Source organism: Eriocheir sinensis, chromosome 9, assembly GCF_024679095.1.
Source record: "Eriocheir sinensis breed Jianghai 21 chromosome 9, ASM2467909v1, whole genome shotgun sequence".
Classification (NCBI taxonomy): Eukaryota; Metazoa; Arthropoda; class Malacostraca; order Decapoda; family Varunidae; genus Eriocheir; species Eriocheir sinensis.
Window position 1 is genome coordinate 20,044,100 of NC_066517.1, and position 60,948 is coordinate 20,105,047.

A 60,948-nucleotide genomic window follows, 5' to 3' on the forward strand; every position below is an offset into this window, starting at 1 on the left:
TCTTCTTCCTCCTCTTCCTCACCGTCTCCCTCTACTTCTTCCTCCTCTTCCTCACCGTCTCCCTCTTCTTCTTCCTCTTCCTCACCGTCTCCCTCTTCTTCTTCCTCCTCTTCCTCACCGTCTCCCTCTTCTTCCTCCTCTTCCTCACCGTCTCCCTCTTTTTCTTCCTCTTCCTCTTCCTCCTCCTCGTCATTGTCAACTTCGTTTTCCTCTTCTTGATCTTTCTCTTCCTCCTCATCCCCCTCTTCTGCTTCTTCCTGTCCATCTACTTCATTATCTTCCTCTTCTTTGTCCTCTCCTTCTCCCTCTTCCTTTTCTTCGCCCACTTCTTCATTCTCTTCTTCACCCTCTCCTTCACCCTCTTCTTCCTCTTCTTTGTCTTCTCCTTCTCCCTCTTCCTCTTCTTCGCCCTCTTCTTCATTCTCTTCTTCACCTTCTTCTTCACCCTCTCCTTCACCCTCTTCTTCCTCTTCCTCTTCTTGGCCCTCTCCTTCACCATCTTCCTCTTCTTCATCATCACCCTCACCTTCACCTTCATCATCATTTTCTTCTCCGTCTTCTTCCTCCTCATCATCATCACCTTCCTCTTCTGAAGACTCCTCTTCATCTTCCTCTGAAGAGTCCTCTTCCGAAGATGAAGAACCTTGTTCATCAGAATCTTCGTCCTCTTCTTCTTCTTCCTCTTCCTCCTCCTCTTCACCTCCTTCCTCCTCGTCTTCGTCTTCTTCCTCCTTTTCGTCTTCCTCCTCCTCTTCGTCTTCCTCCTCCTCCTTCTCCTCCTCCTCCTCCTTCTCCTCCTCCTCCTCCTCCTCCTCCTCCTCCTCCTCCTCCTCCTCCTCCTCCTCCTCCTTCTCCTCCTTCTCCTCCGCCTCTTCTTCTTTCACCTCCTCTTCTACCTCTTCCTCCTCCTCCTCCTCCTCCTCCTCCTCCTCCTCCTCCTCCTCCTCCTCCTCCTCCTCCTCCTCCTCCTCCTCCTCCTCCTCCTCCTCCTTCTCTTCCCCTTCCTCCTCTTCCTTTTCCTCCTCTTCCTTTACCTCCTCTTCCTCCTCCTCCTCCTCTCCATCTTCCTCCTTCTCCTCTTCTTCGTTTTCCTCATTCTCTTCTTCGTCTTCCTGCTTCTCCCCTTCCTCGTTTTCCTCCTCCTCCTCCTCCTCCTCCTCCTCCTCCTCCTCGTTCTCTTCCTCCTCGTTCTCATCTTCATCCTCATTTTCATCCTCATCCTCTTCTTCTGAATCCTCTTCTGCAGAATCTTCTTCTGATGAGTCTTCTTCTGAAGATGAGGATTCCTCTTCAGATGATTCCTCTTCATCACCATCCTCCTCCTCTTCTTTCTTTGTATCTTCATCTTCTTCCCCATCCTCTCCTTCTTTGTGTTGCTCGTCATCTTCTCCCTCTTCCTCCTCCTCCTCCTCTTCCTCCTCTCCCTCAGCCTTCTTCGCAGAGTCTCCGTGTCGTGTGGCCGTCGGTATCTTGAAGAAGTCCACTAATGATATTCTTGGCTCCTCCTGCTCCTCCTTTACCATTTCTTCTTTCTTCCCCTCCTTTCCTCCTCTCTCCTGTTCTTTCTCTTGGCGTCTGCGATGGTAGGACCCAAAGTGATCTGAACCGTATCCTTCATCTTCCTCCTTTTGCCTAACATTGAAGTCCAAAATTGAGGTCCTTGGGCGCTCCTTTTCCTTCTGCTTCGTCCTGTAGTCCCAGAGTCCTGTCGAAGGAGGACGGTAGGAGTAGCCCTTCCGCTCGTCTTTTTCCTCTTCCTCACTCGACTGTTTCCTCCTGAAGAATGGGTGTCTGTAGTCATCTTCTTCCGAGGAGGACGAGTCCTCCTCTTCTTCCTCTTCCTCGCCAGACTTTTGCCTCCTCCTGTTTAAGTACCACGAATAGGAACCATCCTCCTCCGATGAAGAAGAGTCATCGTCATCATCATCCTCTTCTGACTCCTCGTCCTCATCTTCGTCATCGTTTGAGTCTTCGTCTTCGTCCTCCTCTTCTTCTTCATCCTCTTCCTCATTCTCTTCCTCCTCTTCCTCCTCACCTTCACCTTCCTCCTCCTCACCTTCACCTTCCTCCTCCTCACCTTCCTTTTCCTCCTCACCTTCCCCTTCCTCCTCCTCATCTTCCTTTTCCTCCTCACCTTCCCCTTCCTCCTCACCTTCCCCTTCCTCCTCCTCATCTTCCTTTTCCTCCTCACCTTCCTCTTCCTCCTCACCTTCACCTTCCTCCTCCTCACCTTCCTCTTCCTCCTCACCTTCCCCTGCATCACCTTCCTCTTCCTCTTCTTTTTCCCCTTCTTCCTCATGCTCTTCGTCCAGTTCTTCGTCCTCTTCCTCACCCACTCCTTCATCTTCTTCCTCTCTTTCCTCATCCTCTTCCTCTTCGTTGTCACCTCCCTCATCCTGAGCTCCTGCCTCACCCTCCTCTTCCTTTGCCTCCCCTGCCTCGCCCTCTGCCACAAACATGCTCCAGTGGTTCCCTGTCGGCACCGTGAAGAAGCTGTGCCCAAGGGTCTTGGTCTTGATGATTTCCTCATCCCTCGTCCCCCCACCCACACTCTCCGCCATCTTGTTGAACGGACCGAAGATGTGCAGCCGCTCGCCCTCCTCCTCCTTTTCTTCCATCCGGGGGGTTAGGCCGCCTAGGGGAGGCGGGTAGCTGTAGCCTGGGGACGGTTGTGTATCTTCTTGTTTTTCTTCGTCTTCTTCTTCTTCATCTTCATCTTGCTCTTCTTCTTCTTTTTCTTCTTCCTCCTCGCCGTCGTTGTCATTGTCGTCGCCCTCCTCTTCTATAGAGGATGAATCTTCTGAAGACGAAGATTCTTCTTCCGAAGACGGAGATCCTTCTTCTGATGAAGATTCTTCCTCCGAAGAGGAAGAGTCGCTTTCACTTTTATCATCTTCTTCGTCTTCTTCTTCTTCTTCTTCTCCTTCTTCTTCTTCTTCTTCTTCTTCTTCTTTTTCTTCTTCTTCTCCTTTTTCTTCTTCTTCTCCTTCTTCTTCTTCTTCTACTTCTTCTTCTTCTTCCCCTTCTTCTTCTTCTTCTTCTTCATCTTCTTTTTCTTCTTCTTCTTCTTCTTCTTCTTCTTCTTCTTCTTCTTCTTCTTCCTCTTGTTCATCTGTTTCTCCTTCCTCTTCACCATCCTGTTTTTCTTCTTCATCCCCTTCTTTTTCTTCTTCTTCTTCTTCTTCTTCTTCTTTCTCTTGTTCATCTGTTTCTCCTTCCTCTTCACCATTCTGTTTTTCTTCTTCATCCCCTTCTTCTTCTTCTTCTTCTTCTTTTTCTTCTTCTTCACCATCCTGTTTTTCTTCCTCATCCCCTTCTTCTTCTTCTTCTTCTTCTTCTTCTTTTTCTTCTTCTTCACCATCCTGTTTTTCTTCCTCATCCCCTTCTTCTTCTTCTTCTTCTTCTTCTTCTTCTTCTTCTTCTTCTTCTTCTTCTTCCTCTTCTTCTTCTTCATCTTCTCCTTCTTCTGAATCCTCCTCTTCTGATGAATCCTCTTCTGAAGATGAAGATCCATCCTCCTCTTCCTCTGAGTCTTCCTCATCATGCTCCTCCTCTTCATCATCTTCATCCTCCTCCTCCTCATCATCATCCATATCTTCTTCCTCTTGCCCTTCTTTCTCTTTTTGGTCTTCCTCATCTTCCTCTTGTCCTGCTTCCTCTTCCTCGCCGCCCTCTTCCTCTTCCTCTTTCGCCTCTTCCTTTATCTTAGGTCTCAGTGTTGACGTCGGTATCTTGAAGAAGTCTAACAGAGAAATCCTTTGGGCTTCCTCCTCCTCCTCTAACTCTTCTTCCTCCTCCTTCTCCTCCTCCTCCTCCTCCTCCTCCTCTTCCTCCTCTTCATCTATGTCTTTCTTCTCCTCCTCTTCCTCTTCCTCGTCTCCCTTATGGCGGTATCCAAAGCGACTTGTTCCGGTCTCCTTCCTTCGCTCTTCCTCCACCTTCTGCGGGTTCCAGCGCCCGAATACGGGAGAGAAGTAGGAGTAACCTCGAGCCCGGCCTGCCAGCACCTTATCTTCCTCGTCCTCCTCTGATTCTTTTTGTTTCCTCCTGAAGAATGAATGTCTGTCTTTTTCTTCCTTTTCATCCTCCTCTGAATCTTTTTGTCTCCTGAAAAATGAATGTCTGCCTCTTTCTTCCTTCTCTTCATCTTCCTTTGATTCTTTTTGTTTCCTTCCGAAGAATGAATATCTGTCTCTTTCTTCCTCCTCTTCATCTTCCTTTGATTCTTTTTGTTTCCTTCCGAAGAATGAATGTCTGTCTCTTTCTTCCTCCTCTTCATCTTCCTCTGATTCTTTTTGTTTCCTTCTGAAGAATGAATGTCTGCCTCTTTCTTCCTCCTCTTCATCTTCCTCTGATTCTTTTTGTTTCCTTCCGAAGAATGAATGTCTGCCTCTTTCTTTCTCCTCTTCATCTTCCTCTGATTCTTTTTGTTTCCTTCCGAAGAATGAATGTCTATCTTTCTCTTCCTTATCTTCATCTTCCTCTGAGGAAGACGAGTCTTCTTCTTTCTCTTCCTGGCCAGACTTTTGCCTCCTCAAGGAAGGTCGCCTGTTGTAGTACCACGAGAAGGGACCGTCTTCCTCCGATGAAGAAGAGTCATCCTCATCATCATCCTCTTCTGACTCCTCGTCTTCGTCCTCTTCTTCGTCCTCATCCTCCTTTTCTCCCTCTTCATTTTCCTCATCCTCTTTCTTTTTTTCATTCTCGTTTTCATTCTCCTTCCCTCTTCTAATATGATGTTCCTCTTCGTCGGTCTCCTCCTTGTCTTTCCTCCTCGCCCCAAACCTTTGCCGTGACCGTGAACGCCCGCGGGGCCTCTGAGCGCGGGAGTCTGTTATCCTTGTCCTGCCTGGCCGCTCTCTGCTGCTCTTGATCTTCGGGATGTCAAAGAAGCTGTGCAGGGGAAGCATAAACTCCTCCTCGTCATCCTTCATAGATAAGCCGAAGAAGGGGAAGGCTGGAGGGCTCCCATCACCTCTCTTTCCATCCTTACCCTCATCCTCCACCACCTCGTACACAAAAACTGAAGGAGTGTCACTGGTCTTGTGTCTCCTTGAGGATGTAGGCTTGACCTCACCTTTCTCTTCCTCCTCTTCCTCCTTCTCTTCTTCTTTCTTTAGCGTAAAAGGAATTTGGTAGAAACCTTCCTCCTGGTTTCTGTTCCTTCCCAAACGGTCCTCCTTCCTGCCTGGTCTTCCTGAATCTCTTGAAGGGCTGGCTAGGGAGGAGGAGAAGGAGGACGAGCGTCCAAAGGGAGGTAGTCTCTCAACATCCTCCCTGGACAGTCCTCGAGGCTTGCCAAAGATCATGTGGAAGAGGTCGTTGTTGAAGGGGTGGACGTCTTTGTGGTCGGTGATCATGAAGTGCGAGAAGGGATCGAACTCCTTTTCCGGTGAGGACCTTGAAGAGTGTTGACGTTGATTTTGTTGTCGTTGTCGTTGTTGGTTCTGGTGGTGTTGCCGCCTCCTCGTCTGTTCCTGTGTTCCTCGTCCCTTCTGCTGTGTCCTTGCATTTTCTCTACCGCCGTCACGTCTGTCAAAAGAAAGGGGGATGAGTGTTTGTTAGTTACTTGCCAGTCTGGTTAGTTACCGTACTTCTCCCTGCCTGGATTGCTGTGCTTCAGTCTCAAGAAATAGGTGATGTCCACTTGCGCTCCTGACTTTTTATCTATCCACTGAACTTGCTTTTGTAATCTGTCAGTCTATATATTTACCATCACTTTTGCCTGTTTTATCTCTCCTCTGAAATGTCCCTTTCACTTGTATTTTCCTTATCAGTATAATCTAACTTCATTTTTGCCTATCATCTATCCACTGAGCTGTTACCCTTAATCGATCTGTCAATGCGTATATGTCTACCTTCATTTTTGCTTTTCTATCTGTCCAATGAAATGTACCTATCTATCTATCTAATTACGTATACATCTGTCTATCTATCCATCTGTCAAACTATCTACCTATCTACCTTTCTGCCTATCTATCTATCTTCAACAAGTCATCTTCATCATCATTATCTACCTGGACGAATGCGGTGAGATGCGATGACGATACACAGGTGACGGAGGACGACTTTCCTCCTTAGTTATCTTCCTACCAAACTCCTCTTCTTCCTCCTTTTCCTCCTCCTCCTTCTTGTCCTCTTCCTTCTCTTTCACCCACCAAGGCTTGACCGTGGCCGCTGCATATTGGAAGAAGGAAGAAACCTTGGGTGGAGAGGTGGAGGTGGCCTGGGGAGGTGTGGGGATTGGATGGGGGGCTGCTGGGGATGGGGAAGGGGCTGCAGGGGTAGGGAGGGGTGGCTTGGGGGCTAAAACAGGGATAGGAGGGATAGAGGTTGGGGTGGGATAGGTGGTGGTGGTGATGGTTGGGGTTTTGGATGTAAAGGATCTGAAGGGCATTGAAGGGATCGAGTCGACGGGCTTGTCTTCCTCTTCCTCCTTCTTCTCTTGCTCTTCCTTTTCGTTTTCCTGTGAGGTTATTTTCTTGAAGGGGAAAGTGTTGAAGTATCTCGAGAATGAGTCATCTTCTTCTGAGGAGGAGGAATCGTCTTCGTCATCTTCATCATCTTCTTTCTCCTCTTCACCTTCCTCCTCCATTTCATCTTCCTCCTCCTCGTTTTCAGTTTCAGCTTCTTCATCCTCTTCCTTCGCCTCCTCGTCTTCCTCCTCTTCTTCTTTCCCTTCCGTCCCTTCTTCTACCTGTATCCCTTCATCCTCTTCCTCTTCCTCGTCCGCTTTGGGAAGGGACAAACCAGGGATGTCTGACACGTATCCTTCGTCCTCTTTCCCTTGTTTTTGAGGATCCCAGGGACCAAAGGCGGGAGGAAGGTAGGAGAGGCTCGGGAAGAAATTCACCTCCTCTTTCTCTCCCTCTTCGTCTTCCTCACTAGAAGATGAAGGTGACTGAAAGTGCCATGCGAAGGGACTGTATTCCTCTGAGGAGCTTGAGTCTTCGTCTGAGTCCTCTTCGTCTGAGTCCTCATCTTCATCTTCATCTTCCTCCTCTTCGTCATCATCTTCTTCTTCTTCTTCTTCTTCTTCTTCTCCTTCTTCTTCTTCTTCTTCTTCTTCTTCTTCTTCTTCTTCTTCTTCATCTTCTTCTTCGTTTTCTTCCCCACCTTCGTTTTCTTCTCCCTCTTCTTCGTCTTCCTTTTCTTCCTCCTTCTCTCCTTCTTCTTCTCCCTTCCCTTCTTCTTCCTCCTCCTGCTTCTTCTGTCTCGCTGTTGGTATATTGAAGAAGTCTAGCAAGGAAAGTCTTTGTTGCTCCTCATCTTCCTCTTCTTCTTCCTCTTCCTCTTCCTCTTCTTCTTGCTCTTCCTCGTCTTCATTGTCTCCTGTTCCCTCTTCCTCTGCATCTCCTTCCTCGTCTTTATTTTCGCTCTCTTCTTCCTCTCCTTCTTGGGCCTCCTCTTCTCCTTCATCCTCTCCTTGTATTCCCTCTTCTTCCTCTTCTTTCTCCTTCCCCTTCTCCTCTTCCTCATCCCCCTTCTCCTCTTTCACTACCTTATTCCTCTGGGTGGCTGTTGGGATCTTAAAGAAGTCTAATAAGGAAGACTCAGTTGTCTCCTCCTCCTCCTCCTCCTCCTCCTCCTCCTTCTCCTTCTCCTTCTCCTTCTCCTCCTCCTCCTCCTCCTCCTCCTCCTCCTCCTCCTCCTCCTCCTCCTCCTCTTCCTCCACCTCCTCCTCCTCCTCCTCCTCCACCTCCTCCTCCTCCTTCTCTTTCACGACCTTATTCCTCTGGGTGGCTGTTGGGATCTTAAAGAAGTCCGATAAGGAAGACTCAGTTGTCTCCTCCTCCTCCTCCTTCTCCTCTTCCTCCTCCTCCTCCTCCTCCTTCTCCTTCTCCTCCTTCTCCTCCTTCTCCTTCTCCTCCTCCTCCTCCTCCTCCTCTTCCTCCTCCTTCTCCTCCTCCTCCACCTCCTCCTCCTCCTTCTCTTTCACTACCTTATTCCTCTGGGTGGCTGTTGGGATCTTAAAGAAGTCCAATAAGGAAGACTCAGTTGTCTCCTCCTCCTCCTCCTCCTCCTCCTCCTCCTCCTCCTCCTCCTCCTCCTCCTCCTACTCCTCTTCCTCCTCCTCCTCCTCCTCCTCCTCCTCCTCCTCCTTCTCTTTCACTACCTTATTCCTCTGGGTGGCTGTTGGGATCTTAAAGAAGTCCAATAAGGAAGACTCAGTTGTCTCCTCCTCCTCCTCCTCCTCTTCCTCTTCCTCTTCCTCTTCCTCCTCCTCCTCCTCTTCCTCCTCCTCCTCCTCCTCCTCCTCCTCCTCCTCGTCTTCTTCTGAGGAGGAAGAGTCCTCATCAGACTCTTCTTCCTCGTCTTTTTCTTCTTCTTCTTCTTCTTCTTCTTCTTCTTCTTCTTCTTCTTCTTCTTCTCCTCCTTCTCCTTTTTCTTCTCCTTCTCCTTTTTCTTCTCCTTCTTCTTCTTCTTCTTCTCCTCCTTCTTCTTCCTCTTCTTCTCCTTCTTTTTCCTCTTGGCCTTCCTCTTCCTCTTCTTGGCCTTCATTTTCTTGTTCTTCATCCCCCTCTTGGTCCTCCTCTACTCCCTTCACTTCTTCCTCCTCCTCCTCCTCCGCCTCTTCCTCCTCCTCCTCCTCCATCCCTTCCTCCTTGGTCCTGCTCCTCTGCGTCGTGGTCGGTATTTTGAAGAAGTCCAACAAAGAGATCTCGTGCTCCTCTTCTTCGTCCTCCGTCCAGCCGCGCAGATCAAGAGCCTCCCCTTTCTTGGGCCCACGAGAGGGAGTGATTGAAGCTCCCTCTTCCCCTTTATCCTCCCCCCCTCCCTCTTGTCGTCTTAAGGATGGTGATGGGTAAGAGTAGCCGGTGAAGGAACCTCCATCTTCTTCCGAGGAGGAGGACGAGTCTTCTTCCTCCTCATTATCTTCGTTCGTTTTTGAAAATGGAAGTTTGTTAAAGTATTTTGAGAATGGATCCTCGTCTTCACTATCCTCTTCGTCCTCTTCTGATGATGAGGAATCTTCATCATCTTCGTCATCATCATCATCCTCCTCTTCATCCTCTTCCTCTTCTTCCTCTTCTTCCTCTTTTTCCTCTTCATCGTCCATCTCCTCCTCAGCCGTGTTCTCATCGTCACTCGCCTCCTTGTTCCCACGGGAGGATAACCCAAAGTGTCTACGCCCTTGTCTCTCTTGATTTCTTATTGTCTTCTGAGGATCCCAGCGTCCCGAAGAAGGAGTCCTGTGAGAGTATCTTGATGATGATATCCTTCCCACTGTCTTTTCCCTCTCTTCCTCCTCCTCATCCTCATCCTCCTCCTCCTCCTCCTCCTTTTCCACTTCGGAGCCCTGTGGTCTTGAGAAGGGAAGCTTGTTGTAGTATCTTGAGAAGGGGTCGTTTTCTTCAGAGGTCGGCGCGCTCCTGAAGTCTTCAAAGTCCTCCGTCTCCTTAGAGTTACCGATAAAGTAAGAGTATCTGTCGAAGGCCCTGAACTCCGGAACGGAATGCGACAGCCCGGGTCTTCTTCGCAGTTTTGAAACTCCTCCGGCGGTTTCATCTGCTCCAGCTCCTATGTCTCCTTGTCCTTCTTTTCCTCCTGCAGCGGTACCGAAGGAATGGTTGAAGGGCGTAAGGGAGTACTCAAAGGAGGCCTCGGAGGACCTAACGTGGCCGGCTGAGGTGTTGTGGTCGTGCTCGGGCTCCGCGGAATCGTCGTGGCCCGGGTGCTGGTGGTCCGCGTGGATGTGGTAGGGAGGCAGGGCGGGCAGGTCATCATCATCATCGGGCGTCGCCACCACCGCTCCCGCCGCCGCCAGCAGGGTGGCCGCCCACAGCAGCCGCTCCTGAAGAAGGCACGGGAAAGTGATGAAGGGGGGGGTTGTTGTTAGTGTTGAATGTTGTTGTTGGTGATTGTGGTAGTAGTGTTGGTTTTGGTGTTTTTGTTATTGTTATTGTTGATAGTATGGTTAGTAGTGTTGTTGGTGTCGTTGTTGTTCTTATTGGTGGTTAAGGTGGTGGTGGTGTATAGTGTTTGTGTACTCGGTTCGTCTTTTCTGTCTTCTCTTGTCTATAGTCGACCTGTCTTTACTCTCCTCCTCCTCCATCTTCTCCACCTCTACCTCCTCTTCCTCCTCCTCCTCCTTCTCCTTCTGCCATCTATCGCTGTCAGTCCATCTCCTCTTTCCTTCTCTCCTCTAGTCCTCTCTCCTTCTCGTCTTCCACCTCTCTTCATCCTCCTCCTCTGGCTGTCCGCGGCGCTGGTGACACACTACCGAGAGAGCCACGCCCTTCATGACCCGGCCATTCAGTAATTCATTAGGCAGGCGATCTTTGCTGACCCGCACAACCGGCCTCTAGAAAGTTGCTGACAGGCGCTGCGCAGAAAACCGGTCATTATTTTTTTCTTCCTCTCTAGAATGATGATAACAAGTATAATATGGCTAAAATGTGCGATCTTATGTATTGTGTGTGTGTGTGTGTGTGTGTGTGTGTGTGTGTGTGTGTGCGTGAGTGTGTGTATGTGTGTGTGTGTGTGTGTGTGTGTGTGTGTGTGTGTGTGTGTGTTATAGCGTAGAAAGTATGTAACTAACCGGTACTGCTAATTGAGTTCGTAATATTTCCCCTTCTCTAGATAGCTTTAAATGATATGCTTCAGTGTATCCTCCCATTCTTCATTGCATTGTTAATCTATTCTTTAAACTTCATGTAGAGTGTTTGTGCATCAAGAGAAAAAGTGGCTTATATGTACTCCCCTTCTCTAGATAACGTCAAATATTATGTTAAAAGTTCTCTTGTTCTTCTTCGTTGGATTATCAATATTTTGTTTTGCTTTGTAGACTTGAGTGTCTATGCATCAAGAGAGAAAGTGGCTGACCCGTACTCCCCTTCTCCAAATAGCGTCAAATAATATGATTAAATGTATTCTCTTATTCTTCTTCGTTGGATAATCAGTATATTTTTAACGTTGTGTTGAGTGTTAATGCATCAAGATAAAGGAAATGGCTGACATGTACTTCCCTTCTCTAGATAACGTCAAATCGTACGGTTAAATGTATTCTCTCATTCTTCATTGCAATATTAACCTATTTTTTTAATGTTATGTAGAGTGTTAATCCACCAAGACGTAGAAAAGTGACCGGTTAATACTCTCCTTCTCCCCTTTTCTAAATAGCGTCAAATAATATGGTAAATTTTCTTCTTTTTTATCATTATTAGGTTATTTTGCAGGTGTTTTTATGTTTCGACACAGCAAGTGGCTGACCTGTGCTGTGGGCTGCTTAGATTTTTTCTCTTCCTTGGTTAATGTCAGGCAATAGGTCTAAGTTTGTCGTCTTAGATGTTACTGAATGATTCAATTATTTGGAAGTGTTGCAATAGGTGTGTTTTTCTTCTACTCCAGGTAGTGTTAAAAGTCGTATGGTTAAATGCACTCTTTCTTTTTTTTAGTTTGGTTGTTAGTTTGTTTACTAGTTAGGTTATTAATCAGAATATTAGTAGGATTATGTTTATCCTTTACTTCTGCAGCTAATGTCAAATGGTATAATTAAATGCGTGTCTTTTTTCTTTTTACGAGTACATAACCGGATTATTAATCAAGTTAATAGCTTGATTAATAGTTATCGTATCAGTTGAGTTTCTAGTCGGATAATTAGTCTTTTTTCTTCTTCAGGTAATGTCATATGGTATAGATAGTTCATATTCTTTTCTTTGGATATTTAGGGGCTTTGTAATGTCTTAATGCAACGATGTGTAGAAAGTGATTCCCTGGGCATGTTGAGTGTATGCATTGCTCTCGTCTTATCAGCGAGGTCAGGCAACATTATTTTAGGCCACTGATTAATGAGTGACTGCTTGGGAGTACCAGATCTTGCTGGCATTTTTCTATTTTGTCTTTTGTTTGATTCACTTTTTTAGTCCAATACTCTTTCTTCAGTTATTTTGTTCTTCCATCCGGGGATAACGTTCACTAAGATGGTTGTTTTGTTTCTTTTCAACTGAATTAGATGTGTGTGTGTGTGTGTGTGTGTGTGTGTGTGTGTGTGTGTGTGTGTGTGTGTGTGTGTGTGTGTGTGTGTGTGTGTGTGTGTGTGTGTGTGTGTTTACCGGTTAGACATAATAATATACATACATAGAGATAATAAAGGGTCCGGTTTGTGGTCTAGCGGTCTGATTTTTTACAGTGATACTTTTTTTATTGAGTTCCTTCATGCTTGGCTGCTTATTTAGACTCGAAGCTGCATTCCGAGTTATAATTAATTGATAAACTTTACCTATGTGATGAGAGAGAGAGAGTGTGGGGGGGCTGAGCAAGTGAAGATTAGAAGTAGAAGAAAACAGAGAGAAAGAATGAATGTAGGAGGAAAAGAGGGGGGGTTAAATGGAAGGAAATAAACGAAAAAAATAAAGAGTGGGCAAACACACACACACACACACACACACACACACACACACACACACACACACACACACACACACACACACACACACACACACACAACTGGTTTCTCTCACATTATTATTGCCCGGTCAAGTCAGTTAATCGTCTCTATCTCTGCTTCTTTGTACTTTTAACCTTTGATGTAGCAGATGAAGTTGGAAGGGATCGGTGTGTATCTAATGTGTGGTTACTTTTTTTATGACGAGAGAGAGAGAGAGAGAGAGAGAGAGAGAGAGAGAGAGAGAGAGGGTAAAAATATCAACATTATTTCATCACAACCTCGTATTTTCTTATCACATTTCTGAGTATTGGACGGACCCAAGCCTGTACGAGAGAGTGACATGTCATATTACGACAGCCGCCTCCGAGTCTTGTTAGCACATTGCACAAGGTGTTGACAACGTAGGAGAACAGGTAGAAGGGGCTGCACGGGAAAACAGGAGTGGGCAAAAGGGCATGACAGGTGGGACGGGGAGACGAAGGGATGAAGAAACGTTAGAAGAAGTAGTAGAAGATTGCTCAAGGGAGTGAATAAATTAGGAAAGTAATGGAGTAAGAAAAAGAGGTAAGGGAAAGTTTAAGGAGGGAAAGAGTTGGTCAGTAAAAGGAGAAGTAGAAGAGGATTGCTAAAAGGAGTTAAGAAATTCGGAAAATAAAGGAATAAGAAAAAAAAGAGATGAGGGAAGAATGTTAGAAAGGAAAGGTTGGTTAGTAAAATAAGTAGAAGAGGATGATTAGTATAAAGATAAAGAGGAGGGAAGAATTTAGGAAAGTAAGAGAGTTAGAGAGAGAAAAAGGGAAGTCTTAGGAAGGAAGGGATTTGGAAACAAGGAGTAGGGAGAAGGAGGAGGAGAAGAATTAGAAGAGAATAACTGATAAGGAAAACTAAATGAGAGGGAGGAATTTAGAAAAGTAAAGAAACAGGAAAAAGAGAAAAAAAAGAGTATTAGGAGGGAATGGGCTGGAAATGAGTGGTCAGGAAAAGGTGAAGAAGTAGAAGATAATGAATGGGAAAAAATAGAGAAAAAAGAAGTTAGGAAAGTAGAGGGGTAAGAAAGAAAGAAAACGGGATAGTAGGAGGAAAATGGTTGAAAACAAAAATTCATGACAAGGGAGAAGAAGGAGGAGAAAGAGGATTGGATAAAGAAGAGGGAAGAGCTTAGGAAGGTAAAGGAGGAAGAAAGAGATAAGGGAAAGACTACAGATAGGAAGAAAAGGAAGGAAGCTGAAAGGAAAAGGGGAAAGGGAAGGTAAGAGAAAGGAGGCATAAGAGGGAGAAAGGAAGCAAGGGAGGGAGGGTAAAAGAGAGAGGATGGGAGGCATGGAAGGTGAAAGGGAAGAAAACCCAAAAGAAAGATGGAAAAAGAAAGATAAGAGGAAGGAATATTCAGAGGGAGAAAGGAAGGAAGGGAGGGAGGGTAAAAGAGAGGAAGGTAAGAGGGAAGGAAGGAAAACAGAAAAAAAAGTGGCCAGGTGAGAGAGAGTTCGAAGGGGGGAAAGGGGCCTAAGGGGTCACTTGCATTACCTGGACGACTTGGTGACCTCTTTAACAGGTGACCTAAGGGGGAAGGGGGAGGGAGGAGAGTAAAGGGGGAGAGGGCAACAAATCTTATGCATTGCGAGAACTTATTTACCTCCCCGCCTCCCGTTTCTCTCCTCGTCCTCCTTCTCCTCCTCCTCCTTCTCCTCTCCCTCCTCTCCTTCAGTCCTAACGCTCCACCAAGGTTACAAACGTGGTGGTGGTGGTGGTGGATGTTGTTGTGTCCAGTCATTTACCTCTCTCCCTACTTCCCTCCCATCCTCCTCCTCCTCCTCCTCCTCTTCCTCCTCCTCCCGTCAAGGTTATTAAGGTGACGGTGTGCTCTTACCTTTTCTCCCTCACTCCTTTCCTCCCTCCCTCCCTCCCTCCCCAACAAGCTTCCATCCTCCTCCTCCTCTCCTTTTCGCCTCTTCCCTCTCCTTTCTCCTGGCTTTCTTTCCTCTTCTATCACTCTCTTACCCTCCCTTCCTACCTTCCTATATCGTTCTCACTTTCACTCCTAGCCTCCCACCCCCTACTCCTTACCTCTAACTATCTATCTATCCATCTGTCTGTCCAGGTGTTTAGACATGTCCCTGCTGAACTACCTTGACCTCAGGTGAGAGAGAGAGAGAGAGAGAGAGAGAGAGAGAGAGAGAGAGAGAGAGCAGTTAAAGTTGCGTGTTCGTTGTGTTAGTCAAGTTTTTCATATCTCATATTGCATATGTTCTTTTCTTATCTACTTTTATTTTTATTATTATTATTATTATTATTATTATTATTATTATTATTATTATTTATATTATCATTGTTATTATTATTATTTTTACTGTTATCATTATTATTATTATTATTATTATTATTATTATTATTATTATTATTATTATTATTATTACTATTATTATTATAATTATTTATATTATCATTGTTATTATTATTATTATTATTGTTATTATTATTATTATTATTATTGTTGTCGTTGTTTTACGGTTGATTTTTTTTTCAAAGTCGTCGTTTTTAATTATGCTGATGAATTCGTGTAATCATCATTTCTTTTATCGCATTCCTAATATGTGTTAATTAGAACAAGCAAGTCACGAAACCGACACCAGGCCACGCCTCCCGCATACCTCAACCGCACACCTTTACCTTAGATAACGCAAGATTAACAGTTAGAGCCCAGTTAATCTTATCTAACTTTACCTGACCTTACCTAACCAATTAACCTTCATTGTGTAGACTCGAACCCTGGGCCAACTTCTCCTCATCTCGGCTCTTTTTAACTAACGTAACCAAACCTAACTGGACCCAACTTTACCTTCCACTCTTTTCATTGTTAGACAGCGCAACATAATGATGACAATAACCAATAAACCATGATCATTAATACACGGGTCAACGCTGATGTTTCACCATGCACAGTCTAAGCTAATCCAGCCTAACTTTATTATATGGACTCAGCTTAGGTAAAAAATGACACCTGAAGAAACTAATCAATCAATATTTGGTATTTGCATAGATTTAAATGTAAGGGAAATTAATCTACTACTGTATGTGTGTGTGTGTGTGTGTGTGTGTGTGTGTGTGTGTGTGTGTGTGTGTGTGTGTGTGTGTGTGTGTGTGTGCGTGCCATGCTGTAGGTCACCTCGCCTGGACAGGGGGCGTGGCAGTCAGCTGGCGACCCCAATGTTGTGTTCAGTTTTTGCCTACCTGCATCTTTTCCCCTCCTCCGCGGCCTCAACCTCCTCCCCTCCTCAACCCCCTTCTCCAATTCCTTCTTCTCCCTCCTCTCCTCTCTCTCTTACTTGTCCATCTCCTAAACTCTTTCTCCTCCTTTTCCTTCACCTTCACTTTTGCCTCCTTAGACTCGTTTTCCTTCTCCTCTTGCTTCACTTTCTCCATCTGTCTTAGTATTTGCTTTCTCTTCTTTCTCCTTTTCTAACTCTTATCCTCAGCTTCTCATCTTGCTTGTCTTTCTCCTCCTGGTTGTTGTCTCTTCTCCTTATCTTCTTCCTCCTCCTCATCATCATCATCATAGCCATCACCATCACCATCATTATCATTATTATCATCATCACCATCACCATCATTCTCCTCCTCCTCCTCCTCCTCCTCCTCCTCCTCCTCCTCTTCCACCGTCATTTGAATTTACATTCTCGCACTGCACTTTTTACTCCACTCAGTAATGGAGGATGGGAGAAAGGGCAAGAAGAAGAGAGGGAGGAAGAGGAAGAAGAGAGGGAAGATGGGAAAGATGCTCTGATTACCTGAGGGAGGTATGGAGCAAGAGAGAGAGAGAGAGAGAGAGAGAGAGAGAGAGAGAGAGAGAGAGAGAGAGAGATTACACAGTGACTTGCATCATTTCCCGTCTTATTACACACACACACACACACACACACACACACACACACACACACACACATTGTTTCCTCACCAACGTCTTCTTTCACATTAGGTCATCGTTTTCATAACACACTCGACTTTTTTTATCGCTAAAGAAGGCAAAACAAAGACGTAAAAGGAAAATAAGGTCGGTACTATCAGACGCTTCCTCCTCTCACATCAACTATTTCCAAAAGTCAAAGAAGGTATCAGTCGGGTACTAATGAGTGTACAGAAGTAGGGGCAAACTGCCACCGGGGTCATTGGACCTCCCCCCGCAAATGTCCAAAGCTCCTACGAAAGCCTTGTCAAATATGTGTGCTTGGGCGAGGAAATGTTCAAGAATATGCCCCTAAGTCACCACCAAGATGCCCCTCCTGTAAAAGAGATTAGAGGAAAACGCATGAAAAGGTCAAATTTAGGGTCAAATTCTTCCACATTTCGTCCTCTCATCATACCTCTTTGATAAACCTCTCTTAGAAATTGTGATTGAGGCTTTATTGGGTGACTATATGACCTTAGTGGTAGTTTGACAAGGTTAGGTGTGGTGGTCAAATGGGTTAAAGGGTCAAGCCATGGAAGTGAAAAGCCAGGGTAAGGCGGTTCAAGTCCCAGGAAAGGTATTAGATCTTAAGCAACGAGTCGCAATCCCCAAAACAGCGATCCATTATGAAAATAGGTTAAAGCTTTCAAGAGAAACATGAAGAGGCAGTTTGACAAAACTTTCCACCATGAACGTGGAAAACACTCATGACGAATCAACTAACCTTCTTTGTGACCTTTGAAAATAGTTGACGTGAGCGCCTGAAGCGTTTGATAATCCGGAGTTTAGTTACATAATAAGACGAAGATGAAGAAGAGTATTGTGGCAAGGTTTATGCCCTATGAACGTGGAAAACACTCATGAGGAATCAACTAACCTTCATAATGGCCTTTGGAAGTAGTTGCCGTGAGACCTGAAGCTTTTGAGAATCCAGGGTTTAGTTACATAACATTCACGCCTGCTTTAACGATTTCGGAGACAAATATTGAAGGTTATACAAATCTTGCGAAGAATAAAAATGCCTGCTACTTTTTCCTCTTAAAAAGAAAATATCACCATCATTATCTTCATTCATTACTGCTCTACTACAATGCAAAGACTTTCCACTAACGTTCTACACCTCTCTGGTTTATGTATGCACAGTAAAAAAATTCATTAATCCGAATAGCATATGACCCGCACCTTTCCAAATTAACGTTGTTTTTCAGACTTCAACTAGATTCGTGGATAGGTCGTTTTAGGTTAACAAGAACTACCCGTGTATGAGACATGACCGGACTCTTGCTGACCCCTTATGGTCTTGTGTGCTTGTATTGTTATGAATATTTCTGCTCTTATATTTTACAACTTAATTAACCCCGCTATTTTCTTATCTTTCTCTAAGTCGCCTTGTATTAATTTATGACTGCTTTTAGCCTCCATAATGTTTACTTTTTCTTTTTTTTAAGATTATTTTTAGCCAAATCAGCTTTTTTTAATTTATTCTGAACTTGCTTTTATTATGGTCACTCAGCTGTTCAGTGTTATTTAGCGATTTTTTTTCTCTCTCTCTCTCTCTCTCTCTCTCTCTCTCTCTCTCTCTCTCTCTCTCTCTCTCTCTCTCTCTCTCTCTCTCTCTCTCTCTCTCTCTCTCTCTCTCTCTCTCTCTCTCTCTCTCTCTCTCTCTCTCTCTCTCTCTCTCTCTCTCTCTCTCTCTCTCTCTTTATTTTTTTTTATTTAAACATAGGCACATGTATAATATTTACATACCCAAAGGTGCACTGTCGTGTGCTGCCTATTCAAAGGGCAGAATAAAATCTATATAAAAAAATAACTACATAAACTATAAAATAAATATATATATACTATAAAAAAATTTAAAAAACATACAATACAGAATATATGTGAGCGCACTGCACACTACACTCGTGTCACTGCTCCACCACGAGTCTCTCTCTCTCTCTCTCTCTCTCTCTCTCTCTCTCTCTCTCTCTCTCTCTCTCTCTCTCTCTCTCTCTCTCTCTCTCTCTCTCTCTCTCTCTCTCTCTCTCTCTCTCTCTCTCTCTCTCTCTCTCTCTCTCTCTCTCTCTCTCTCTCTCTCTCTCTCTCTCTCTCTCCACACACACACACACACACACACACACACACACACACACACACACACACACCATACTATTTTTTTACCTAACCAATGACCTTTACTGTTTTTATTTACTTGATCACTCCATTTTTTCCCTTACCCTGCAGTCTAGTGTTATTTAGTTTTTCCTCTTAGTGCTCACACATGATTATTTCTCGATATTTTTTTATTAAGCCATTTTTTTCTCTTCATCTCTCTCTCCAACCTCTTTCCTTTTTCATTCTCACACTGATTTGTTTACTGGGCATTATTTTTCACCCGTAAATCATAGCATAACCTCGATAAGTCACTCTTCTCTCTCGCTACGTTCTTTCTTTTCCCATCCGTCTCTTCGTCTTGACATTCTGAAGAGGGAAAACAGCGCGTCGAGACTGATTGGAAAAAGCTGTAGGTTGGAGTACTTTTTTTTTCCTGTGCAATGAAGAGAAAGAACAAAGAAGAATGACGTGGTACACACAGACGCCCCAAGAGAAGAGAAAAGAAGTAAAGAAAAAATGAAAAGGAATTAAAAGAAAGAAGATGAAGGGACAGGAAAGGAAAAGAGAACAGAGCAGAACAACATAAGAGATGAAAAGAAAAGAGAAAAGAAGAAAAATAGAAAGGAAACAAAGAAAGCAAAAGGGCAGAGAAGAGAAGAGGAGTAAGTACGTGGTAGGAAGAGTAATGGACATAGAAGAGTGACCTATTTTTAAGCCTTTTGGCAGCACTAAAGTTGTGTGCCTCTCTCCGTCTGGTATTCGGTAATCTGTTTGCGAAGAAGTATTGACCTGGTGAACTACTAGTAAGGCGCGACCTTTACTTTGAGGACCCCCGTGGCATTAGATTAGCACAGCATCCGTGGCCAAAGTAAAATTACCTTCACTTCACATAATGTACACGCACGTCCACTGATAACACCCTCACCTCGCCCACACATACATACACATACGTACACATAACATCATCTTCACTTCACATACACACACACCTTATTATCTTACCAAACCAATAACCAAATACATATACACGCACGTCTACTAACAACATATAAATTTCATACATACACATACACACACATACACATAGCATCATCTTCACTTCACAAACACATATATACACTTCCATTAATCACTTTCATTGGCATACTTACACGCCCTCTTATACAACATATTCGTTTGGCTTACCCATATACCCACACCTTCCCATTTTGCAATACCCTCATCTCACTTATACAAACACACCTGTCCACCTATTATACTAAGGGGATATAAGAGATTGTATTTGAATAAGAGTCAAATCAATCAGTGGTCACCTTGCCCCACATCCCTCGCCTCACCGCCCCGCGACAGGCCTATATACATTAGTCCCCATTGATCCAGGCCAACAGCTTCCGACCAGGGGCAGAAAAAGTGAGCGAGTGACCTCTGCTGAGAAAAACTGGCACAGATAGTGGAGTTCAGTTATGGAAGGTGATGTTTGTGGTGATGGTGGGGGTGGTGATGGTTTTTGTAATGATGGTGGTGTGGTGGTGGTGGTTTGGTGTAATGATAATAATGATGGTGTGTGCGTGTGTGTGTGTGTGTGTGTGTGTGTGTGTGTGTGTGTGTGTGTGTGTGTGTGTGTAAGTTTTTCCTGCTCGCACGTACACACACACACACACACACACACACACACACACACACACACACACACACACACATATTATGGGAGGAAAAGCAAAGGTTGACAACAAGAATGAGGGAAAGTTAGCTGTAAATGGTGTGAGAAAGCGAAAGTGAGCGAGAGAACAGGAAACTGGTGAGAGAGAGAGAAGCAATGAAAAGCGTGAAAGACCAATCATTGAAGAGCATGTTGTGTCACCGTGATTTCGTCTAACGTGTTGTGTGTGTGTGTGTGTGTGTGTGTGTGAGGTAGACGCCTAAACCTGTTCTGCTTATATTCATTACCTGACCCGATGCAACGCCTCACCTGCCTGTCTCAGGTAACGTGGCTTGCGGGGACATTGACTGGCCTAACGTGACGGCACACACACACACACACACACACACACACACACACACACACACACACACACACACACACACACACACATACATGCATGCCATACAAAAATTAATTTCCTAAACTTTTTGAGACACGTGGATAATAATGATAGTAATGATGAAAAAAACAATAACAGTAACACCAATAATAATGATGATAATAATTGTAGCAGGAAAGTGGTAAAATAATTATAATTTCACTAATAACAGAAAACAAAGACTCTGATATCATAACAACACCCTAATCACGAACACGCCCGCTCATTTTCATTTCTTCTCAGTGAAAGTTCGTGGGAAAACTGTTCTGAATCCAACCTTGCCATTTTCCGTCTATAATTCATCGCTGCCAAGGCACTGCCACTGGTACGATCTGCCCTTCATCAGGAAAACAACTTGAGAAAAAGTACTATACCTAACTCGACACAGATTCGGTAACAAATCACGCGCAAGAGAATGATAACTTTAAGGGGTGTGTAAAGGCATGAAAAACAGATGGAGAAAAACAGATGGACGTCAGAAAAAGAGATCAGACTTCCTTGCTACGCCGGGCAAAACTCGGAGCATATCGCAGTAAAAAGCTCATTCAGAACTAGTCTCGATACTGTTAAACTAAAGTATCACATTAAGAAAACTACACACACACACACACACACACACACACACACACACACACACACACACACACACACACACACACACATACAGGCACACACACACACACGCTCACGCAGCAATCAATCATATATAAGAAGTGAAAACAATAAAAAATCAATAATAGTAATAAATTAAATCACATACTTTGCTGCGGAAAAAAAATATATCGTGAGAGGATAGTGCTACACCAGACCTTATAGAGTTCCTTTAGAGGCAGGCACACAGGCAGAGATAGTAAGGAATCACGTCAAAGAGAGGTGAGAATGATGTGGGGAAAAAAATATGACGCAGGTACAAAAAATATCGTCGACAGGTGAATAAGTCCTGCTAGAAAGGTAACATGTGCCAGGTTTTTTTTTTTTTTTTTTTTTTTTGTGTGTGTGTGTGTGTGTGTGTGTGTGAAAGACAGTTAGTGGGTGTGTTTTTTCATTCCTCTCTCTCTCTCTCTCTCTCTCTCTCTCTCTCTCTCTCTCTCTCTCTCTCTCTCTCTCTCTCTCTCTCTCTCTCTCTCTCTCTCTCTCTCTCTCTCTCTCTCTCTCTCTCTCTCTCTCTCTCTCTCTCTCTCTCTCTCTCTCTCTCTCTCTCTCTCTCTCTCTCTCTCTCTCTCTCTCTCTCTCTCTATCTATCTATCTATCTATCTATCTGCCTATTTATCTTTACCTTTCTATCTAGTATTTTTCTCTCTATCTATGTATCTGCATTCTTTTCCTTTTCAGACAGACAAAAACAGCTTTCCTCGCTTATGGTGGTTTGTTGGGGTGTACATTTCACTCTTTGACTCGGCTTTCAGTATCAACACTTAATTATTAACAGAACGCGAACCATAAATAGATGACACATTGTGGCCACATCACCAAATGAGACATTCTTTTTTTCAGTTTTTTTTCTTTTTTTTCATCTCGTTTTCTTTTTTTTTTTTTTTTTTTAGGAGCAGCTAATTGAGATGACCTTTTTTGTATTCCTTTCGTTTACCTCTTCTTAAGCGTCTTCACCGTACCAAAAGAAATCGGATCATTCATATGGGGTATATTTCTGATTTCTTTATTTTGAGATCATTTTTATATCTTCTTTTGGTAAACTTTTGTTCTTTCGTGTCCATTCTTTTCTCAAAGTGAGTTGATAACATCTAAATGAGTCACCACCAAAACGCACGGGCTGTATTTTTAAACTTAATGCATACCGTTGACAGGAACATGATTAATCGAGTAGACGAAGCATGTCACCACATCACTATCACCAACTCCATAGTCACCACTACACACGCATCACCATCACATCACAACACAGCACGGGGACACGGGGACTCCCAGGGGTGGGTCTTCTTCTTGAGACGGACACTGAGTCCTCGCACGTGGCAGGACCCTCGACTGTCATCCTTTGAGGATATCCTTCACTACAGGCGATAGGTGTTGAGGCGGCGCTTTGGTCACTGATAAAGACGACACAACAGTTCCCAGGCGCGACTTTCGGTCAGTTTCAGTCACTAAGAAGTCTGTTGAAATGTTCCCATACCCGTGTTTCAGTCCGTTTCAGTCATTAGTCTGTTAACAGGTTCTCATGCGCGTTGCAGTCACTGTTGCCGTCATAAGTTTCAAGATGCATGTTTCAGTTATTCCTTCCCTTCAGCAAGCTCCCAGTCTCGTGTTTCACTCACTCGTCTGATCCCAGGCGCTTGTATCAGTTCCTTTTTTTATGTTTCTGTCGCTTGTCTCCGTTAACAGGTTACTGACCCGTGTTTTAGTCATTTATCTGTCAACAGGGTCCTGAAGCATGTTACAACCACTTATCTCTGTTAACAGTTTCACAAACTCGTGTCACAGTCATTCATTCTGGTTCCTACATTCCCAGGCGCCTGTTTCAGTCCCTCGTCTCTGTTGACAGGTTATCGGATGGGTTTCAGTCACTCTTCCCAATTAATATGTTAATTCCGGCATGTTTTAGTCCGTTTCTGTGTATGGGTGTCCGGTTCGTCTTTTGGTCCCTCGTCGTCGTGTCAGCACGGCACGGCCACGTACCCAGGACGGCTTCATGCTTGCTTGCGCGCAGGCTAGAGGACGGGCGGGGACTGAGGGGTCAGACCCCTCGCAGCGCTGCGCTCTGCCGCAGCGACTGGGCGTGGAGGTGACCTGACCGACTTACCAGTTTCCTAAATGTCGCGAAGCATTGCAGGCGGGGGGCAGTGGGGGAGGCTGAGACGAGTGCCAAGCGGAGGCTGCAGCTCGGTAAGATGCCACTCGCCAAGCCACTGGTAGCCATGAAACCTGCTCTCGGCCTCATAAAAAGGCTGTGAATGTGAAGCGTGCAGGCCTCACCTCACTGCATCACTCATGGCTGCTTCAGCTCGTTGTCTGTCTTATGCTTTAACTACGGAAGTATTGTCTTTGGGTTTTTTGTACATGCAGGTTTTGTCCCGTGGGTGTTTTGTCCAGTGGAAATTTTATCCGTGCTCCGATTATTCTTTGACGTCAACCGTGAGCCTAGATGGGTAACTTTTAATCAAGAAAATGAATCCCACTTCTGAACATGAAGTAGTGTGGAAACACAAGAACATAAGACCATACGGAGTCTGCATGAGGTCATTCGGCCTACACATAACAGCTCCTGGTAAACTTATCCATGAATTCACTTAACCTTTTATGGAAGGTATCTATCATATCAACACTCAGACACCTCATGGTTGCAAAGTCTGTTCAACTCAGCTACCACTCTAATAGTAACTCCTTGTTTATGCCCTTATTAAGCTTACACTTATCTGATTTGAACCCATTGCCACGAGTTATACCCTGAACTTATTTAAATCACCTTTGTTAGTGCCCTTTGTCAAACGTAAATTTTAATCAAGGCTCCGCGCACCCGTCGCCTTTCCAAATAATGCAAATTTAGACCCTAAACAACTGGCAATCACTTTAGATATTAGCGCCCATCCTCAAGTGTTCATCGAGTGTTTGGTCTGTCGTTGATAAAGTTCCCGATCATTGTGAGAACCTGAAGGAGCGTGACCCTTTTGTATTGTTCTTTTTTTCTTACTCAACAAATGAAGTAATGTGTACCACTGTACAAGTACTATTAGGTGCTATATGTGCATAAACGATAGTGGCAGGGAGTATTGTTCCATTAAGAAATACAAAATGTATTTATCATTAATTCAACATATAGAGACTAGTTGAATGCAAAGAAAATTAGGTAAATGTTTCAATGAGTCATTACGGTATGTTCTATAAATTTTGTTATGCAGTATGTAGTTTGATATAAAGAAAATTAGGTAAAAGTTTCAATGAGTTATTATCTTTTATAAATTATGTTATGACGTATGTAGTTTAATATAAAGACAATGAGGTAAAAGTTTCAGTAAGTTATTATCTTTTACAAATTATGTTATGACGTATGTGTTTGCATGTAGGTCTGTTCAGCTAACACTGCAAACATAATTGTAAGTTATGGCCATACAGTAAACTATCTGAGGCGTGGCCGTGAAGGGGGAGGGGAAGACGTCGGGGGGTCCCTGCGGGTGGTGTGTCGCCTCTTCTCGAGCTCACTGATCTTGCAACATTTCCGTCCGCACGTCGCCTTGAGTCGTGGAGGTGGTCTTGCTGTGCTCGCATCCACGCTTTGATCTTTACTCCGCCAGGCATGACCGATACATAAAATTATCTCGCACATTATGAGCAGCCTCCGAGGTGAGGCAAACCCGTGAGAGGTCGTAGCTACTCGTGTGCATGTCTCGCTTTTTACTCTCGTCGCCGCGTATGACCGTCACGTGGAATCAACTTTCACGTCATTGACAGCTACTGCGATGACACACGTGGGATAAAACTCGAGGCCACCACTACGCAGGAAAATGATACGCGTTACTTGTATAGTAGTGCTTACATTTTTGTCAAGGTGACCCGCGGATCTGACAAAGGAAACACACAAGAATAACACATGAAAGTATAATTCTTTACTTGCACTAATACTGTTTTCAGTGGCAAAAAAGACAACCAAGAAACGAGAAAAATATGACCAGAAAAATTCTACTTCAGCAAGTTGACAGATGAATCCAAAGAGAAACGATCATCGTACACTTATATATACAACTTTCAACAACACGTTAATCTGCATATTTTGATTGTATGTTGTCATGTAAGAATAATTCATAAGGACTAATATAAATTATATGAAACAATACAACGTCCAAGCCTAACAAATTGACTGGGCAGACAGAAGAACCGAGACGAAATATAATTATATAGTTAAAGGTATTATTAATGGCGTGTACGATAAAATTGTTGAGGAGCGCTTTATAGTGGTTTGATTTTACGTCATTTAACTGTACTTTGTTTTCGTCATTATTTATTTGTATCATTAAGAGAAAGCAAACACCGCACATCACTTCATTTTTTATATGTCTGAATAATATTTACTTGTCATTAAGGAAACCGCACCATCTCTCAATTGAGATAAAAAAGAAAGAAGAACCGCAGCATCATTGCAAACACACACACACACACACACACACACACACACACACACACACACACACACACACACACACACACACTACCCGCACATAATCACATCACACCAAGTTACCCGATTTCAGCGACAAGGAAAAGCGCATACCAGGCAAGGAGAACGCCAGGTGCCGCAAGAACTGCACAAGTAACTTCCCCCGGTGACCTGAACACCTGCGGAGTCGTGACCTTGAGCGGGAAACAGATGAGGGAGGGAAGGGAGCGGGGCGGGGCGGAGGTGGAGTTGGAAAGTAAAAGTAACGGGGCAGCTTTCGATACAGTGAGCAACAGCAGCAGCGAGTATTAGTCCAATGCAGGATAACGCCCTTTCCCAATGACCTTCACCTCTCCTGCCATGAGTCTAATTTCTTTTCTTCACATGGTTTTCTCTTTGCCCCGACTCTTACAGATTCTGGGTTTCTCCTCTGCTACTTGGGTTGTCCGTCTGTTAACATACGTTGTATGTCAATGTGTTTTAATTTTACTCTTAACCGTCATTAAATTGTCTCCAGTGATCGTCTGGTCTCTACTCCATGATGTTCGCTTCTCTCTCAATGTTATACCCAGCATTTCTCTTTCCATTACCTTTTGTCTATTGATTTATTCATGTTATTTTCTTCTTATCTTTCAATTTTGTACCCACCATGAGGTTTCACAGCAAGAGGAGACACATCAAGAAACTATAGATAAGCTGTTACCTGATAGATATGAAGAATAAAAAAATCAATAGATAAGATAAAATAAGACTAGAAAAAACAAGTAGATAGTAAATGATGAAAAAAAATATTGAGGTACTAAATAGCAAAAGATAAGAAAGTAACTCAACAAGGCGGCGTAGGTATGAAGACTTGGAAAGGTATACTATCTTGGAAGCAAATTCATTTCTGCAGGTGACTCGGAATTAGGTGTGGTGGACCGATCACTGTATAAGGCAGAGCACCAAATGATACAGTTTAACCTTTTCTTTATTTTTCATTTACTGCAGAAAGAACAGCGAAGGGAAAGGAGACAAAAGGACCGTTAAGGAGAAACAGAGCAAAGGTGAACAGGAAACGAAAGTAAGAATGAGGTGGAAGAAAAAATGATGGGCATAGCCTTAGACACAATTACCTATTTTTCTTGTAATAAATTAAAGGATGGTGATCAGAAGGTTGGTGTCCTATATATATATATATATTTATATATATATATATATATATATATATATATATATATATATATATATATATATATATATATATATATATCATTTCTATTATCATTATTTTAAGGTGAAAGAGAATCAAAGAAAGTCGTTTTAATTAGCATTATCAAACACGCCTTTAAGGAGCGGAAATGGAAAGCCAAATACTCCAGTAGCAACAGAGAGAGAGAGAGAGACGATTATATGACCATGACTCATAAAACAGATAAAAGAACACAGCGGGGATTGCCAAGTGCTTATCGCCATCATTATCTCTCTGAAACCCTTTTGGATGATAAGGGAAATGGCTTTCATAATCTGAACAAATACTTGATAGGGAAGCTTTAAAGTGATCAATGAAAAGGTTCAATAATCATCACATATAAATAATAAAGAAAATTTGGGGGACGATAAAGAAAAGCCTTTAAAATCAGAGCATATTCATTATAATAAAAAAAATCGGGAAAGATGAAGAAAAGGATTCAATAATTATAGCAAATACATAAAGATAATTATAATTTGGGGGTTGACAAAGAAAAGGGTTTAAATAGCAGTTACGTAAGAAGAAAAAAATTGGGGTGATAAAGGAAAGTCAAATACCAGAAAAATACATCATAAAGAATATTTTGGAGGTAATATAAGAAATGGTAAAACTCATAGCCAATACTTGATGAAGAAAAATTTGTGTGAATAATCAAAGGTTTTCATTTTCTATCTATTATTCGCTAAGGTTTAAAGTCCTTCAGTGGGAGCGAATCAGGACGCCTCTCCAACACACTGATAACATTTCCCAACGTGTCCTATCTTATCTAAAGTGTTGCAGATTGGCTCTTTGTGTTTCTTTGCCCTTGAAATGCTTCTTTACTCGTAAAAAAATAGCAATCATATAATATAATATGCTCAGAAGCAGAAGACAGACTTATGTATACGTGTGAAAAACTAAGAGTGAAAAGTTATAGACACCTAAATAATGATTGATATAATAAAACGAAAATTATGTAAACATACCGTATTTATAGTGAAAGATTTTTGTAAACTCATCATTAATACACAAAAGCGAAAACAATGTAACATGTACTATTTTCCCTATACACCGTAATAAGAAATAAAAAAAACTTCGAACATTATGCAAAGAAAGTCTGTTCTTTCAATTATTGCCTTACGTTCAGTAGAGGAAAAAATTTATAAAATCCCATGGTTATCAAAGGTCACCAGTGAGTGTGTGTGTGTGTGTGTGTGTGTGTGCGCGCGCGCGCGCGTGTAAGTGTGTGTGTGTGTGTGTGTGTGTGAGAGAGAGAGAGAGAGAGAGAGAGAGAGAGAGACCATATATAACCCACCACAAACAGCTATCGCAAAGGACGCCTATATAACGCCCACAATAAGACAGTCGCTTATCACAAGAACCCCGAGAGCAGTTTTACACCGTCACTCCCATAGATCAATGGTTTCGTTATCTCTTCCCTTCACCGACTGTCGCAAAATGAAGCGTGGTGTTAAATTTCATCTTGCCCTCAACAGTTTAGGAATATACAGCATCTGGTTCACCTGTTCCCCTTTCACCAACCTGCCTTCTCCTTCATCTTCCCCTTCTGTATTTTCTTTTCTTTTTCCTATTCTTCCTCTGTCCTTACACTCCCCTCCCTTTCACCCTCCCCCATTATCACCTTTTTCTCACTCGTCTTTCCTTTCCCCACCTTCTCCTTCTTTTCCTTTCCCATTCCTGTCCCCTCCATCACCATTTTCTCATTCGTATTTCCTTTTTTCCACCGTCCCTCTTCCTTTATCGTCTAACTCTCCCTTTCCTTCCCCTTCCATTCCCCTTCCCTTCCCTTCTTCTTCTTTCCTCTCCTTCCCCTTTCTTAACCGTCTAGTTATCCCTTTCTTTCCCTTTTCTTTCCCCTTTTCTTTCCCCCTTTCTTTGCCGTATATTTATCCCTTTCCTTCCCCCTTCCTTCCCGGGTGACACCTCTCCCCCGTGACTTATATTGACAGCCGTTATCTCTTGTTATCATACTTACCTGATTGACCGTGTAAATGGCTCCCAGAAAGCCCCACCTGCCCCTCTTACCCTACCTTCTACTTTCCCCCTCTTCCTTTCCTCCATCCTTTTCTTCTATTCCTTTCATTTTGCCTTTTTCCTTTTCTCTTACTCTTTTATCTTCTTACTGTTCTCTTTCCATGCTCTGCCCAAACTCTTTTCTTTCCAACTTTTAACTTTTCATTTTCTTTATCCTTTTCTTTCCTCTCCTGTCACCGTTTCCATTCCTTCTCCCCTTTCCCATTCCTTCCTTCCGTCCTCCTTCCACATTTTTCATTCCCTTGCTTACCCTCAGCAGGTTCGTTTTTTCCCCTTTCATTCATCTCTTTCTCACCCCTTCTTTCCTTCTCTCTTACCTTCCTCTTTCCTTCACCTTAACCTCTTCCCCGTTTGCTTCCGTTTCTTACTTCCCTTTCCTTTCCCTCTTACTCTTTCCTAACCTTTTGTTTTATCCTCTTCTTCCTTTCCTCTCCCGTTTTCTTCCTTTTGCCCTTTTCCCTCCCATACTCTTTTTCCCGTCCCTCTTACTCTCCTTTTCGTTAACCTTTCTTTTTCCTCTTTCCCTTTCCTTACCTTTCGTTTTACCCTTATTTTCCCTTACTCCTCCGTTTTCTTCCTCTTGCTCATCTTTTTTCCCTTTCCATACTCCCCTTTATTTTCTTCCCTCTCATTCCTTTCCTTCCGTTAGCCTTTCCTTTATCAGTCTCCACTCCTCCTCGTCCCTTCTACCCACCCTCTCTGTTTATCACCCCCCGCCCCTTTCCTCCCTCCTTAGCCTGTCTCCCCTCTCCTTGTACAGTCGTGGGAGACAAGTGATGACAGTTTTCAAAATGTTTCGGACGCCGCTAGCGAAAGACGGCAACTATCCAGCAGAACTACATTCGAGTTATATGTGACGTATAATGTGTGTGTGTGTGTGTGTGTGGGTGTGCTCACGAATCAAAGAGTGGGTGTGGGTGTGAGAGAGATATATTTAAGGATTTTTCTTATGAAACTGTGAGCATCAACTGGACGACGATTGTTTCTTTAAGAAAAATATGTTATGAATGCTCTTGTTTCCACTAGTGCACGCTCTGTAATAAGACTTTTGCATTACATAAGCTAAATATTTGCTTGGCTTTGGTCACCAGTGTGTGTTCTGGAGAGAGAGAGAGAGAGAGAGAGAGAGAGAGAGAGAGATGAATTTCTCTTAAGAGAAAAAGTTACTGCAAAATAATAGCCTACTTTTCTTAAATGCATAATAATAACTTAGTATTCGTAAATGCAAAGTAATAGCCTAGTTTCATAAATGCAAACAAATCGTTTAATATTCTTAAATGCAAAATAATAGCTTTGTATTTCAGCTCAATTCATAATAGCCGACTAGTTTCCTAAATGCCCCGCCTGGCATGGTCGATGACGTCATTGCATAACATTGTCAAGCGAGAGTTAAATGGTGGTATCATTATATATTTTTAGACCATATCAGAATTTTTGTGCACGTTATCAATGTTTTCGTCGTATTTTCTTAGCGAGGACGTTGCAGGAATGGATACAACATTTATTCATATGCATAATAGCGTTGTAAACAACTTTATCTGTCCCTGACTAAATTTGAACGAAATGTAAAGAGACATTTTCGTCCGCGAATTTAAAACTTGTTATCACTGTGCACAACTGACAAATTCATATCTAATAAATTATGGAGAGTGTATATGTAGTGACATATCTGAACATTAGCCTCCTTCCATGCGGTGTATATATTTTAAAGTCGGGGCCGGTGAACGAAACTCAGTGGACAGTGTGTCATCACTTGTGTCCCACGATTGTACCAGTCCCCTTCATCCCCTGACCGTATCTCCATCACACATTAACCTCGACCATTCATCACCAAGCTGCCATCGTATTTACATCTCGTCTCGTCTCGTCTCCTCTCAGGTCGGGCCATTTTCCTTCACCCTTCATGTTTTGTTTTGTTTTCATGATATTTTCTTCTTTATAATTATTTGTTCTGCTTTTCCTCTATTAATTTTTTTTTTCCTTTTTATAATTTCTTCCATAAATTTTCTTTTTTTATGACTTCTAATTATTTTTTTCGACCCTCCCTTTTTTCTTACTTCGTGAAATCTTTACACAAGTCTATCATCCTACTTAACAAAATGATTCACGGGTTGAAAAATTTTATACTATAAGGATAAGCCTCAACGTTTATATTTGCATTCCCTAGAAATTCGAAGATTGAAAATTGGAAAATGGCTCTTTGCTTTCGGTCCCATTTTCTTAATTTTGATATATGTACTTTGTCTCATTTTTTATCCTTTAATCTGTGAAGGATCACATCTACCAGCTTATCTCTTTGACGTTTTCATTACCTTTTTTCTATCTTTTGAATTATAAACTTCGTAGCTTATAAGTGTTTTCCCACTGAATTGTAAACGATTACATGACACGTCCCATCCCTTCACCTTCGTTCGTATCTTCATATATTCTTTTCTCGTTATCACAGGGCGCACATGACATGCTGATAGAAACCCAATGAAGAAGAATCTAATCTCGGACAGTGGCCTAAACAGCAATTACGAAACATTCTGCCCATAAACACGGACACAGACACTCACAGACATTCAAAGGCTAAGAAAATACACTGACAGAAACCCAGTGAGGAAGAATCGTACCTAGGATTAGCATCTTCAACCAACGAACATAGTGTCACGCCATCGTACATACCCATAAACTACAAGCACAAAAACTCACAGACACACAGCTTATAGAGACCAAATCAAGAAAAATCGAACCCATGACCAGCATCTTCATCAACCAACACATACGAATATCTGTGCTGCGCCAACGTACTTACCCATAAGCACAGACACACCTTCACGAACATATAAGAACATAAGAACGTAAGGAGGTTAAGGCAAAGAAAACAAGACTACAGAGACCCAGGGAGGAAGAATTTAACTCGAACCAGATTCTTCATCAACCAACACACGTGAACCTTTTTACCACACCTTCACATGCATGCACCCACAAACGCTGAAACTCTCAAAGACACAGGGAGGCTAAGAGAACGTACTGATAGTGACCCAGTAAAGATAAATTGAACCCGGACCAGCATCCTGATCAACCAACACACACACACACACACACACACACACACACCACCACAGACATACATAAACATGGGTGAAGGCAGTGGAGGCAGCGGCAGCAGTGGGCAGTTCACGGGGTGGGACTGGGCAGTGTTTGCGATCGCCCTTGTATTGTCGCTGGGCACGGGCGTGGTGGCAGGATGGATCAGCCGACGCAATGCACGGAAGGCGGACAACAAGAGCACGGCCGGGGAGTTCCTGATGGGGGGGCGAGCCATGAACCCCTTCGCTATAGCGCTCTCGACCATGATAGGCGCCATCTCCTCCGTGACTGTCGTGGGTGAGTGTTTGAAGGTGGAGTAGAAATAGTAGTAGTAGTTGAGGGAAGGCGGTGTTTTGAGAGGTCAGCGTGCAGGTTCCTGTCCCGCCCGCCGCGACAAACAAGCTTGCAATTTTTATCGGCGTCACAGACGCCGATCAACAGATTGTCCATCTTCTTGTTGTTCTCTTTAAGTTGTTTTCCTGGATTAACCATGCATTGTAGACATGACATTGTATAATACCATTTGTTAGCCCTGCTGAACCCTACAACAAGGCATTATAAACAAAGTCAGCTTTTTTTTTTTTTTTTTTTTTTTTTTACGTCTTGGCCTGTGGCGCCGGTAGGCCTTCATAGTGGGGCATGATGGTCGGCCCCAGCCCGTTGTGGCGCAGGCAAGTGTTTATAGTGGCGCCATCTTTACTTTTCAGCATTTTCCATTTTAGACCCCTAGTTGCATACTATAAATTGTTAGGGCTGTGTTGGAGGGTCATGCGACGCCGATCTAGCACAGTTATTGTGCTATTAACACTTGTTCAATCACCGCCGAGTGGACTAAGACTACCCACATGCTGTCCTGAAAACCATCTATCAACACGGACTCAAGATTTTCTCGAAAATTGCATAAAAACTGAGCTTCGGGGGCCAGCTTGAGCCAAGCAAGATGGCGCCCCTAAAAGCACTCGCCTGCGCCACTACAGACTGGGGCTGTCCACCAGGCCCCACCAAGAAAGCCTACCGGCGTCATAGACCAAGACGTAAAAGAAAAAAGAACGTAGTAATAATAGTAGTAGTAGAAGGCGTAGTAGGTGTTGGAAGAAGATGAAGAGGAGGAGTAGGAGAATTCATAAAACAGAGTATCAGATGGAAATAGAGGAGAAGGAGAAGGAATATTGATAGCGGAGGATGAGTGAGAAGAAGAGCAGAAGGAGGAGGAAGAGGAGGAGGATTATAGATATGAAGGAAGAGGAGGAATTTTCTTTCTCCCTCTCTCAGTCTTCTTTCCATCTATCTTCTTGTTTATCTATCTGTTCCTCTACTTATCTGTCTATCTATATCCTTCACTTTCTCCCACACACACAGGCAACGCGGCCGAGATGTACTCGTATGGAACACAGCTCTGGATGAACACGTTCGGCATGGCTCTCGGCTTTGTATTCGTGCACTTGGTTAATTTCACCGTATTCTACCCCCTCAAGATCATCAGCGTATACACAGTAAGTACAAGAACGAGGATGAGGAGTGCAGGAGTATAGGATGAGTATAGGAAGTGTATAGAATAAAGGCCGATTCACACTAAACCAGCACGTTTACGGGCGTGACCGTACCTGAACGGGACCGTAACGGACCGGCAACAGCATGTGTACTCACGCTACACCAGCACGTAAACGGCCCGGACTTGCACGGGACCGTCATGGGCCGGGAACAGCCTGCATTCACCCCGGGCACATCTCAGCTGTGCTAACCATATTCAAGAATATTAGTGACAATGACTTGGCAGTGATAGAACTTCTTATGGAAGAAGAGGAAAATGAAAATCTCCAAAAGAAAAACAAAAGACTTTGGGTTCATAAATCATTAAAGAAAAGGAGAACAGAAGGAAAATATGCAACACTATACAAATAACTGATGGACGATGAACAAAAATTCCATTAGTATTTCAGGCTGTCCAGACCTCATTCATGAGTTGCTAAATCTACTTGAGGATATCAGTAAAAGACAGTAAAAACTCAGGTCACACGTCAAGTGTAAGGACCACTACTTTGGGCCTTGACCACACCTCACCTCTGTTTATCCTCAGCAGCGCACGTCTGAATAGCTACACATTCTACATGAATGCATGAATATTAATTTCAAGCGAAGTTGGATATACTGACAAAATAAATTTTCATGAATACTATTATTGCTACTATATTTTTTTTAATATTGTCATTCATTGTTTCACTAAGAGAGAGAGAGAGAGAGAGAGAGAGAGAGAGAGAGAGAGAGAGAGAATATGCGGTGCTACGCTCCCCGAGGCCACGCCTGTCTGCTGTGCTGGTGCTGGTCGGTGACGGAAGCGTGTTCACACTATCCAACACTGGCAGGCTCCGGACCGGGCCGTACCGGCGCGGACCTGCAAAACATTCTCGCCGACAATCCCGACCGCCAACTGCTGGTGAAGGTCCGCGTCGGAGACGTGCAGGTCCGTAGCAGTGTAAACACAACAGTGTGTTTCCCATTGACGAATATTTTGTCGGCTCGGAACGGTACGTTCCGTGCCGGTCACTTTACGTATAGTGTGAATCAGCCTTAAGTATAAGAATAAGAATAACCGACTTCATTTCAGTCAGAAGTTACTATATTCAGGGTAAAAATTGGTTGGTAGGTAAGCAGGTCTGTAAATGGCTAGATAAATAGAGAGGGAGCAAGTAATTAGGTCCCTAGATGGGTAACTCATTCGTTCACTTCCCCGCAGTACATTGAACTGCGCTTCCAGTCCAAGGGTCTTCGGGCGTTCATGGTCGTCACAACATTCGTGGGCACTTTCTTCTACATGGGCCTGGTCGCGTACAGCCCCTCGCTGGCCATGGAGACCGTGACCGGCTTTCCCGCCTGGGTGTCCATCATCATCATGGGCGTCGTCTGCACTATCTACTCCTCCTGGGTGAGAGAGAGAGAGAGAGAGAGAGAGAGAGAGAGAGAGAGAGAGAGAGAGTTATATAATCTCTTTCCTAGGTGCTGTTACCTCTATCACCTTTCCCTTTGTCAAACTTCACTACATTTTATCACCATCTCTGTCACCACCCTTCATCATCACACCTTACCATCCACTTTCCCTCACCATCATCACCTCTCCTTCAACCCTCATCACAATCCCAGCTTCATCACCATCCCTCACCACCAGCAAATTTTCATCACCACACTTCACCACCACCTTCACCACTACTCCCCAGGGCGGCGTGCGGGCGGTGGTGTACACGGACATCCTGCAGGTGTTCGTGATGATGGGCGGCGTGGTGATGATCATCGCGACGGCCGTGGGGGAGGTGGGCGGCCTGGACAGGGTGTGGGACATCGCCTGGGACCATGACCGGGTGGAGCTGTTCAAGTGAGTGTGCAGGGCGGAGCATTAGCAAAGAACAGTCGGCCTTCACACTGATACATGAATTTATTTAAGTCTTTTCTAAGTGTTTGTCGTACTTGCACTCACCACACGACTGCCTGTCAAGCACATTTATCCTAGCTACCACTCCTTCCGTTATTCCCAATGATATGAATGATATGAATAATCTAAATAATGCACCTGACCTAAACCCATTGCTACGAGTCCTGCCTAAATCTTTGTCTTCCAAAACCTAATCAGTAATTGTTAGGTAGGGAAGGGAATGAGGAAAGGAAAGAGTACTCATCCACACCTTTTTCCCACTATTTCCTTAGAGGCATTTCTCTATAGGGAGGGAGGAAAGGAGGAAATGAAACAAGAATGTTGTGAAGTAGTTTGTCAGATAGGGATAAAGAGAAGAAAAAATGGAAGGGCATTAATCTACACCTTTTTTACTGTAAGGTGAGGAAAGGGAAACAATAAGCTGAAGAAGGAAGGGAAATAGTTAGTCAGGCCAGCGAATGAGGGAAGGGAAAAGGGGAAGGGCACCCATCCAAACCCATTATCTACTATTTTCCCCGCCACTCCCCCAGCATCGACCCTGACCCCCTCCAGCGCCACAGTCTCTGGCTCGTCACCGTGCAGGGCTACTTCTTCTCGTTGATCGTCTTCGGGATGGGCCAGCCGCAGGTGCAAAGGATCTGCTCCGTGTCCACCTGGAAGAAGGCCGTGGGGTGAGTGGCTGAGGGGAGAGAAAGAGAGAGAGGAAGGGGGAAGGGAGAAGGAGTGAGGGAGAGGGGGGGAGGAAGGGAGTGAGAAAGGAAAATCAAGGGAGGAAGAGGGGGAAGAAAGTTAGTGAAGGGGAGGAAGAGGGAAGGAGAGGAAGGGAAAGGGAGGGAAGGGGACGAAAGGAGGGGGTAAGAACAGAGAGAGAGGGAGATTGAACGGGAGAGAGAGAGAGCAGAAAAGACAGACGTATAGAGACACACAGATAGACAGAGAAAAGACGCACAGTTACACATTGTATCGTCTCCGCCAGTTCTTCTCCCTCGCACAAATGCTGTCCATATACAAGGACCTTGTCCGCCCTCGTATAGAGTATGCATCACATGTGTGGGAGGGCTCCACTCACACAGCTCTCATGGACATAGTTGAGTCATCAGCTTCCCTCTTCTTACCGACAGTCATCTACCTCTTAAATTCCGCCGCTATGCTGCCTCTCTATCTTCTACGATATTTTCATGCTGACTGCTCTTCTGAACTTGCTAACTGCATGCCCCACCCCCCACCCCACCCCCCGACCCCGCTGCACTCGACTTTCTACTCTAGCTCATCCCTATTCTGTCCAAACCCCTTATGCAAGAGTTAACCAGCATCTTCACTCTTTCATCCCTTACACAGGTAAACTCTGGAATAGCCTTCCTTCGTCTGCATTTCCTCCTGCCTATGACTTGACCTCTTTCAAGAAGAGTGTATCAAGACACCTCTCCACCAGAAATTGATCTCTCTTTTGGCCACTCTTTACTTTTGTCTGTTTTGGGAGCGGTAAGTAGCGGGCTTTTTTTTTTACACTTTTTGTTGCCCGTGAACCGTCTCCTTTGTTGTAAAAAAAAAAAAAAGACCCCTAAAAACGCCATCACCACTACCACCACCAGCACCAACACCAACCCCAACACTACCGATCCTCCTACCACCATCATAACCAACCAGTCTTTGTCTCCGTTCACAGCGCTCACTACCTCAGCCTCGCCATCCTCATCACCGTCTTCTCTCTCTGCAACTTCATGGGCATCGCTGTGTTTGCCATCTACGCTGACTGCGACCCCATGGCCACGGGGGAAATCGAAAAGCCTGACCAGATCGTTCCTTTCTATGTGATTGACCGGCTCTCGCGCCTGCCCGGCCTGCCTGGACTCTTTGTGGCCGCCCTCTATGCTGGCGGACTGAGGTGAGGCGAGGGAGAAGGAAGGAAGAGGATGGGGAAGAAGTTATGGAGCTGTAAGGGGACAGGGGAGCATATCAAGGTCTAATTTCTACTGTTCCATCTTTCTTAGCGCTTCTCCCTTTCCCTGCAGCTCTTGTGTTCTTTATTCTTTTCTGTTTTATTTTTTGTTTGTTTTGTTCTATCAGTATTATAATCATTTCATTTTTCCATACCTGCGTCTCGTAATGATCTCCGTAAAAGCTCCTCATCAGCTCCCATATCCTTCCTTGCAGCTTCTATTCACCTGTTCTCTCATTATTATCATCATTCCCTGTTTCCATACCTGTGCCTCCTTATGTTCTTCTTATACCATCTTCCTTAGTTCTCCTTCCCTCCCAACAACTTATACTCCACTGTTCTATAAGGCACTAATGTATGTAGGAACCTGTAGATGGAAATGAGAGGTATGTATGTGTCGCAACACAAGCTCTGTGTGGTGCCACCGTGTTTACGTCAGGTTGTTTTGAGAGTGGCGACAGATGGAGGAATTTGCCGATTGGACACCAGTCATCTCTTGCTTGTTTTGCTTTTGTTTTGGGTAACAACTGTGTGTTCTTTGTTAATGGTAGTTAGGCTCGCACTGTTACCTCGCTGTTCAGGACTGGAGTAACAGTAGTTACTGGACTTCACAAAGGTTGGTTGTGAGTCAGTTAGGTAACAAAAGGCCTTATATACCACAAGCTGTTTCTTGGATGTTATGTAGTATGGCCGAGCGGGTTACCGTCACTTTTGTCTTTCTCTCTCTCTGAGTTCTCTTCATACTTCTTAGTGTAAGTATAAATATTTATTATACAAACTTACACGTATTTACAGTCTCAGTGAGCGTGAGGAACCGCCTAAAGGCCGACCCAAAGAGACCGACCGTTCACCACCACCGCCTCTTCTCTGCCTTCTGTCTCTCGAGGTGGCGGTCTTCCCGGTTCCATCTGTCGACACTCAAAACAACCTGACCTAGTCTAAACACGATGGCACCACACAGAGCTTGTGTTGCGACACATACATTCCTGTCATTTCTATCTACATGATCCTGTATACATTAGTGCCTTACTGTTCATCATCCTTCTCTGTTTCTTTAACTATATATACCTCATAAGTTCTACTTTCTACAGTCTACAGTCTACACCATCGTCCTCAGCGCTCCCTCCCTCCCCACAGTTCGTACTCGTCGCAGATCAACGCCGTGGCTGCCGTGCTATGGGAGGACTTCTTCAAGAACTCCAAGTGGGTGGCGGGGATGCGGGAGGATCGGAGGAACTACGTCAATGTGGTTGTGAGTGAGTCTCTTAGTCTCTTTATCTTTATCCCTTTGTTAGTTCACTTGTCTTCTACTCTCGACTCCTGCTCGTTGAGGGGTTTGGTCTTTTTTTACTTCCTTGTTTTCTATAGTGTTGTCTCATTTTTTTACTGCCTCTGCTTCTTGCAGTTCTTTATTTTTTCTTGTGTGTGTGTGTGTGTGTGTGTGTGTGTGTGTGTGTGTGTGTGTGTGTGTGTGTGTGTGTGTTTAACTTCTTCCTCCATTCAATATAGATTTTTCCTACTTGGTGTCCTTCAGCGCCTCAAAAACTCAATATCTCCACCTGTCAACTCGACACAATTTTCCAAAAACTTATCCCCTATTCTTCGATAACACTCAGCTGTCACCTTCAACACTAAATATCTTCGGTCTTTCCTTAATTCAAAATTTTAACTAGAAACGTCATATCTCCTCTTATTAAATCAGTTTCCTCGAGGTTGGGCGTTCTGTATCATCTCAACCAGTTATTTTACCCTTCCCAGATGCTCTCCATATACTGGGGCCTTATCTGTCCTCGTATGGAGTATGCATCTCATGTTTTGGGGGGCTCCCCACACACAGCTCTCTTGGACAGAGTGGAGTTTAAAGCCCTTCGTCTCATCAATTCCTCTCCTCTTACTGAGTCTTTTATCTCTTAAATTCGTCCGCAATGTTGCATCTTTTATCTTCTATTAATTTTTATATTTTGAGTGCTCTTCTGAACTTGAAAACTCCCTAGAAATCCCCTCCTTCCCGCGGCCCCGCTGCACTCGAGTTTCTACTATAGCTCATCTTTATACTGCCCAAATACCTTATGCAAGAGTAACCAGCATTTTCATTCTTTCATCCCTTTCACTGATAAACTCTTGAACAACCTTCCTTCGTTTGTATTTCCTCCTACCTACGACTAGACCTCTTTCAAGAGGAGAGTATCAAGACACCTCTCCACCCGAAATTGACCTCTCTTTTAGCCACTCATCTTTACTTTCTTATATAGGAGCAGTGATTAGAGGGCTTTTTTTTTACTTGTTTTTGCCCTTGAGTTGCCTCCTTTACTGTAAAAAAGTCTCCCCATCATATATATATATATATATATATATATATATATATATATATATATATATATATATATATATATATATATATATATATATATATATATGTGTGTGTGTGTGTGTGTGTGTGTGTGTGTGTGTGTGTGTGTGTGTGTGTGTTTTCTTTCACCTCTCTCCCTTCCTCCTCTCTTTCTCTTTTCCTCCTCCATTCTCCTCTTCATTTTCAGATACCTCCCTTTCCCCTTCACTTGTCCTTCCCTTTCCTCTCTCTTTTACAGTCTTCTCTCCCACTATGTACCTCCCTTCACCTTCCCCTCCTTCTCCTCTCCCTTCACATACCTTCCATCACATTCTTCTCTTCCTCTCTTTCCTCCATTGTCTTCTCTCCCGTCACCTACCTCCCTTCACCTTCCACTCCCTCTCTCTACCCCACAGGCGTGATAACAGGCATGGCGGGCGTCGTGGCTGGCCTTATCTCCACGCAGGTCGGCGGTGTGTTCCAGGCGTGCCAGACCATATTGGGGACCATCAACGCGCCCCAGCTCGGCCTCTTCCTGCTGGGGATGATGTGTCCCTTTGCTAACACCATTGTGAGTGGCTCAGGGACCGGGGGAGTTGAAGGGACGGAAGAAATTATTGAGCTGTGACACTTTTGTATTGGTTTTGTGTTTTTTCCTCTCGTTCCTCCTGCTGTTTCTTCTTGTTTTTCTTCATATTACTATTATTTCTATTTTCTCTTTTTGTTCCTGTATTTGATGTTGGTGTTGTTGGTGTTCTCCTCCTCCTCCTTCTTCTTCTTCTTCTTCTTCTTCTTCTTCTTCTTCTTCTTCTTTTCGGCGCCATATGACCCCGCAGTTGCGGCGCCAAGATAGGACGCTCCAATAATCATCATCATCTTCTTTTTCTTCTTCTTGTTAAAGCTCCTGTCACACCATCACGACCAAGGACGGCAAACGCGCCAAGGCCTGACTCGTAACGGCTTTATCGCCGAGGCCGTGGTCACACAGTCATGATCATGACTCCCGGCGCCCTCCCGACGTCGGACCACGCGCCAACAGTTTTAGAATGTCGAGCTGCCAGACGTGCGTTACGACCATCGTAAGTAGATCCCCTTGAGTGCCGACCATTGCCGACGTCGAAACGACGTTGTTACGACTTTGTTGAGATGGACATCCGACGGTCGTAGCTTCCATCGCCGACCGATTGGGGTATTGTCACAGACTCTGGCCTGACCGCGCCACGATTTCTTGGTGCAGCTGGCGGGCTGGCGGCGAGTGTACGTCGATCGCCCGCCGACCCATCGCTGACCTATCCCCGACCCCTCCCCCCTCTTTGAAGATAAAAGTGAGCTATTGGTGGCCGTCGACGACACGGCGTGCCAATCCGGCCCAGTGTTGCCAAGTCCCCGACTCCCCCCAGGCCCGCTGGGGGGCAGTCGGCGGCCAGTTGCCTCGCGGACCGCGGCACGCCGACGGTCAGCCTGCAAGCTGTCTTGAGGCTTGATTCAGGTCACCGACTCATTAAAATTCGACGAACGCCCGCCGAGTGGCCGGGGCATGATCGCCGCGTGGTCCGGAAATGGTCTAGGCATTGTCGCCGTATTCTGATTCTGCCGGCGAGGAATTTCAACGTTTTTTTTTTTTTTTTTTTTTTTTAAGAATCCCCCCAAATTCTTGACAATAATCGGCTGTCCCGCGCAAGCCGCGGCGGAGCAGGGTACGGCCACTTATTTGCTGGCTGCACCTTTTAGGCCTTTGGTGATGACCATTTCCTGACCTTTCCATGGGTAATCCTGCCAGGTGAGGGTGGACATAGAGTTCACGAGGTTACTGTTGTGTTACTGCGGCACCACAGAACATTTTAAAGCATCATTGTAGGATAAATAAGAACTCTCCGGTATGAAAACATCATCGTCATCATTAGAGACAGGAAAGTGAAACTATGCCATTTGTTTATTTTTTTTGCGCGAAAAAGACGTTTTAAGAAATTTCGTCGAATACATAGACGCTAAGCAGATAGGAAAATGTTCTTAATGAACTATAGATCTAACAATAGTGACTAAACTAACGCGTGTTGTCCTCGATGAGTGACAAATGAGACATAGTGTTGATTCATCCAGTCATATGAGCAAGAAAGAGTGTTCTGGTGAATCACGGCTGGGAGGTGAAAAACAGTCTCAAGAATATCAGATATCACCTGATGACGCGATTATGCGCGGACTGCGGACCGATTCTTGACAGAGTCTGGTCGTGCCAAGAATTTTTAGTGCATGAGCTAAAAATTCATGGCACATCCCGACACAGCCGAACAGCGTCTAGACTCGGCGGCATGCCGGCGATTTTAGTAGCTGACCATGAAAAATTACCATTACGACTTGGGTCTTTGTGCGTTTGTCGTCCTTATTCGGGTAGGTGTGACAGGGGCTTTAGTATAAGTATTCGTATTAATATTTTTATTATTAGTATTAGTCTTTTTTTATTATTATTATCATTAAACACCTCCTCCTCCTCCTACTCCTCCTTAGGGCGGTTTGGTGGGCCTGGTGGTGTCCTTCGCCTTCAACCTCTGGGTCACTGTCGGCGCCATGTTCTCGGGGGTGTCCACGCCCTACCTCGACTTCTCCGACGAGGGATGCAACGCCACCACCTCCACGGCTACCGACTTCCCGTTTTCTTCTGATTCTTCTTGGTTTTCCTCCTCCGTTTTCTCCTCTTCCACTTTGTCTCCCTTTGCCTCCACCACCGAGAGCCCGGAAGAGTAAGTTTGTTTGTTTTTCGGCATTTTTTTATTTTTGTTTTAGTATGTTGTTTTAATGTATTGCTTGACTGTTTCATTTTTCTTGTTTTTTAGATTGAGTGCTTTATCCTTTGTTTGTCATCTTTTATTGATTCTTTTGTTTTAACTTTTTTTATTTTAATGATTTTTTTTATTTTCTTCTTGTTATATTGATGGTTTTCTCTTTCATTTTGTTATCTTGATTTTTCTGTTGTTGTTGGTTTTCTTGTATTGATGTTTTACCGATTTATTTCCTTCTTAAACTTTTTTTCCCTCCTTATTTTTTTGTTTGTATATCTTCTCGTCCTATTAATTGTTGATGACTGCATATTCTAGTTTTCCTTTCTGGAGATATTTTTATTTCTCACTCTCTCGCTCTCTCTTAGTCTCCCTCTTTCTCTCCTAATATACCTTCGTCTCTCCCTGCAGCCCGGACGTGTTCCCCCTCTACCTCCTCTCTTACACCCTCTACTCCTTCTGCGGCGTCTCCATCACCGTCTTCGTGGGCTCCATCGTCTCCCTCCTCACCAGTAAGTCACCAGATAGTCTCTCAAGCAAAAGGGAAAGACATATAGTTCATAAAGTTAGTTTAGTTGAGTTAGTTAGTTGGTTCACAAGGTTATAGTTCACAAAGTCAGTTTAGCAAGTTTAGTTTAGTTAATTAGCTAGTTTGTTAATTAGTTAGAGGTAAAAATGTGTCACTAGTGAAGTTGGTTTGGTGATACTTCGGTAAGTCAAGGGAAACGAACAGGACCACCGAGGCCACGTGCAGCTTTAGAGTATTCCCCTTTTTACTCACCGTACTTGGGAAATAGTGAAGTTTGCAGGGACGATTTAATTAGGCCTCAAAAACCCACGACTTTCTCAGATGATTCGTTTCATTATTTTTTTCTTGTGGTGTAAGTGAAGGGACGAGATTGTTTAGTTTTAACGTTGATATAGACCCTCCTATTCTCACCCTCACCTGTTTTCAGTCTCATTAAATTACGATGAAATATTTATGTGTTGAGAGTTAGTAGTTTAGTTTCACCATTAAAACCGTTCTCACTCTCATCCTCACCTTATTCTCATTAAGTTTAAGCGATGGTGAAATATTTACTTCATGAGAGTTATTGGTTTTATCTCACCATTGAAATCATCCTCCCCATCCTCCGTCACCTGTCCCATCAGAGCCGTGGTCAACTGAGAGGACCGGCAAGATCTACGTCCACCCGACCTTTTACGCCCTGCAGCGGAGGTGGGAGAGGCGGCACGCTGCAAAGGACCCGCCCTCCACCAGCAGCCAGAACTTGGTGCCGCTGGAAAAGTACTGAGAGAAGAACAGGAGGAGTAGTAAGAGGAGAGGGGCTTGAGGGGAAGGTGTGCCTAGGTAATGATTCACTTTTGAATTTTTTTTAGTAGTGGTGGTGGTGGTGGTGGTAGTAGTAGTAGAAGTAGTGGTGATGGCAATAGGAAGAGAGATTGGTGGTGACGGTGGTCGTGATGGTGGTGGTGCATGATAGTGGTGGTGGTGGTAACAATGACCGATGTGATGGTACCTGTAATGGTGACAACGGTGGCGGTAGTATTATTGGTGGTGGTGGTGGTGATGGTGGTAGTAGTGCTGTTGGTGCTGGTGTAATCTAATATTTATAAAGAATCTAATTTATGTAACACTAATAAACCTTAGACGTAGATTGCTATGCTCTTCCTTACCTGCTTTTTTTTGTGTGGTTTTTTTTACCTTTGTTTACGTGTAGCTGACCTGTATGTGCTAGTGTCGTGTGTGTGTGTGTGTGTGTGTGTGTGTGTGTGTGTGTGTGTGTGTGTGTGCGCGCGCACCCAACCGTCACTTGCCCCGTGGTTGTCGTGCATCTGACAGCCAGTCTGCAACAAGACTGACAGATGACCATGAGTCCAGTGTGTGTCAGTAAGTGATTCAAGGAAGTTGCTGTAACGGAAGATGATCTTTTTTTTTTTTTTTTTGTCGCTCGCCTCTCTTTACATACATTTTCCTACAATAATGACTGTAACCTCAAGTTGACAGTGACAAAATCGCAACGATACTGGCCGTGTACAAGGAGAGAAAGCCTCTAAAAGACATTTCAAATAATACAGGAGTTTCACTGCGAACAGTACAGTGCTGGGTCAAGAGATTTCAGGATGGTGGCGGCATCTCACTACCACGACACAAAAAAACATCCTGTGTGTGTGTGTGTGTGTGTGTGTGAGTGGTCAGAGTGCGGGTGTGGTGACCCCTAGACCTAGGTTCGAGTCCCACTGAAAAACGCTGATTTTTCAAATCATCGTTGAGTGGCGGAAGATCACACAAATGCTGCCCAAATCTTCAATCAACCCTAACTTCAGCGACTTCGTTCAAGTGGAGTACCGGGAGGAAGCATGGGCCAAGCAAGAGTCATATCATGGCAGCCCCTATAAATAAAATTCACCTGCGCCACTAACAGACTGGGGCCGTCCAAGAGGCCCCTCAAGAGAGCCTACCGGCGCTGCAGGCAGCACCTAAAAAAAAGCATGAACCAAGCTAGGTGGCGCCATTATAAACACTTGCCTTCTTCATAACAGTCTGGGAACAACCATCAGGCCCCACCACGGGACCACGGGAGCCCCCCAATATGTTCATGGTATAAGACACCGTTTTTTTAACCTAGGGAAGTGAGACTGAATTTGCAAGGTGCCGAGGATGGGTCTCAGCCAAATACAAAGCAGTGATATAACGTGGGCGGACCTTTTTCCTTCACCCTTTGTTTTTTTTTCTTTTGTGATACTTTCTTCTGTGTAATTGTTCCTTCTGCTTTTCTTTTATAATTCATTTTTTTATTTTCTTCTTTAACTTCTGCAATTTGGTTTCTCTTTATAATTATTCTTCTAATTATTTTATGCTACGCTTCCTTTTTTCTCCTACTTTGTGATACTTTACCCAAGTCTTTATCATCCAACTTAGAAAAATTATTCACGGGTTGACAGAAATGATATTATGAGGATAGGCTTCAACATTTATATTTGCATTCCCTAGAGAGGCGAAGTTTGAAAATGGAGAAATGGCCATTTTCTTTTCTGTGCTTTCGGTCTCATTTTCTTAATTTTAAAGTATGTACTTTGTCTCATCTTTATTTCCATTAATCTGTGAACAATCACATCTACCAGCTTATCTCTTTGACTTATTCATTACAATATATTTTTTCTATCTCTTTTTAATATGAACTTAAGTTATAAGTGTTTTCCCACTGAACTAAAAATGATTACATCACACGCAGGAATACATCACCTTCGTTATATTTGATTTTTCTCTTTATCACAGGGCACATATGATATGCTGATCTCGGACGGAGTCGTTTAACAGTAATTTATCTACGAAGCATTCTGCCCATAAACACAGACACTCACAGGCACACAGAGGCGAAGAAAACATGACTATAAAGACCCAGTGAGGAAGAATCAAGGCCTGGACCAGCACCTTCATCAACCAACACACGTATAACTGTGCCACGCTAACGTATACATACCCATAAGCGCAGACACACATTCACAAACACAGAAGCAAAGACAACACACTGATAGTGACCCAGTGAAGAAGAATCGAACCAAGATCATCATCTTTATCAACCAACACACACAACCCTCCCACACTCACAAACATGGGTGAAGGCAGTGGAGGCAACGGCAGCAATGGGCAGTTTTCGGGGTGGGACTGGGCAGTGTTTGTGATCGCCCTTGTGTTATCGCTGGGCACGGGCGTGGCGGCGGGGTGGATCAGCCGACGCAATGCACGGAAGGCGGACGACACCAGCACGGCCGCGGAGTTCCTGATGGGGGGACGAGCCATGAACCCCTTGGCTGTGGCACTGTCGACCATGATAGGCGTCATTTCCTCTGTGACTGTCCTGGGTGAGTGTTTGAAGGTGGAGTAGTAGTAATAGTAGGAGGAGAAGGAAGAGGTGGAGATGTAGTAATAGTAGTGGCAATAGTGGTAGGTGTAGTCGGTGTTGGAAGCAGAGAAAGAGGCGGTGGAGGATGAGGAGGAGGAGAGTTCGTAGAGCAAAGGATCAGATTAAAAAAGAGAATGAAAAGGAGTATTGGTAGCGGATATGAGTGACTTGACATGGCAGAGCAGAAGTAGGAGGAGGGGGCTTATAAATACGAAGGAATAGGAGGAACTTTATCTCCCTCTCTCTGACTGTCTATTTGTTTATCTATTTATTTATCTACTTATTTGTCTATCTATATATATCACACACACAGGCAACCCGGCCGAGATGTACTCGCACGGAACACAGCTCTGGATGAACCTGTTCGGCGTGGCTCTTGGCTTCGTCTTCGTGCACTTGGTTAACCTCACCGTGTTCTACCCCCTCAAGATCATCAGCGTGTACACCGTAAGTAAAAGAACCCGACTAAAAATAAGAATAAGAATAACAGACTTCATATCAGCCAGAGTTTATTATCAGTGTAGATATTTGTCAGTACAGAATTGCATTGTTTAAATTGAACTCATCAGCCGAGTGGCGAAAGATTACCCGCATGCTGCCTAGTTCTTCAATTAACCCTAACTTCAGTGATTTCGGTCAAGTGGAGCACCGGGGGGCAGCATGGGCCCAGAGTTGACCCAGGTCAGACGTGGGTCGCGGCACTTCTTAGCGAGCAGCCCCCCGTGGCCAGCCTGTTGGCTCCCCTTCCCCCTTCCCCCTCCCATTTTAGCAGAAACACAACATCGCAAGGAATGTTTTTGTGACACTTAAGTGAAATCATGGTGACAGTCTGACAGACAGTGAGTGGAGTGCTTGTGTGGTACCGGGATGACACAGTTCTCCGAGTGTGTCGCCGCTGCGGCCTTCCATCAAGCCCCTGCCGATGCCCATCGCTGCTCATCGCTCTTCCACATCGCACTCCTCCACCTCCTCACCCCTCAAGCATCATCACAACTTTCCCACCGTTAATGTAGAATACCTACCCCCACACCCCTTTCATTTTTTTTTTTTTATAGTTACTCTATGTTATATTATGTACATTTTCAGCATAACGGCTGCAATTTCCTAAATAAACCAATTATTATAATTATCATTATTATTATTATTATTATTATTATTATTATTATTATTATTATTATTATTATTATTATTATTATAATTATTATTATTATTATTATTATTATTATTATTATTATTATTATTATTATTACTATTATTATATCACGGCAGCCACTATAAATAAAAATTTCCCTACTCCACTAACGAGCTGGGGTCGTCCAAGAGACCCCTCTAGAGAACCTACCGGAGACCCACCCTGTCTCACCCAACCTTAACCCGCTGGAGGGGTGACTGTGTCTTTAATCAAGCCCCGGCTTATGTTTCATGACTTATAGGCCAAAGAAAGACAGGTTTAGTATAACCCAGTCAGGACTGGAACCTCAGCGGCGGCGCACGCTGCCACCCACGCTCGACGGAGGTTAAAGTGAGTCCTGCCTGAGGTATAAACACAACCTGTCTTTCTTTGGCCTTTAAGTCATGAGTTCAGTGCCGGAGCTTGATTAAAGATGCAGTCACCCCTTTAGTGAGTTGAGGTTGGGTGAGACGGGGAACGTTTCTCACTTTTAACCTACGTCTGGCATGGGTGTGCGCCGCCCCTGCGGTTCGAATCCTGGCTGTGGTATAATAACAATGATAATATCATTATTATTATCATCATTATTATCATCATCATCATCATCATCATCACCAAATAATAATAATAATAATAATAATAATAATAATAATAATGATAATAAATAAATAGATTGAATGTTAGGTAAGGGAATAAGGGAAGGAAAAAGAGAGGAACACCCATTCACACCTTTTTTTCTATAAGGGAATTGAAGCGGAAGATGAAATTAGGTTAGATTTTTTTTACAGCAAGGGAGGCAGCTCAAGGACGAAAAAAATCAAGAACAATAAAAATAAAATCCTCTAAGACGCTGCTCCGACAAAGGCAAACAGAACGCGAGGACAGAAGAGAGGTCAGTTTCGGATGTAGGAGGTCTTTCGTTCTCCTCCCCGCAGTACATTGAGAGGCGCTTCCAGTCCAAGGGTCTTCGGGCGTTCAGTGTGTACACAACGTTCGTTGCCAACTTCTTCTACATCGGCCTGTGTGTGTACACTCCCTCGCTGGCCATGGAGACGGTGACCGGCCTGCCCGCCTGGGTGTCCATCATTATCATGGGCGTCGTCTGCACCACCTATTCCTCCTGGGTGAGAGAGAGAGAGAGAGAGAGAGAGAGAGAGAGAGAGAGAGAGAGAGAGAGAGAGAGAGAGAGTTATCTCATCATTTCTTATTTTGCTCTTACCTTTATCACCAGTATTTTGAACCTCTCACCACCACCATCTTTATCACCACCATCTTCATCACTAGTACCTTCCCTCACCATCATCACCTCTTCAACCCTTACCACACCCCGTTACCAATACATCACGGCTTCACACCACCCTTCACCACCACCCCTTACTTTTCTCCACTCTCCTTCACTATTACCACCTGCCCCTCTTTCACATTTACCCCAGCCCTTTAACATCACAGCTTCACCACCACCCTCACCACTACTCCCCAGGGCGGCGTGCGGGCGGTGGTGTACACGGACATCCTGCAGGTGTTCGTGATGATGGGCGGCGTGGTGGTGATCATCGCGACGGCCGTGGTGGAGGTGGGCGGCCTAGGCAGGGTGTGGGACATCGCCTGGGACCATGGCCGGGTGGAGCTGTTCAAGTGAGTGTGCAGGGCGGGGCATAAGCAAAGAACAGTCGTCCCACACAGGGGAAATCTATGCAGGAAATGATTCAATCTTTTCTATCTGCCTATCATACTGGCACTCACCCCAGGAAGGGAAATGCACCCATTCGCACCTTTTTCTTTATCAGTTTCTCCCTTCTCTCTTCCCCCTTAGCATCGACCCGAGCCCCCTCCAGCGTCACAGTCTCTGGCTCGTCACCATCCAGGGCTACTTCTCTACCATCCTCCTCTTCGGAATGGGGCAGCCACAGGTGCAAAGGATCTGTTCCGTGTCCACCTGGAAGAAGGCCGTGGGGTGAGTGTGTGAGGGGGGAGGGAGGTAGAGGAGGGGGAAAAGAAAGGAGGAAGAGGGGGAAAGGGGAAAGGGAGGAAGGGGGATGGGAGTGAGTGGGAGAGGGAATAGAAGGGTGTGCGCGAGAGGGATAGGGAGAGGAAGGAAGTGAGAGGAGATTTGAAAGGGACAGTAAGCAGACAAGACAGGCGGATAGACAGACATATAGAAAGACAGAGACAGAGATGAAAACACACACACACACACACACACACACACACACACACACACACACACTCCTTTAAAAAAAAAAAAAAACACCAGCACCAACACGAACATCAATACCACTACCATTACCACCACTATCACCAACACCGCCTTACAACCACCACCACCATCACTACTAAGCAATCTTCTCCCTCTCACAGTGCTCACTACCTCAACCTCGCCACCCTCGTCACCGTCCTCTGCCTCTGCAACTTCATGGGCATCGCTGTGTTCGCCGTCTACGCCGACTGTGACCCCATGGCGACGGAGGACATCGAGAAGCCTGACCAAATCGTTCCTTTCTACGTGATTGACCGCCTCTCGCGCCTCCCCGGCCTGCCTGGACTCTTTGTGGCCGCCCTCTTTGGTAGCGGACTGAGGTGAGGCGATGGAGGAGGAAGGAGGAGGAAATGGGGAAGAGGGGACTGGGTGATGAAAAGATAAGGACTAGGAGAGGAACAGATCAAGGTTTCATTTCTACTTCTAACTTATTTATCCTGGCAGTTGAGAAGGGAGGAGGAGGAGGATAGTAAAGAGGGGATGGGTTTTGAAAGGAACTAGGGATCATATGTCAAGGTTTCTTTTTAATATTGGCACTGCAATCCCGTGTACACAAACACTTATATAGCCCGTTTCTTTGCATACTCTTCTATTATTCATACAGTGTCATCTGTTGGTGGTAGCGAGTGTTCTCAAATGCTAATAGGTTCGCGGATAGAGAAACTCAATATCCGTCAGGGTTACTTTATTGGACAAAAATCACAAAGGTCATTAGGACAAGGACAGCACATAGAATAGGTGTTTGTTTGTGTAAGCGTTTGTGCGAATGTTGTGAAGTGTGGGTGACATAGGTGTTGATGTGTATGTGTGGAACTATGTGTATAATTTGACAATAGAAGGACGAAGACAGACAGTGGAAGATAAACGATGACAAGGAAAGTTAACGATGAAGACGCGACACGGACTGAGACAAGTACTGACGATGAACATTTAACATGAAAACACTGATAATCTTACTCTGTGTTTACAGCGCCCCATTTTCTTATGTCACTGAGGGGAAGGAGCACGGAATTCGAGCGGTGACTGCTACACATCTTCCTCCTCTTTTCTCCTTCACCATAATTCATACTACTCCTCCCTCCTCTATATTATCACTACTCTCTCCTCTTCTCTCTACTCTTCTCTACTCCTCTACTTTTCTCCCCATTTGTGCCATACAAGAGGGAAGGACAAAGCTTTCTTACGACCTGTCACGTGTAGGCTGACTAATCTGTAATCTCTTTGTGTCTTTTAGGTTATGATCTTCCTTCTCTCCTTCCCTCCCATGCAACTTGCAGTCTTATGTTTTCTAAGTATTATCATCCTTCTCTGTGCCTCCTAAGCTCTTCTCCCTCAGCTCTCCCTCCCTCCCCGCAGCTCGTACTCGTCGCAGATCAACTCCGTGGCCGCCGTGCTGTGGGAGGACTTCTTCAAGAACTCCAAGTGGGTGGCGGCTATGCGGGAGGACCGGCGCCGCTACGTCAATGTTGTTGTCAGTGAGTCTCTTCGTCTGGCTATTATTAGTTCACTCTTTTTTTACGACTTTAGAATACCGCCCGTAGAGATGTTAGACTATTTTTACTTTTTTATGTTTCTTTTGTTTTGTTTTTTACTTTCTCCTCTTGCTGTAGTTCTATTCATCTTGTGTGCGACTTCACCTTCTTTTATGAATTCTTCCTACTTCTCTCTCTCTCTCTCTCTCTCTCTCTCTCTCTCTCTCTCTCTCTCTCTCTCTCTCTCTCTCTCTCTCTCTCTCTCTCTCTCTCTCTCTCTCTCTCTCTCTCTCTCTCTCTCTCTCTCTCTCTCTCTCTCTCTCTCTCTCCAGTTTGAACTTTCTCACCTCTCTCTCCCCCTCCTTCCTTTCCCTCTTCCTCCTCCAGTGTCTTCTCTTCATTGTTATATGCTTCTTTTCACCTTCCCCTCCTTCACCTCTCTCTCTCCTCCATTGTCTCTCTCAGCGCATACCATCCCTCACCGTCCCCTCCCTCACTTTCCTCCACTCCCGTCACACGCCTCCCCTCACCCTCACCTCCACCCCCCCAGCCGTGATAGCAGGCATGGCGGGCATCATGGCCGGCATCATCTCCATGTGGGTCCGCGGCGTGTTCCAGGCAGGCCAACTCATCCTGGGGACCATCAACTCGCCCCAGTTCGGCCTCTTCATGCTGGGGATGATGTGCCCCTTCGCTAACGCCATTGTGAGTGGATGAGCGTTGGGAGGAGGGGGACAAGTTGACGAAATTGAAGAGGTTTTTTTTATATTTTTTGTTTGTTTTTCTTTCACTGTCTTTTATTGTTCTTGTTCTTGTTCTTGTTCTTCTTGCTTTTGTTCATCTTGTCCATTTTATTGTTATTCTTGTTTTTGTTGTTCTTCTTCTTCTCGTTTTCTTCTTTTAGTCCTTATCTTTCTTCTTGTTCTTGTTGTTCTTGATCTTATTCTTGTTGTTGTTGTTGTTGTTGTTGTTGTTGTTGTTGTTGTTGTTGTACTTGTTCTTCTTTTTCTTCATCTTCGTCTTCTTGTTCTTATTCTTCTTTTTTCTCTTTCTTCCTCTTCTACGTGTTCTTAATTTTATTGTTATTTGTATCAGTATTAGTATTAGTCTTTTATTATTATTATTATTTTTATTATTATTATTATTATTATTATTATTATTATTATTATTATTATTATTATTATTATTATTAAACATCTCCTCCTCCTCCTCCTCCTCCTCCTCCTTCCCCCAGGGCGGCGTGGTGGGCATGGTGGTTGCCTTCGCCTTTAATCTCTGGATCACCCTCGGCGCCATGTTTTCGGGGGTCGCCGCTCCCTACCTCGACTTCTCCGACGAGGGATGCAACGCCACCACCTCCACTGCAACCGACATCCCGTTTTCTTCTGATTCTTCTTGGTTTTCCCTCTCCTCCGTTTTCTCTTCTTCCACCTTGTCTCCTTTTGCCTCCACGACTGAGAGCCCGGAGGAGTAAGTTTGTTTTTTCTCGTTTTTCTCTGCACTGATTTTTTTTCCTGTTTGTTTTAGTTTATTGGTTTACCGTATCGTTTGATTTTCATTTTCTTTTCTTTGTTTTATTGTTGTTGTTTTTGTTTTCTTGTATTGATTGTTTTGCTTTATATTCTTAGCAACTTTTTTTTTCATTTACTTCTCCTTTGCTCCCATTTCTCATTTCTTTTGTTATAATGTTTTTTTTCGTTCTAGTTTTCTCGTGTAAATGATTTCTTTGTATTGATTTGTTTCTCTCTTCTTAATACATTTTTTGTCCCTTCTCGTTATATTGTATTGGTGCATTTATTTCTTCTAATCTCTCGCTCTTTCTTAATCTCCCTCCATCTCTCCTAATCCCCCTCCGTCTCTCGTAATCCCCCTCGTTCTCTCCCTGCAGCCCGGACGTGTTCCCCCTCTACCTCCTCTCCTACACCCTCTACTTCTTCTGCGGCGTCTCCATCACCGTCTTCGTGGGTTCCGTCGTCTCCCTCCTCACCAGTAAGTCACCAGCAAGCCTGTCAAGTAAAAGAGAAAGAGATCTAGTTGACAAAATTTAGTTGAGTTTAGATTGAAAACATGAAGTTCTTTTATATTGTTTTATGTTAATTGTTAACTACAGTGTGATTTTCTCTGATATTTATGCCGTGGGGTTGGAAGTGAAGTTAGGAGTTAAGAGGCGAATTGTAGTTTACCTTGACCCTTATCATAGTTATCCTCACTTTCATTAAGTTTGGTTAGCTGAAGGTGAAATATCAACGTGTTACTTTGATTATTTTATTTAGTGTCTGCTTTTTTCTTTCGTCATATTGATTATTGCTTGTTTACTTTTATGCTTCTTTATCTTCTGTATATCGTTATTTTATTAATTTATTGGCTTGATTAAGTGAAGATTCAATATTAACGTATGGAGAGATGTTAGTTTATTTTCACCGTTAAGATTGTCCTTCCTGTACTCACCCTCGCCCTCACCTGCCCGCCCGTCAGACCCGTGGTCAACCGAGAGGGCCGGCAAGATCTACCTCCACCCAACCTTCTACGCCCTGCAGCGGGGGTGGGAGAGGCGACGCGCCCCCCAGGACCCGCACTCCATCAACACCCAGAATTTGGTGCAGCTGAAGAAGTACTGAAGGAAAGGAGGAGGAAGAGGAGGAGGGGGAGAAGGAGGAGGTAGAGGAGGAAAGTGGCAAGAAAGAAAGGTGCGCCCAGGTAATGATTCACCTATGTGTTTCTTTGTAGTGGTGGTGGTGGTGGTGGTGATGGTGGTAGTTGAAGTAGTGTTGATGGTAACAGTTGGCGTGATCGGTGATGATGACAGTGGTGATGGTGGTGACATTGGTGATTGTGGTGGCACTGGTGATGGTAGTGGTGGTGGTGTACATAAGTGGAGGTGCATGATGATAGTAGTGGTGGTGGTAACAATGATAGCTGTGATGGTAAATGTGGTGGTGGTGACGGTGGTGGTAGTGGTGATAAAGGTGGTGGTGTCAGTAGTAGTAATAGTGGTGGTGCATGCGTGGTCGTGTAATCTAATATTTAAAAAGCATCTAATTTATGGAACACTAATAAACCTTTGACGTAGATCTCTTTTTTTTTCTTAACCTTTGCTCTGTTACGTGTAGCTGATCTGTATGTGCTAGTGTGTGTGTGTGTGTGTGTGTGTGTTGTTCCGTATGAGTGTATTTCTATCACGTACCCCAGCGTGGTTTGATATTTGTTGTTGGTAATGGTTGTCATGGTGGTGGTGGTGGTGGAGGAGATGGTGGTGATTATTATTATTATTATTATTATTATTATTATTATTATTATTATTATTATTATTATTATTATTATTATTATTATTATTATTATTATTATTATTATTATTATTATTATTATTATTATTATTATTATTATTATTATTAACACGGCGGTGCGAGCCCCGCTCAGGCCGGATTCTTTCCGTTGACTAGGAGTGGTTACTGTCCCCCGGGGATGGGGTGTGTGGTGTGTGAGGTCCTGGCAGTACCCAGAGATCGACAAAATGAGCACTTGTGTGAGGGTACCTGCTGGCGAAAGCGAGTCCAACTCGTGATCAGGCCTTGGTGAATTACTCACACACACACACACACACACACCTGGGGGCGAGGGGCTGCAGGTGAGGAGGCACAGGTGGGTGTTTGGCCTTTGCCTAATCATCGCGGTGCATTGTCGTTAAGGTGAGCTAAGATACTTGTTATTTCAGACACCCTTCACCGATAATCATACCTGCCTTTTATCTCATTTTTATCTTATTTTCTTGCAACTTTCGAGAACCGTGAGGTATGAGTTTTCGTGACTGATTAGCATAGTTATTTTTTTTTTATTATGTCCATGGTAAGGCAACGTTTTTTTGTTTTGTTTTTAACCACGGGTGGTGAGACTGAATTTACAAGGTGCTGATGATGTGTCTCAGCCAAATACAAGGCCGCAACATAACAGGCTATTTTCTGTCTGCCGAAAAAAAAATGTCGCAGTTCTTTCTGCTACACGTCTTTCATTACTTCAAGGCGACTCATCCTCTTCAGCGTCTAGCCATTATTACCATTATTACCATTATAATTTTTTTTACCGTTCCTCTTCGCTGTTTTTTTGTTTTTTTGTTTTTTTTACAGCAGAGGAGACAGTGCAAGGGCGTAAAAAAATAAATAAATAAATAAAAGCCCGCTACTTACTGCTCCTGCCTAGTAACGATACCTTTGATAATATTTCTAGAGAGTGGTAAAAACAAACCTTTTATTTTCTTTCTTGCTTCATGATGATGCAGTAAGTGTAGTCTTTGTAACTAAATGGTAGGGATGCTGAGAGACCTATTATTACCTGAGTCAAGGTGTGCTGAGGTCAGGAAAGGTCACGTAAGAAGCGCTGGTTTAAATGTTTCAGTAGTCCACGTCCAGTTGATATTCTATTCGTGTTGATTTGAATGAAGGTTTTATATATCCATCCACGTGTTAGAAATGTAGTTGTATCATCCGAAAGTGACCTCTCCTCCGACCACTCTCTTCTGTTTTCTTTTACAGGGCCAGTGCTTCGCGGGCTTTTTTTGTTGTTGTTATTTTTGCCCTTGAGGTGCTTCCTTTGCTGTGAAAAAGTAACGATGATGCCACTTAAGTAGAGATAAACCATGACCGTGTCGCTTTGAAAAATAAGAAACTAACAAAACACATTGAAATAAGATATGAAACTCTGGGGACCTCAAGAGTAACTCTGGGCTACGTATCTTACCTGGAGTAGAGAATATAGAGTGAAGGATGAAGAATAAAGACTGAAAAATAAAGAATGAAGAATATTGAATAAAGAGTAAAGAATAAAGAAGTCATGAAGCGCTAGTGACCTTAAGACTGGCTGTACCATACGTGTCTGACCTCTAATAAATAAAATAAATAAAAACGAAGAGAAAAGGATAAAAAGTAAAGAATGAAGAATAAAGAGTAAAGGATAAAGAAAAAAAAGAATACACGAAGCGCTGGAGACCTTAAGACTGGATGTACCATACGTGCCTGACCTCTAATAAGTAAAATAAATAAAAACGAAGAGGAAATGATGAAAAATAAAGAATGAAGAATAAAGAGTAAAGGATAAAGCATAAGGAAGACATAGAGCGCTGGAGACCTAAGATTGGCTTGAGTGTTATAACGTTATTTCTGCTAGTGGAACGTCTCTCCAAACGACTGACAAACGTTTTGGTAGAGGCTGATGCAATGTTTCTTTACTGTAAAACGTTTAAATTGATAGAAATACATAAGAAGACAACGTTCGGTAAATATAGACCATGTATGATATTGATTTGAGAGGAAAGTTTCGTTAATCTAAAGGTTGTAGATCACGTGCCTGACTTCTAATAAATAAAGAACAAAAAAGAACAATAGATACAGAATAAGGAACAAAACGTAAAGAATAAAGAACAAATAAGACATGGAGCGTTGATGACTTTTTAAGAGTGGCTGCAGATTACGTGTCTTACCTCTAACAAATAAAAGGAAAGAAGGAGGAAGAAAAATATAAAGGATAACAAATAAACAGTGAAAGATAAAAAGAAAAATAACAACGACATAGAACGCAGGTGACTTTAAGAGGGTCTGTAGATCACGTGTTTTACCTGCAATAAATAAAAAAATGAAGAAAGTAAAAAAAATAGAGTAAAGAATAAACTACAAAAAAAGACGTGTAACACTGGTGACCTTAAGAGCGGCTGTAGTTTACGTGTTTTACCTGCAATACTAAATACCTCAATGATAAAACAAACTCGCCCCCCCGCTTGCTCTACATACCCGCTCTCTATTACATAATGTTGACCCACTGCTATAAGCCACGTGTCTGTCTGTTTTTTCTTGTTCTGATCAAGTTATCGAGTATTGTTGCATTATCGTTTGAAGTCACATAATGCATACTAATTACCCTTTGAGCTTAACGATACGAATTTCTACTCGCTGTTTTGTACATTATTCTTCTGCACTTCCGTTTTTGTTGTTATTGTTGTTGTTGTTGTTGTTTGCGGCAAAGGAGAAAGCACAGGAGTTTAATAAAGATTTCATTCAACACTTTCCTCCCGTCCCCTCCTCTCTTCTATCTCCCTCCTCTTCCATCCGTCTTCCTCCGCTTCCCTTCACCTCTCTTCCTCTCATCTCATCGTCTCCTTCTCAATCTCCTCCATGCCCTCTTCTTCCCTCAGACTCTTCATCTTTTCCCTTCGCTTCCATTCACTCCTACCCTTTCTTATCTCCTTCCATTTATCAAAACCTTTTCTCTTTTTATCCTCTCCCCTCCCTCTGCTCCTCTGTTCTTTTCTTCTCATATTTTCATCCTTTCCCTCCTCTTATCCTTCCTCGTTCCACTGCCCCCTTACGTTTATTCCCTCCCTTTTCTACCCCATTTACATTCACTCGGCCCTCACTTCTCCCTCTTCTCACAACAAAGTCTCCTTCTCAAGATCATAGAGGAGGGTGTGGTGTAAGCTTCTATGTAAATCTATGTAAATATGTCTCCTCTTTATCTTCTCTACTTCGTTTTCTCATACTCTCTCACCTCCTCCTCTTCTCTCTTCTCACTATAAACCCTCATCTCTAAATCAAATGGTAGCCTGAGTGGTCTGAACTTCTATATGAATCTATGTAAATCTCTCTCCCCAATTCTCTTTATCTTCTCTACTTCGTTTTCTCATACACTCTCACCTCCTCCTCTTCTCTCTTCTCACTATAAACCACCCTCGCTAAATCAAAGGGCAATCTGTGTGGTCTGAACTTCTATATAAATCTATGTAAATCTGTCTCCCCTTCTTCCTCATCCCTACTGTTTGTTTGTTTTTTCATTTTCTCTCACTTATTCCTCTTCTCTCACTATGAACCACCCTCTAGATCAAAGTGCAGTCTGTGTGCTGTGAAGTTGTGAACCTCTATGTAAATCTATGTAAGTCTTCTATCCCTCTCCTCCTCCCTTTGGGCTATATTTTTAAACATTCTTGTGCCCGATCTCACATATTTGACGAGGCTTTCATGAGAGTTTGGGTAAATTCCTTGGGTAGTTTTATGACCCTGGTGGTAGACTGACCCTTCTTCTGTACCATGAACCTAAAAACACAGTCGTTAAAACTCGGTTGATCTCCTTTTTGGCCTTTGGAAGTAGTTGATGTGGGAGGTAGAAGCGTTTAACATTACCAACCTTAGACACTCCCCCTCGGGCTTATCTGCAGGGGTCGCGGGTGCCTTGACTTGCCAAGAACCAGGTGGGCAAGTGCTCCCTTCGGCATGGGGTCAGGGTGAACTGGGGGCAAAAACGGACGGGTCACGTACACAACACTTATAGGTACTCGCTTGTTTGTTTGTCCTTTGAATTCGCGACCTTTCTGATGATGATGAGGAGGAGGAAGAGGAAGAGGAGGAGGAGGTGTATTTTTTGTGTGTTGATATTTTTGGTGCTTTGTGGTGCTTTTATTTATTAATTTGACGGAAGTGTGTGTTTGTACGTGTGTCTGTAGTATGTGTGGGTGTGACTGTAACGCACACACACACACACACACACACACACACACACACACACACACACACATGCAAACAAGTCAAAGTTTTTTTTTGTGTTTTTTTTCAAATCGTGTCCCAGATCAATGTTGTCAAAGAGAGAGAGAGAGAGAGAGAGAGAGAGAGAGAGAGAGAGAGTATAAAACAAAAGAAAATAGTAAAAAAGTAAAACGATAGAAAGTAGAGGGAGATAAAAGGAGGAAAGGAAAGGAAAACAAACTAAAAAGAAAGAAGAGAGAGAGAGAGAGAGAGAGAGAGAGAGAGAGAGAGAGAGAGAGAGAGAGAGAGAGAGAGAGAGAGAGAGCGTTCATAACAGCACACGCTAACAGGCATAAAAAGTGACATATAGTTCCCTCCGCTGCTCTCTACCAACCATTTGCGGGTTCCTAGCAGCACACGGGTCCGGTTACTCACCCTTCGCTACCCTCAAAGCGAGTGTGTGAGTGGTGGCCAGGAAGGGAGGGAAGGAAGGACGGAAGGAGGGAGGGAAGGGAAGGGGAAGGAGGGAAGGAAGGGAGGGATGGGAGGATAGCACGTGTGGTGAGTGGTTGAGGTAGTAAGGAAAGGAAGGAAGGGAGCAAAGAAGGGAGGGAAAAGGAAGGGAGAGGAGGAGAAGCAATGGAAAAGAAAAGGAGGGGTTAAGAAGGGAAAGAAAGGGAAGAGAGGGAAGGAAAGTGAAGATACAGAAGAAAAAGGGAATGAAAAAGAAGGGGAAGGAAAGAAGGTAAGGAAAAGGAGGAGAAAGGAGAAGGAATGAAAAGGGAAGAAGGATGATGAAAATGGAAGGGAGGAGAAATATGGGAAACAGTAACAAGTAGGATAAACAGTAAGGAAAGGAAACAGGAAAGGAAGGGAGGTTAATGACACGAAAGGAAACGGCAGGGAAAAGAGGGATGGGAGGAGGAGAACGATTATAACTAAAAGGAGGAAGAGAAGGAGGAAAAGGAGGAGGAGGAGAGAAAACGGAGGTAGCCGTCCGTATCCATGCACCGTGAAACATTTCTGACTGCCACAAGGTTCGCTACAAACATGGGTCTCCAGTGTTCCTGTAGACTTCGTAGGGAGTGTGTGTTGTGTGTGCGTGGATCACCGTCTGAGGAAAGAGGTGAATGTGGTTGCTCTCTTCTGCGTCACGTTCCTGCTGAGTGAGACGAGCGGTAGTTTTTTAGAAGTGATGTTACTGAGGTGAAGAACTCGTTGTCGTTGGCGGAAGTGATGGAAATGGGCGAAGGAATATAACTCAAAGGGTTCATTCGGTAAATATGATGTTGTTTGTATTGTATTTTTTTAAGTTGTTTTATGTTTTTTTTTCATATCCTACTACTACTACTACTACTACTACTACTACTACTACTACTACTATTACTTTACGTATTTCCTTTACAGAACACCACCGGAAGCAGAGACGAAGCAACAAACAAACAAACACACAAAAAAACACTAAAAACAAATGCAGGTATTCAGCAAAGCAGTGCAAATCGGCCACATCATGCAAAGGTGAGAGAGAGAGAGAGAGAGAGAGAGAGAGAGAGAGAAAATGAAACAAAATATAAATACACATACACTTACAAACATACAACCAACCAAACAACCAAACAAACACACACACACACACACACACACAAACACAGGCAATGGGAACTGTCACCTGCCCTCCACAGGTGTATGAGGCGACGAACCACCTGCGGCAGTGTCATCTTGGTGGTGTTGATGGTGGTGATGGTGCTCTTTTTGCTCCAACCACCACCACCACCACCGTCGTCATCATCGTCATCATCATCACCCTCCAACGCCTCTTCTCCCCGGTGAGCCGTGTAAAATTAGTAGTTATCCATCATCATCATTGTCATCGTTACTTTTTCCCTTTATTTCCCTCCTCCTTTTCATTCCCCTCCTCCTCCTTCTCCTTCTCGTCCTCATCCTCATTCTCCTTCTTCTTCTCCTGTTTTTTTCTACTTATCCTCTTCTTCCTCCTTCTCGTCCTCCTCCTCCTTCTTCTTCTTCTTCTTCTTCTTCTTCTTCTTCTTCTTCTTCTTCTGCTTTTTCTACTTATCCTCCTCTTCCTCCTAATCTCCTTTTTTTCTTGTTTTTTTTCTTCTTCGTTTTCTTCTCGTTCTTCGCCACCTTTTCTTTCTTCTCCTGTATCTCCTATTTCTCCTCCTCTTCCTCCTTAACTACTTTTTTCTCTTTTTTTTTTC

General features: G+C 43.9%; 3 protein-coding genes across 3 annotated transcripts in view; 2 read left to right on the forward strand and 1 right to left on the reverse strand.

The window, feature by feature from the left end:
- LOC126996298 (trichohyalin-like) overlaps positions 1-23,199 on the reverse strand; it is a 27,583-nt gene extending 4,384 nt beyond the window's left edge. The window contains exons 1-7 of the mRNA XM_050856676.1: positions 23,144-23,199; positions 8,655-9,796; positions 6,203-6,306; positions 5,401-5,532; positions 2,458-2,635; positions 1,638-1,863; positions 1-1,052 (exon numbers count right to left, since the gene is read on the reverse strand). The exon at positions 1-1,052 is cut by the window's left edge and continues 4,384 nt beyond it. Of these exons, the coding sequence (XP_050712633.1) occupies positions 1-1,052; positions 1,638-1,863; positions 2,458-2,635; positions 5,401-5,532; positions 6,203-6,306; positions 8,655-9,796; positions 23,144-23,158 (2,849 nt within the window). The 5' untranslated portion in view covers positions 23,159-23,199. The remainder of the gene's footprint in view (positions 1,053-1,637; positions 1,864-2,457; positions 2,636-5,400; positions 5,533-6,202; positions 6,307-8,654; positions 9,797-23,143) is intronic.
- Positions 23,200-30,609: 7,410 nt separating this feature from the next.
- On the forward strand, positions 30,610-44,080 carry LOC126996120 (sodium-coupled monocarboxylate transporter 1-like). Its single transcript, XM_050856322.1, has 12 exons — positions 30,610-30,759; positions 31,328-32,253; positions 33,316-33,449; positions 34,691-34,879; positions 35,169-35,323; positions 35,911-36,051; positions 37,047-37,265; positions 38,457-38,575; positions 40,065-40,219; positions 42,154-42,386; positions 42,834-42,934; positions 43,575-44,080. Exons 2-12 carry the CDS (start codon positions 32,004-32,006, stop codon positions 43,715-43,717), a joined length of 1,839 nt encoding a protein of 612 aa, XP_050712279.1. The 5' UTR covers positions 30,610-30,759; positions 31,328-32,003; the 3' UTR covers positions 43,718-44,080.
- A 1,562-nt stretch (positions 44,081-45,642) lies between these two features.
- LOC126996119 (sodium-coupled monocarboxylate transporter 1-like) lies at positions 45,643-60,553 on the forward strand. The gene is made up of 13 exons (XM_050856321.1): positions 45,643-46,289; positions 46,644-46,777; positions 48,437-48,625; positions 48,982-49,136; positions 49,315-49,455; positions 49,860-50,078; positions 51,115-51,233; positions 51,781-51,935; positions 52,465-52,700; positions 53,119-53,219; positions 53,706-53,927; positions 60,137-60,247; positions 60,412-60,553. Exons 1-11 carry the CDS (start codon positions 46,040-46,042, stop codon positions 53,846-53,848), a joined length of 1,842 nt encoding a protein of 613 aa, XP_050712278.1. The 5' UTR covers positions 45,643-46,039; the 3' UTR covers positions 53,849-53,927; positions 60,137-60,247; positions 60,412-60,553.
- The last annotated feature ends 395 nt before the right edge of the window (positions 60,554-60,948 follow it).

Bases quoted from the DNA above. Each gene is read 5' to 3' on its own strand.
- LOC126996119 (XM_050856321.1), top strand. From the start codon at position 46,040: ATGGGTGAAGGCAGTGGAGGCAACGGCAGCAATGGGCAGTTTTCGGGG. The intron at 48,626-48,981 runs GTGAGAGAGAGA...ACTACTCCCCAG, and splicing joins GCACCACCTATTCCTCCTGG to GGCGGCGTGCGGGCGGTGGT. The intron at 49,137-49,314 runs GTGAGTGTGCAG...CTTCCCCCTTAG, and splicing joins GGCCGGGTGGAGCTGTTCAA to CATCGACCCGAGCCCCCTCC.
- LOC126996120 (XM_050856322.1), top strand. From the start codon at position 32,004: ATGGGTGAAGGCAGTGGAGGCAGCGGCAGCAGTGGGCAGTTCACGGGG. The intron at 32,254-33,315 runs GTGAGTGTTTGA...CCACACACACAG, and splicing joins CTCCTCCGTGACTGTCGTGG to GCAACGCGGCCGAGATGTAC. The intron at 36,052-37,046 runs GTGAGTGGCTGA...CTCCGTTCACAG, and splicing joins ACCTGGAAGAAGGCCGTGGG to CGCTCACTACCTCAGCCTCG.